Source organism: Zootoca vivipara, chromosome 17, assembly GCF_963506605.1.
Source record: "Zootoca vivipara chromosome 17, rZooViv1.1, whole genome shotgun sequence".
NCBI lineage: Eukaryota > Metazoa > Chordata > Lepidosauria > Squamata > Lacertidae > Zootoca > Zootoca vivipara.
Genome location: NC_083292.1, coordinates 40,031,844 through 40,103,563, shown reverse-complemented (window position 1 = coordinate 40,103,563; position 71,720 = coordinate 40,031,844). Strand labels below are relative to the sequence as shown.

At 47.4% G+C, this 71,720-nt stretch overlaps 2 protein-coding genes across 2 annotated transcripts; both read left to right on the top strand.

The window, feature by feature from the left end:
- The first annotated feature begins 45,645 nt into the window (after positions 1 to 45,645).
- Positions 45,646 to 52,468, top strand: LOC118075585 (trichohyalin). Its single transcript, XM_035097636.2, has 2 exons — positions 45,646 to 45,783; positions 46,538 to 52,468. The coding sequence occupies exons 1-2, from the start codon at positions 45,646 to 45,648 to the stop codon at positions 52,466 to 52,468; spliced, it is 6,069 nt and encodes a 2,022-aa protein (XP_034953527.2).
- An 11,532-nt stretch (positions 52,469 to 64,000) lies between these two features.
- Positions 64,001 to 70,502, top strand: S100A11 (S100 calcium binding protein A11). Its single transcript, XM_035099205.2, has 3 exons — positions 64,001 to 64,161; positions 69,244 to 69,402; positions 70,162 to 70,502. Exons 1-3 carry the CDS (start codon positions 64,159 to 64,161, stop codon positions 70,327 to 70,329), a joined length of 330 nt encoding a protein of 109 aa, XP_034955096.1. The 5' UTR covers positions 64,001 to 64,158; the 3' UTR covers positions 70,330 to 70,502.
- Positions 70,503 to 71,720: the final 1,218 nt, after the last annotated feature.

The window sequence follows — 71,720 nt, the reverse complement described above, 5'->3', positions numbered from 1 at the left end:
AGCCGAGCATCGGTCCTTTACCTCTTTACCTTTACCTTTTGCCCCAACATCCTCCCTCTGTCTTCAGGCAACTCCCTTCCTGCTTGCCTTCCTTCTTAAAAACCGGTCCAGGGGGTATTCCTGCCTGCCAGCTTCTTCCTCCTCTTCCTTACCCTCTGGGTTGCCGCTTGTCAAACGCAGCTCCGCCTCATCACTGGTTCTGACTCCACCAGGGCCAGATTAATAACTCTAGAAGCCCTAAGCACTCAAATGATTTTGGCACCCCCGTATATATCTAATATAATAAACAACAGCAAACCATTTAAAAAATTTATTTTTCAAAATGAAACAAAACCTACAGTAAGATGAAAAATAATGTTGATTTCTGCATACTTCCATTTCTGCATACTTCCAAGGGGCAATACCTTGCGATGTGCATGATGACAAATAAGTGGGGTTTCGAAAGGGGCAAAAAAAACCAAGGTAACAGAAGAACGACAGACCCTCCAAGTGTCCCTATTTTCCAGGGACAGTCCCTGATTTACAAAAGCCAGTTTCTGATTTGATCCTGGATTGTCGTGCTTTTCCCTAGGATGTCCCTATTTTCATCAGAGAAATGTTGGAGGGTATGGAGTTATGCAACCCCCGACCTAAGGCAAAATCTGAAGGTAGCCCTGTATAGGGAAGTTTTTTATTTTAAAAAAAAGTTTGGTGTTTTATTATGCTTTTATATATGTTGGAAGCCGCCCAGAGTGGCTGGGGTTACCCAGTCAGGAGGGCAGCATATAAATGTTGTTGTTGTTAAATAGGATGTCACTATTTTCATCAGAGAAATATTGGAGGTTATGGAACCATTATATATTAAATGCATGCTGCCTGGCAAATCACCATGTACATGTTAGCATAAATCCTATGCAGGGGGGGGGGAGCTGCATGTGACTGATTGTTTACTTTATAAGACTGCTGTACTTTCCCACATCGCTCTCTAATAAACGTAGTTAAAAGCTACAATTGTTTACCGAAGCCAGTGGCAAGAGAAAGAATATAGGGCTTTACACCCCGATATTCTAACAGTACAGTGGTGCCTCGCAAGACGAATTTAATTCATTCTGTGAGTCAATTCGCTTTGCGGAAAATTCGTCTTGCGAATCCCATAGGAATGCATTGAATTTTATTTTATTTTTGCCCATAGGAACGCATTAATTGAATTTCAATGCATTCCTATGGGAAACCGCAATTCGCTAGACAAATTTATCACAAAACAAATTCGTCTATTTAGGCAACCTCCGCTCGAAAAATCTCTTCGTTAAGTGAAAAATTCATCTTACAGGGCATTCGTCTAGCGAGGCAACACTGTAATCGGTTCTGGGGTTGGCCAAAGTCATCTTGGCACCTGAGGTGAACCACAAAACAATCTTCTTCTTTTTTGGCGATCCGTCGCAGCTTGAACCCGCGACCCTGAGATTAACAGTCCCAGGCTCTAGCAAATGTGCTATCCTGTCCCCTCATCAGTTCTGAAAACCTTACCTGGCATTACTGCTGATTAGTGGAAAGCTGGGAAAGCCTTGCATAAATTGGCATGTCAGCCAGTCAGTACCGGTAGAAACGGCATATGGTTCATCTGGGGAGAAAACATGATGGAGCGACTGAAAAGCAAGACGGCTTTTGCGATGGTGTGGGTGAGCCTTTGTTCATTAACCATTTGCTGCAGTGTCTGTTTTTTGGCCACTGTCCCCAGGGCTTTCCTCACCCGAGGAGAGAGAGGCCTCTAGTGTCTGAGCACAGGTCTGCAGCCGGACCGAGAAATCCACATTCGCACCATGAAATCACTTTAAACCACTGTGATGTATCACTTTAAACAGCAATGGCTTCCCCCAAAGAATTCTGGGAGCTGTAATTTGTTGAGGGTTCTGGGCGTAGTTAGGAAATTTGTGGGCAATCAACTAAAACAAGTCAGGCCCTGCCTGCAAGCTTACAATCTTAAAAAAAAAAAAAACCAACCACAGCACACAAGGAGAAAGGCGCAGGGAGGGAAGAGGGGGGAAAGCAAACTCAAACACCAATCTTTAAACAGTATTTTGTGGCTTTTCTTAGGGCATGGCACAGAAGCCATCATGATGAGCTCCTGGGTGTTTTAAAGATTTGCCATGCTGCCATAGATTTGTTGGGTGGGGAGCAGGGAAGACATTCTTATCCAGGTTGTTAGTTGCTGTTTGCACCTAATGACCAAGCTGGCATCTCAACTTGACCGGGATGTTCTGTTTTTGGAGCTCCTTCAGTGACTAGGCCAAGGGTAGGAGCCTTCGCATCTCTGTGGAACGTTTAAAGAAAACTTTGAAATAGCTAAATACGCCATTATGCTTAAACAAAGGTGACTAAAGAGCTGTGATTTAATGGCCTCTCCCACTTTAGGAGCATGCGGAATTCACCGCCACAAGATTTGTTGATGGCCACTGTTATTAGAGTGGTGATTTAATTGCATTTATATTCAAGATGATGCCGTTGTGATCTCTCTCTCTCTCTCTCTCTCCGGGCATCCAACAGCGTCCTAAATAGAGTGGGCTAGGACCTGGCAGGCTAGGGTACAAATCTCCCCCGTTCAGATATGTAGATCTCACTAACCTTCCTCGCAGGGTTGTTGTTGAGAAGATAGCAACCGAATAGGAGCCTGCTGGGTCAGGACAACGGCTCACCTAGTCCAGCATACTCTTCTCACAGGGGCCAACCAGAAGCCTCGGAGGGGGGGAGAGAGAGCCCAAAAGCAGGACCTGGGAGCAACAGCAACACTCCCCATTTGTGATTTCCAGGAACTGGAATTCAGGGGCATCCTGCTTCTGGCAGGGAAAAGAGAACACAGCCAGCAGGTTTACATATGCTCTAACATTTCTCCAGTGACCTCCTGGTCAACAACAACAACAACAACAACAACTTTATTATTTATTCCCCGCCCATCCGACTGGGCTGCCCCAGCTTCCAACATATTCAGAGATAATAATAATAATAATAATATAATTTATTATTTATACCCCGCCCATCGGGCTGGGTTTCCCTAGCCACTCTGGACGGCTTCAAACCGAATATTAAAATACAATAATCTATTAAACATTAAAAGCTTCCCTAAACATAATAAAACACTAAGCATTAAAAAAACTTCCCTATACAGGGCTGCCTTCAGATGTATAGTTTCTTATCTAGGGGGTCACATAACTCCAAACAGGGATGCGGGTGGTGCTGTGGTCTAATCCACTGAGCCTCTTGGGCTTGCCGATCAGAAGGTCAGTGGTTCGAATCCCTGCAACAGGGTGAGCTCTGTCCCAGATCCTGCTGACCTAGCAGTTCAAAAGAACACCAGGGCAAGTAGATAAATAGGTGCTGCTGCAGTGGGAAGGTAAACGGCGTTTCCGTGCACTCTGGTTTCCGTCATGGGGTCCCATTGCACCAGAAGCGGTTTAGTCCCGCCAGCCACATGACCCGGGAAGCTGTCTGAAGCCTGAAAGCAAGTTGAGCGCCGCAACCCCATAGTTGCCTTTGACTGGACTTAACCGTCCAGGGGTCCTTTTCCTTACCTTTTACCTATAACTCCAAATGCTCCAACATTTCTCCGATGAAAATAGGGATGTCCTAAGGGAAAGTGGGATGTTCCGGGATCAAATCAGAAACCAGGACGGCTTCTGTAAATCTGGGACCATCCCTGGAAAATAGGGACACTTGGAGGGTAGCCTTATGCTCCATGCCAGCAGCCAGGAAACACTAATAAAAGGGAGATGGGGAGTTCCAGGCATTTCTCCTTGAGCTCTTCAGAGGAAAGGGGGGAATCCAAGCATAAGGAAGAAAGGAATTAAAAATAAAACATGGATGATGACTCCGGCTCCCATCACCCTGGATAGTTGGCCATGTTGGTTGAAGCTGATGGGAGTTGGAGTCCAAAGATATCTGCAAGTTTCCCATCCCTAATGGAACTAATTAAAAAAAATATTTTTACAAAGACATCTGGGTATAATTGATGTGTAAAAATGATACATGGGAGGGGGGAAGAGACATTGCACTACCTTTGTAACCCAAGAAAATCCTTAATAAAAAATAATTATAAAAAAAAACAAAGACGTCTGGGTGTTTTTTATTCCGAGAGCTATGCAAAAGCCCCCCCCCCTTTTTCTCCCATTAGCAATGCAAGAATGCAAGAAAAAATGTTAAAAGTGAAAAAGTGGATTTATTTATTTATTACAATCTCTCACATCATTCTTCTAATCACGTCCCTCAATATCCTTCGAATCCACCAGTCCATTTATCTTCCTTTGAACTCAGTGGTGCTGAGCCATCAACTCCTTCCCTGTCATATCCTGAATCGGCCACTGGATGTCACTATTTTAAAGCAAAACTGGAGATGAACTCACTCTTAAGAACATAACAATAGCCGGCTGGATCAGGCCAATGGCCCATTCAGTCCAGCATCTTCTATGGAGCCTGTAAGCAGGATCTACACTAGTTGCCAAAATTGCGGAAACCTTTTGGGGAAAGTGTATTTCTGAGGTTTGATGGTTCATAACACCACTTTCTTTTGGAGTAATACCATAAAATTATACAACAATGGAAATATAATTTAATGAAGAATGTAATGCAACAGTGTTTGTCCGATTATCTTCATTCTATCAAAAGTTATAGCCAAATAACCAGAAAAGGGGAAGCACAGCTTGCTTAGGTTGATATGCAGTAGCTTTCCTTCATTTGAATGTAGCCAATGAGCAGGAGCGTTTAGAGAGCCAATCAGGTGTTGTGAGCCACCAAAGCTCAGAAATACACTTTCCCCAAAAGGTTCCCACAATTCTGGCCACTAGTGTAAATACAACAGCATCCTCCCCTGTTGCAGAGGCACTGAGTTCTGCATGACATCACATATGTGATGCCCACCCAGCTGGGCAGAGATCACACCCAATGCCCACGTCAAGCCATCTGCAGGGCCGTCTTACCCATAGAGGCTAGTGGTGCAGGGTGCCGGGGCGCCAAGTTCTGGAGGGCACCAGGGAATAGGCGGAGGCTGGACGCAGCACCTCCCGGCATCAGCTCGCCGCCCTCGCCCGCCTCCGCCATGCCGCGCCGAAGCAGCACCACACCCGGAGCCTCCGTCTGCTGTGGCCCCCACGGCACGAAGTGGCCAGCTGAGCTGGCAGGCGCTGCATCCAGCCTCTGCCTCTTCCCCTCCAGGCTCTGCCCACCTCCTCCAGCCCCGCCAGCAGCGCCATCCTCCATAAAAAAAAAACTCTGGGGAATGGGGGGGCACCAGAGGGAGCTTTGCACCATGGCGCCAGATATGCTTAAGACAGCCCTGGCAATCTGGCATCTGTAATTGATAAAGTTGGGGTCTTATTTCATTCCAACGCTGCCTCGTCTCTTGTACGATTGTATGTGCTTCCACCCTGCCTCCTAGGAGCCTCCTAGCAGCAACTCTCAGCATCCTCAACAAACTGCAGTTTCCAGCATGCTTTAAATAGAATTATACCTGGAGAAAGTGAATAGGGAAAAGTTCTTCTCCATCTCTCATGACACCAGAACTCGTTGATCTCCAGTGAAGCTGCGTGTTCGAAGATTCAGGACAGATACAAGATACACAGTGCGCAGTTAACCTATGGTAGGGTTACCATATCTCATAAAGTGAAAATCTGGGGGAATTGCAGAGGGGTGGGGAAAGTTGCCGAGCTTTTTCCTTTTGCAAAACCTCCCAAAGAAATAAAATTTTTGAGCTATTTTTAAGGAAATTCCAAAAAAAAAAAAACCCTCTGGGTTTTCCTGGACATTTTTACTGATTTTTGAAAACTCCCCCCTGGCGCTTTTTTCAACAGATAAATCCCAGATACTCCAAGACATATGGCAGCCCTAAACTATGGAACTATTGGACAAATTCACAGAGAAGGAAGCTATTGATAGCTATTATCCACCATCTGCCTCCACAAGCCAGAGGCAGCAGCGCTTCTGAATACTAGTTGCTGGAAACCACAGGTGCGGGGAGTTGATCTGGTGCCCAGGTCCTGTGTCAGGAACTGGCTGGACAATGAGGAGTGGTGAGAGGCTCCAGCTGGAGAACCCTCAAGGGAAGCCCTGGGAGAGAAAGGCTCCAAGCCAGGGGAGTGGTGGTTGGACACGGAAGACAGGTCAGAGGATGAAGCAGGCGCAGAATGGCTGGATGTTGGACAAGCAACTGGCTTAAGTGGGAGAGAGGAACAAGAGGCAGAAAGCACTGCAGATGGAGGACAGGCAGCTGAGGAGGAGGTGGGGGTTGAGGCTGCAACAGATTCACAGGAGCCTGCCAATCCTACTGTATTCAGCTAAATACATTATATCTGGTGGGATGCGGGTCTGGTCAATGAGCCAGCAGAGCCACTAGAGGGCCGTGAAAAATTGTGTCCCGGGCTTTTTAGACTACTCTACCCATGTATTATCTGAAACCAAAGGGGCTCATTGGTTGCAGGATGTAAAATATATTGCCATTATTTTTATTTCTCCTACCCCACTAATGTAGTGCTTTAAATGTGTCTTCTTCCTCCTCCTTGGCAATCCCTCGTAGCCAAGTAAGATTGTCTTCCATAAACATGGTTTTAACAGTGAGTCTGTAAGTGACTGTGGAGGCCAATTCTGGATCCACATATCCTTCCACAGTGGGAACATTGGTTTCCAGGTGGGAGTTGATCACGGTCTGGATTTGCCAAGTGTGCCTTCCTCTTAGCACATTTCTCCCTTGCGTCCTGAGTTTGAGCATCTTCAAAGCCCTTGTTCTCCAACTGGAGTGCTCGCAGGCCAGTGTTTCCCAATTGTCAGTTTTTATACTACATTTTTTGCCTTGAGACAGTCTTTAAACCTCTTTTGTTGACCACCAGCATTACGCTTTCCATTTTTAAGTTTGGAATAGAGTAGTTGCTTTGGAAGACGATCATCAGGCATCCACACAACATGACAAGTCCAACGAAGTTGATGTTGAAGAATCATTGCTTCAACACTGGTGATCTTTGCTTCTTCCAGTACACTGATATTAGTTCACCTGTCTTCCCAAGTGATGTGTAACAATTTTCGGAGGCACCGTTGATGGAATCTTTCGAGGAGTTGGAGATGGCATTTATAAGTGGTCCATGTTTCACAAACATACAGTAAGGTTGGTACTACAATAGCATTGTAAACAAGCATTTTGGTTTCCTAGCCCACTTATGTAGTGCTTTAAATGTGTATTACAGAGAAGACCAGAGTGGAACGCAGCTCCAAACAAACAAGAGGGGCGATAAAAGACCGCGCCGGAAATCCACTCACCCCCATGGATTTTCTTTCGCTGCCGTTAAAGTCATAATTGCAGGGCCATCGACAACGAGGGACCTCTGCTTGACGTGCCTCGCCCTTGCGCAACAGGTTTTTTGCCAAATGGGATTTGAGAGGACCGTGTCCCGCTAAAGGCTACAAAAGGTCAGAAATAGAACTGGCGTGTAAAATTTAAAAAAAAAGATCTGTCACTCCTGGGCGGGTGTGGAGGCAGGTGGGCCGGCCTGCATCGGAAGCTGCACAGCAAAGCCAACACAGGTGAGTGTGAGCTCCGCCGGGGACTTGCTGAGTGAAGGAGGGGCCTGTAGACTTTGCCAGGGTCTGAATCAGAGGCCTGCTCAGAGAGAGGGAGCCTCCCGCTGCAAGGCGGTGATTAAGCGGCTCCTATATAATGATCTCTGGCTGCCAACTTGCTCACCAACGGAGCTCTGGAGTCTAACGTGCCGCTGCTTGTGTGAAGGACAGGTGAGTTCAGCAAAGGCAAGGGATTGGAATGGTTGTAAGCAACAGGGAGCCGGCAGGAGCATCCCCTCTCCGAAAATTGGATTCATTGATCAATGGACCCATTACAGTGCTGAGCACCGCACCATGTCTTCCTGCATCTGAGGCTAAGAGTGCTCCTCTGTACTATTCTAGAATCATAGAATATAGAGATGGGAAAGATCTCCAGGGTTCATCTTTGCAATGCAGGAATCACGACTCAAGAATCCCTGGCAGATGAGCATCCAGCCTCTGTTGAGGTCGGTTCCCCCATCAAACAGCTCTTACCCTCAGAAAGCTCCCCTGAATGTTTTGTCAGAACCTCCTTTCTTGTAGTTTGAATCCATTGGTTTGGGTGCCCTCCCCTCTGGAACAGCATAAAACAAGCTTGCTCCATTTCCCTTGTGGCAGCCTTTTGGTTATTTGAAGATTATTATTTATTCCTTTATTTCGACAATTTACCGCTCAATTAATGTCAGCTCTAAGACCACGTTCATACATTTAAATTGGCAATCATTCTGATTATTGGTTCATACATTTAAAGCACCATGGTGCTGCTTTAAACCGTCATGTCGTCCCCAGAAGAATTATGGGAACTGTAGTTTGTTAAGGGTGCTGAGACTTTTTAGGAGATCACCCTTAGAGACCTGCCTAGAAAGCCTGGAGGAAAGTGTGGCTAAGCCCTAACTTTGACTTCCCTGAAGACTTCAGCGATCAGGGTGTCCTTAAAGCACCCTGGACCCAAATTGTTATGGGCCTTGCAAATGAATACAAGAAACTTGAACCTGGCCTGGTACCATATGAGCAGCTAGTGCAAGCTTTTGAGCAGCGCAGTTGTGAACATCTTGCTCTTTCATTTTAGGATCCCCCCTTGAACTTGCCAAGATATGTCTCAGCTCCTCGGGAACATCCACAGCATCATGGGTGCTTTCAACAAGTACGCAAAGGATGATGGGGAATGTGCGACGCTCAGCAAGGGCGAGCTAAAGAACCTCATCCAGAATGAGTTTGCCGAGGTGATCGTGGTGAGTGTCTATGTTGGTTTCTTGGCCAATGGGGTGGGATGGGAGGATCGGGGGGCAGAAGAAGAGAGATCAAGTGTGGAAGACTTGCAAGCTATGGGTAGATTTAAGATACTGGGGAGGTCAAGTGAATGGGCTTCAAGTTAAGGAGGACCAGGGAGAAAGGAGGCCTCGTAGACCAGGAGATAGGGAACAATGCTGGCTGAGACTAATGAGGCTTTGGGGAAGGGTCGTGGCTCAGTGGCTGAGCCTCTGCTTTGCAAGCAAAAGGTCCCAGGATCAGTCCCCCAATGGCATCTCTAGGTAGGGCTGGGAAGTATCCACCACCGGTCAATGTTCTGGACAATGCTGCTGTCAGTCAATGTAGGCAATGCTGAGGTAGATGAACACAATGGCCTCTGTATAAGGCAGCTTCCTCTCTTCCTATTTAAGTAGAGGGTCGTGGCTCAGCAACAAAACATCAGCTCCACATGCAGACAGTCCCCGGTTCAAATCCCTAGAACATCTAGGTAAGGTTGGGAGAGAGCCTTGTCTCAAACGCTGGAGATCTGCTGCCAGTCAACACAGACAATACTAAGCTAGATGAATCCATGGCCTGACTTGGTATGTTCCTATTTAAACCATCCCTTTAGTCAGAACTTTGAGGACTGGGGTTCTTATTTGATTTTTGAGAGGGTGGGACATAACTGTGTGGAGGAGCACCTCATTTGCATTTTCTGCTTTCCATGCAGAAGGTCCCAGGTTCAATCCCTGGGCATCTCCAGGTTGGGCTAGGAATGTGCATCGTCTGGGCAATAGGGACATAGATGATCCAATGGCGCAACTCAGTACAAGGGCGTTATAGTGCCTTCCTAAGTGAGTCACAAGCTTGGTGCATTTCCTTTCAGAACCCTCAGGACCCTAAGACAATCGAGACCATGCTGCAGCTGCTTGACAAAGACTGTGATGGCAAGGTGGACTTTGAGGAGTTCACCGTCCTGGTGTTCAAAGTGGCAAAGGCCTGCTATAAGAAGGAACACGAGTGTGGAGTAACAGCAGAAGGGCAGTCCAGGAAGGGAGGGAGCAATGCAAGGAGACAGGACACATCGGCACTGAGCAAAGGCCTCTCAACTCAACAACCTGCCCAGGAACCGGAGAAAGTTTCTGAACCTGAGTTTCAGTGCTCATCTCAAGAAGAGAAACAGGAGTCCCCTAAATCAAAGACACTGTCTGATAGACGGAGTAAAGAACCCCTAAAACAAGAACGGGATTCCCGATTTTCACAGAAGCCATCGGGGAGGTGTCCAGCTCAGAGGGAGAGAGAGGACGGCCAAAGATCAGAGAAGGAGCCACCTTGCCAAGGTTCTCAGAGAGAAGGGCAGCATTGCTCCAAGCCCTTGCAGCAGGAACCCCAAACTGTAGCTGAGGTCAGTCAAAGCCGCCAGGAACCTGTCACAGCAAATGAATGCCAAACTCAAGGAACTCAACAGAGCACAGTCCAAAACCCATCCCAGCCATGTCAGATGGAGGAACAGAGCCACAGGGAGCCACAGGAGCAAGAGCAGGCAGCTCAGCAACCTACTCCCCATCGAAAGGAAGCTCCGAGAGAGACCCAAGAGCCGCTGAAGAGGGAACAGGGTGTAGTGAAGCCCAAGTCGCAAGAATCACAGAAAGCAGTTCGGAGACCAGTCCAAAGGGGGGTTTGGGAACCTCAAACACCAGAACAGAAATCAACTTCCCAGTCCTGCCAAGATCGTCAGGAGGAACAGCCTTCATTGGCCTGTGGGGAAGAAAGGACCTCAACGCCTGAGCAACATTCAACCCGTTGTCAAGAGCAGGAACCTCAGAGAGGAGAGCGGTCAATGCAGCAACAGGAGTGTAAGCCTCAGACGTGGGGGGAAGGTGCAAATCGTAGACTTGTAGAAGAGCATCAGGAAGCAAAGGACGATTCTTGCCAACAGCCAACAGAGGAAGTTCAAGAACTGGAACCAGCTCAGAGCTGCAAGCCAGATGGTGGGATTCTGACACGTGGAAAGCAATCGACTCACCAGCAGGAATGTCAGTCTCAAGGTCATGAGCAGGCCCTGACTGGCCAAGAAGAGCAAGAGTCTCAGTCTCCAGAGGAGGCCCCAACTGGCTGTCATGAAAGTCAACCCTTGACCACAGTACGACATCAACCACATCAAGAGGTTCAGGAGCCTCAGCGCTCTGGAAAGAGCCATTACCACCGCCATGAATGTCAGACTCTGACACCAGAAGAAGTTGCTTCTCCTCAAGAGGACACAAAGCCTCAGACATCAGAGAAGGAAGCCTGTGGTGAGCCAACAGAAAGTACCGAGCAGAGCACAACTGGCTGTCATGAAGGTCAACGTCTGACAAGAAGACAACATGAACCTTGTCCAGAAGAGAGTAAGCCTCAAAATACAGGGCAGAGTCAATATCGCAGTCATGAATGTTCACCTCTGACACCAGATCAGGGCCCTTCCCCTCAGGAGAGGACAACATCTCAGAAACAGGCGAGTGAGGAAGCGGAGGGTCTAGAGAAGGCCACAACTGCCCATTGCGAATGTCCATCTTTAAGAAGACGCCAACCCTGTCCAGAGGAAAGTAAGCCTCAAAAGCCAGGGCAGAGTCAACATCGCAGCCACGCATGCCAGCCTCGGACACCAAAGCAGGTCCCCTCTGCTCAAGAGATGTCTCAGACACAGGAGAGAGAAGCCAGCTGTGAGCCACCAGAAGCTCCAGAGAAGGCCATACCTAGAGGTCGGCCATCAGAACAATGCCAACCCTGTGTAGAAGAGCAGGAGCCAAAAAAACCAGGGCAGAGCCAACATCGCTGTCAAGAATCTCAGCCTCTTTCTCCTAAGGAGGAGACAAAACCTCAGATATCAGAAAGAAAAGCAAGCTGTGAGTCGGTGGAGACTCCAGGGAAGGCCACATCTGGTGGTCGGACATGTCAGCCTTCACTATCAGAACGATGCCAATCCCGTTCAGAGGAACAAAAGCCTCAAAGACCAAGGCAGAGCCAACATCACTGTCAAGGATCTCGGCCTCTGACGCAAGAACAAGCTCTTTCTCCTAAAGAGGAGACAAAGCCTCAGGCGTCAGAGAGAGAAGCAAGCTGTGAGTTGGTGGAGACTCCAAGGAAGGCCACATCTGGAGGCCATGCATGCCAGTCTTCAACATCAGAACAAAGCCAGACCAGACCAGAGGAACAGAAGCCTCAGAAACCAAGGCAGAGCAAAGATCATCATGAATCTTCAGAATCAGAGCGGGGCATTTCCCCTCGGGAGGAAACAAAGACTTGGGAACAAGAGCACAAATCAAGCAGTCTGGTGGCAGAGTCTCTGGAGAGGGCCACAACTGGACAACGGAAAGGTCAGTCTTCATCAGCAAGGCATCAGCCTCACCCAGAGGAAGGGAAACCTCAAAACTCTGGGCAGATCCAATATCGCCCTCATGAATGCCGGCCTCTGGCACCAGAGCAGGCCACTTCCCCTCAAGAGGAGAAGAAACCTCAGACATCGGAGAGAGAAGAGAGCTGTGAGCCGACGCAGAGTCCAGCTTCCCAGGGGCCGAGAGATTCTTTGGCCAGGCAGCCCTTGCGACCCACTTGGCCTCAGCAACAGCGCAGAGTATTGCAGTTCCCGTCCCCATGGTCCCCAAAGCACTAAAGCCTCCCCAATGAAACTGAAACCCTTCTAGATTTTAAAAAAAAAAGCTGACGTAAAAAGGATTGTGACCCAGAGAGAGGTGGGTGGGTGGCTCACAGGAGCTGGAAAACATCTGGCTTTTGTTTGTTTCCCACTAACTGTGGCAGGTGTGTGTGCAAGGAATTGCCAAGGGGAAGTGGCTGGTTGGCTGTCTTGATGGGTCGCTAGCTGGGCAGGGATGGTGTCAGGCTTAATTGTGGGCATCTGGGAATGAGAATCATTGAGCCGCTTTGCTTTTTAGTTGATGTACCATTGCTGCTCCTTTGAAAGAGACATGTTCACCCTCACCCTGGCCAACTAGCAAAATATTCATTCTCACCTACTTCCTGTCTAGTCCTTTATGAGCTTAAAGCTGAAATAAACTGATTCCTTCATTCATTCCTGTCTAGTCCTCAGATGAGCTCAAGGGATAGGATGAAGGGACCTGTGGCCCTCTAGATGCTGTAAGACCCAGCAAGAATGTTTGGGGTTATTGGGTCATGAATTTTCCATCCCTGTGTTAGGTTAATGCAAGAATTGGCCCCAAATCACTCTATTAAGGCTGATGTCCCACTCCTACAACGGAGGGACCGGGAGGAAGCTGCCTGGATCCGAAGGTTCGGGGCTGTCGTGGTGCAACATGGTACACTTGGGCTTCTTGTCTGCATAGATTAGTCTAAAGGAATGCTTTCTTGCTTCTTTGGTAGTCAATAAAAGAAATCGCAATCAGAACTTAGTGTCGCGTCCTTTGTCTTTGCAACTGAGATGGCTTTTTCCCTGCTTCAAAACAAAGATGCGGCCATGTTGGGCTAGGACTGGCTATCATGACATCTTAGCTGTACTCCATGAGACCCTTGAGGCTGAAGGTGAGGCCACTGAGGCCATGCTCTGGGTCATGCTCCTTGTCAGCCCTGTTCTGTGCCCTCCTTGAATGCTTTCGATTGACTAGAATGTGACCTTGAACAATCATAATGCCTCTGGATTATCTTCTTGGTGTATGTGTACAGATATGCACATGACCAGGCTGTGGCCTATTGTATAAACTCACACCCATTACTCCACATGCTTTTGCTTCTGGCATGTGCCCCCAGAAGGTTTTAACACAAGGTAATGCGGGGTAAGCTCCCGTTGTTCGGTCCCAGCTCCTGCCAACCTAGCAGTTTGAAAGCACGTCAAGTGCAAGTAGATAAATAGGGGGAAGGTAAACGGCATTTCTATGCGCTGCTCTGGTTCACCAGAAGCGTCTTAGTCGTGCTGGCCACATGACCCAGAAGCTGCCTGCGGACAAACGCCAGCTCCCTCTGCCTATAGAGCAAGATGAGCGCGCAACCCCAGAGTCGTCCGCGACTGGACCTAACGGTCAGGGGTACCTTTACCGTTTTAATGCAGACCTGAGGCTGATAAAGGTTTATCACACATGCTTTTAATACCAAAATCCTAGGCAAACTTATCTCAGAGTAAATCTTGTTGAACTACAGTTGGGATTGCATAAGAGCCCTGCAGCGTCAGGACAATGGCTCATCTAGTCCTGCATCCTGTTCTCACAGTGACCAACCCAATTCTTATGGGAAACACTCTAGCAGGACCTGAGCACAAGAGCACCGTCTCCCCTCCTGCAGTTTCTAGCAACTGGGATCCAGAAGCATGGCTGCCTCCAAGCGTGGAGGCAGAGCAGAGCCATCAATCAATAGCCTCCTCCTCCTCCTCCTCCTCCTCTTCCTCCATGGATCCGTCCAATCCTTTGTCCAAATAAATACATATTGACGTATTTCTTCATTCATTCAGCAGTTTTTATATATACTTACCCATCAAATCCTCCGAGCGGTATATATAAAATATAAAATATACATTAAAAGTGATGATGATGATGATGATGATATAGAGTTGGGAGGGACACAAAGGATCATCTAGTCCAACCTACTGCAATGCAGAAATCCTGCCCACAGCCATCCCTGGGTGGACTTGAACCATCAACCTTCTGGCTAACAGCCAGACACACATTGTATTATTATTATTATTATTATTATTATTATTATTATTATTATTCCTATATGATTGGGTTGCCCCAGCCACACTTAGCAGCTCCCAACAGAATATTAAAAACACGATAAAACATCAAACACTAAAAACTTCCCTAAACAGGGCTGCCTTCAGATGTCTTCTAAAAGTCTGGTAGTTTATTTTCTTGACATCTGATGGGAGGGTGTTCCACAGGGAGGGCGCCACTACTGAGAAAGCCCTCTGCCTGGTTCCCTGAAACTTCGCTTCTTGCAGGGAGGGAACCGCCAGAAGACCCTTGGAGCTGGACCTCAGTGTCCAGGCAGAACGATGGGGCTGGAGATGCTCCTTCAGGTATACCTGGCTGAGGCCTTTTAGGGCTTTCAAGGTCAGCACCAACACCAATTGTGATCGGAAACATACTGGGAGCCACTGTAGATCCTTTAATGGTCCCGGCAGCCACTCATTCAATAAATGAGCAACCTGGGCATTGCAACAAAATATTAAAAATGGAATATATAAGTCCCATCCCCAATTTAAGCAAAATCAGGCATCCATCCCTAGCGACAAAACATGGCAACATTTCTGTTTCAGCCTGTATTTGTCACAAGCAGCATAAAGACCCTTGGTCACTTGAAGCTCACTGAGTGTGACCTTGGCCAGTCACCATCTCCCAGCCTGACCTACCTTGCAAGGTTGTTGAACACCACCTTGAGCTTTTTTGGAGGAAAAGTGTAACAATTAGGGTTTTTTAAAAAGACCTTGCTGTTAAGTGAAGTTAATAGGCTTGTGTTGGCCCTGTCCATGAATTTCAACGGGGCTACTCTGAGTAAGACTAGCATTGGCTACAACCCCAAAGTTTCAGTATTTTGGCTTATGTTGTCCACAGGGAAAGGAAGTGAGAAACATAAGATGTCACATATGCACGACACGCCTCCCCCCTCCCCAATGTTGGGCGCAACTTGGAGCCTCTGTCCAGTCACATTGGAGCAACAAACAACTTTTGCCTCTGGCCCTACCCATCCCAGCACATATCCCCCAAAAAGTGGCCCAGAAGGGACTGTGACCCTCAGGTTCAAAGATGTTCCTTGCCACCGGCCTGGCCCAATAGTCCACTAAGGGTTATGTCCCAGCTGGGGGACACTTCATCAGTGGAGGACCAGAAGGACCCAGCCTGAGGACCAAGCCCCAGGGTCAGGCTCCATCTAAGGACGAGGAGCTGGGATGCTGCAAGGAGGCCAAAGAGGAGTTATGCATATCCAGAGAGAAGTGAGCCTTTGAAATAGATGCTGAATGGATCCCTTGCCCCATTTTGGATTGCCTGCCTGAGTCAAGCCTGTTCTTTTTCTCCTGCCCACCCTGTGGCCATGGTCTCTGCTTGCTGGATAGATAGATTAAACGTTTGTGTCACAAGCCATGGCAAAAGAATCAAATATGGTAAGTTTGTACAGTGGTTGGCTGTACAAAATACACTGTAAGAATTCCTTGCCCAAAATTGGGAAGAAGAAGAAGAAGAAGTCCCAGCAAAGGAAGAATGGATTCAAAAACTTGAGAAAAGTTTACAATGTACTTAAGAGAACACTGTAAACTACTAAAAACTTTTGCAGGATTTGAGTAATGTTTGTAATGTACTAAAAACTAAGGTAGAACTGGATTATTTAAGAAAAATAGAGAAAATAAGTGGAGAAAGATTGAAAATGGTAACCATGGAAGGGTGGAGGGTTGTCAAAGGATTTAGGAAATCCAAAATGATGATGGTGATGTTTATTGTTTGAATTTAAATTTGCAATGAAAAACTCAATAAAAAAAGATTTATCTATATATATAAAATGTAAAAGGTCCATGTTTGTGGGCATCCACTTTTTTCCGAAACCGCTTGCCCAATTGAGCTGAAATTTTGACACAAACTTCAAATCGAATGTGGGTTTGTATGCATACACTTATATTGCATAGATTGGACACCTATCATAGGTAAAAACATGCTTTTAGGTAAAAAAAAACATAGCACCCTCCAGTGGACATCAAAGGAACTGAAGGATGGCAACGTGGCCTCAGCTGCTCTCATTGGCTGCAGACTATCAGTGACATCACAAACAGAACATGGCAACCAACTGAATATGGGCCTTTGACAGAAAGCCCACCATTACCCAGCCAGGGGCCGTCATGCGACTGGGGTAAGGAACGGAACCACTGCGTGGAGGAGGCCGTGGGGAGGATGAATGTGTTGGCCTGGAGTGCAGGAATTTTACAGAACACATGTGGGTGGGGGAGTCAGGGTTAGGACGGAACGGGATTTTAAAGAACACGTGTATTAGGGGGAATGATCAGACAGAGGGTGGAGACGGAGGGCGGCAGACAGCCCGGGAGGGAGACCGGTCCTCGCCGCTCCACACCACCCACCACCGGGCAGCGAACAGGGTATGGAGCTGCCGGGGGAAACACTCACTCCCCGGGAACAACAAAGGGAGGGGTGTCCTGCCATCATCCACCTCTCCTGGGCGACGGGGGCCCTGACTGGCCACAGCAACGCGTGGCCGGGTCCAGCTAGTATATATATTAAAAGGGAAATTCCTTGTTTTGTCTTCTGATGGGCAGGTGGGAAAAGCTCAGAGGGACGAAGGAGCCCCGTTCCAGTGTCGGGAAAGGATAATTCCACTGGGAGTGGAATGGAGGACGTGGCAAAGGTCCTGACAAAATCACAACCCTACTTTCAAACATGCACATGAGGAAGAAGGAACATGAGGGAGGATGAAAAAGCAAAGCTCAAGTGCAAGTCCTTAAAGTTACAGCCAACGTCATTGGCAGTTTCTACCTGTCTCTCTCTTAATAATGGAATTTAGGAAAGTGCCCTTAAGTGCACCCACACAACACTTTAGACATTCTGACACAGTTTCACATGACCAAGGTCAGCATCCAGGCAAGAGCAGGGAGAGAATGTGGATGGGTGATTTTTCATTTTCCCAATCTTAAATTTAGCTCTTCTTGTTGCTTCAGCAATTTTTTCTTAATATTTTTTTTTGGGGGGGGGGAGTAGTTGTGAATATTTGCCAGTGTTTTAGAATGAATTTCCCTGAGTATAAATATTTTTGTGCACTCTTGACTAATAGATATATTTTCCATGCAATTTTATATTGCACTTTTCTACTGTGTTTTTGCGCGGCATCCATTTTCATGTGTACTTCCCTCTGATATCTGCATCCTATACACATTGTGTAGCTTGGTTGCAAAGTTCAGGGAAGTGCAAATTTCAGTGAGCATTTGGTTTCAGTTCAGATCTACATTGGCTCCCAGTACGTTTCCGAGCACAGTTCAAAGTGTTGGTGCTGACCTTTAAAGCCCTAAACGGCCTCGGTCCAGTATACCTAAAGGAGCATCTCCACCCCCATCGTTCTGCCCGGACACTGAGGTCCAGTACCGAGGGCCTTCTGGCGGTTCCCTCATTGCGAGAAGCCAAGTTGCAGGGAACCAGTCAGAGGGCCTTCTCGGTGGTGGCGCCTGCCCTGTGGAATGCCCTCCCATCAGATGTCAAAAAGGAAAACAGTTACCAGATTTTTAGAAGACATCTGAAGGCAGCCCTGTTTAGGGAGGCTTTTAATGTTTAAGAAATTAGTGTATTATAATGTTTCTGTTGGAAGCCGCCCAGAGTGGCTGGGTAAACCCAGCCAGATGGGCGGGGTATAAATAAATTATTATTATTATTATTATTATTATTATTATTATTATTATTATTAGGTAACTTCTCATTGAAATTAAAACAAAAGCAAATTTTTCCCCGTCCCTAGGAGAGAAACACAGATTACATCCTCAGTTATTCCCATTGAATTCTAAGGGACAAGATGCCGTTCTGCCACCTGCTCCTTCAGATGATGACTGTTTAGCAGAACACCCTTCCCTTCAAACTGTGATGTTGCCATCATGAAAAGTGTACTCAGCCGCACTGTCTCCAAGATACAATTTATGACTGACAGGCCTAAGTAGGCCTCCAGGCAGCCTTTTGATGGTGGTATCAAGCACTTTAGATTCCTTGAGCGAAAGTGAAGAGTGAGAATCTGGGTGTGGAGGAATTCCATTCCCTACTTTCCATCATGACTCGCTTGTAGAAGCATAAGAAGAGTCCTGCTGGGTTAGGCTCGTGCCCCATCTATTCCAGCATCTTGTTCCCACCGATGCCCCAATGGGGAAGCCCACAAGAAGGGTCTGAGAGCAACAGCAACTCTGCCCAGTGGAGGATAAACACAGCCCGCAGACTGGCTTGCCAGAGTGGTGCATGCTCTAGTTATCTCCCGCTTGGACTACTGCAATGCGCTCTGCATGGGGCTACCTTTGAAGGTGACCCAGAAACTACAACTAATCCAGAATGCGGCAGCTAGACTGGGGACTGGGAGTGGCCACTGAGACCACATAACACCAGTCCTGAAAGATCTACATTGGTTCCCAGTACATTTCCGAGCATAATTCAAAGTGTTGGTGCTGACCTTGAAAGCCCTAAGCGGCCTTGGCCCAGTATACCTGAAGGAGCGTCTCCACCTCCATTGTTCTGCCCAGACACTGAGGTCCAGCGCCGAGGGCCTTCTGGCGGTTCCCTCCCTGCGAGAAGTGAGGTTACAGGGAACCAGGCAGAGGGCTTTCTCGGTGGTGGCACCCTCTACTGCACAAAGGTGAAATTTGCATCTGTTGCTCCACCCACTTTTGCCTCTGGTCCTGCCCAGCACTGAACAGGTCATTCCCAGAAGGGACCGTATCCCTCAGGTGGAAAAGGGTTTCCCACCCCAATCTTGGGAGACCTGGAACTAGCACACCTCCTCCTCCTGAGGTAACCATAAGAAATTCCACCTTTACCTTTACAGTACATATATTGCAATTGAGTGAAGAGAAAGAACCACTTATTGTTTGAAAGGAAGTTTGTCTTTATTTCTTTGCAGTAACACACCAGAACCCAAATTCCCTTAAGCAACAAAGAATGGTCCGCAGAGCCCCACAGATTACAGCATATTCCCCCTACACACACAAACACACTGATAAAGCAACAAAGCTATTAGTCAACGGATCTACGGATTCTTTATCCCATTTATATCCCTCCTTTCCTCTAAGAAGCTCAGTGCAGCATTCCCCCCATCTCCCCCATTTGATCCTCACAACATCCCTGTGAGGTAGGCTTCGCTGAGAGACAGGGACTGGCCCATGGTGACCCAGTGAGCTTTGTGAGTGAGTTGGGGATTTGAACCCTGGTCTCTCAGGTCCAACACTCTAACCACTACACCACGTCTCTTGTCCAGAGGCAGAGACAGAAGCGGGGGAACATGCTGCGCCTGAAATATCTAAGACTAAGTAGCTGGCCCAGGAAGGGGACAAAGGATTGCCCACCCAATCAGAAATAAGGCTAAGCAGGAGGCCAATGAGAGGCCGCAGAAAAGTGATTTGAAGTCAGAGAAGCCAATGAGGATTTGCATACTTTTTTTAGAAGTCTGTTGAACTGAACTCACTTAATTTTTTTCTACCCATTAGAGTCCCTGTTTTCCTCAAAAATTACTTTATGATGTTCCTTGCAGGGAGGAAGAGAGGACGCCTCATTTAATTAAAAACAAAACAGAATTGCCCTTCATGATGTACATCAGGGGTGGCAAGTATGTGGCCTTTCAGATATTCCTGGACTGCTGTTCCCATCATCCTTGGCCGTTGACCAGGCCGGCTGGGAGTTGGAGCCCAATAACACCTGGAGGGCATCACCTTTCCTTCTCCTAACCTAAGAAAAGACCTTTTCCTTGCCCCATGAGATGTTAAAAAACCCCAACTCTGATCAACCCTGATGTTAGGTGGCTGGGGCAGGTGGGGGTTGGAGTCTGACAACATCTGGAGGGCCACAGGATCTACCCCTGTGGTATACAAGGATGTTCTGGATTAAAGATCGCTCGAGAACTGTCCAACATCAAACCATGCCATCAGGCTGCATACGCACCATATATTCAAAGCACATTTCTCCCGGCCACAAAGAATTCTGGGATCTGAAGTTTACCCCCTCCTCACAAGGTTACAATTCCCAGCATCCTCAACAAACCAGCTCCCAGGGTTCTTTGGAGAGGAACGTGCTTTGAATGTATGGTGTGGATGCAGCCATTGTCGAGCCAGAATGGCACCCTTAGTTACAAGAAAATGCACAAGATTGGGTGTGGCGTGGCTTGCAGACACGTTGATCGCCCACTCTACATTCACGACTGCGTTCTTCTGGGTCAAGTACGTCTTGCCTCTTGTTCTCCCTCTCTCTGGATTCAGAGTCGCAGCGGTGGGGTCTACGCTGTTGAGATGCTCCATGCTCTAGCCCAGGAGGCACGGCCCTCCTCCTCTGACTTTCCCTGGGGTCATCTTCACGTGCCTGGACTCTCCTTTGGTCGGCATGTGCAGCACCAGAGCTCCGTGATGGGCCTCTCCTCTGCTGTTCACTGATTCTCAGGTCCGTCCCTCTTCTCCTGGACTCAACATCTCCAACATCATCGCCACAAGCCTGGATCCTCCTCTGCTGTTCACTATCCCTTCGGTCAGTGTCATGGGACCAGTTCCTCCTTTGGTCACCTTGCCTTGCCTCACCATCACATCGCAGGGTCTGGCTTCTCTCACGGTCCCTGTGTTCAGTGTCACGGCACCCGGCTCGCCTCTGCTGCTCTCTTGGGTCAGCCTCCCGAGTCTGGCATCGCCTCCCATCAACACCTATTGGGTCAGTGTCACATGACTGCTGGGGTCTGCTCCCTTCTTGCTCTCTGGCCCCCGGTGTGCAATACATTTGCCCCCTCTCCTCATAATCCTCAGGTTCACGTCGCTGACGTGGTCTCCTCTCGGTTTCCCTGGGCTCAGACTCGTATTCCTGTCGCCTTCCCCGATTGCACTCTCTTCGGCCGCCCACTGATGGGTAGTATCTGTCTTCTTCTCTGGGTCTGGAAAGGGACTGTCTTGCCTGGGGCCTCTCCCTCTCATCATCACTGAGGTCAGCCTGCTCAGACCTTCTCCTCTCACCTTCCCAGGGCTCAGAATAACATGAATGGGGCCTATTTCTTCTGCTTTCTAGGGTCTCAGAGTCATGACGCTGCTGCCCTCCTCGGCCACCCTCTCGTCGAGCAGCTTCTTGGGCTTCTGGCATCCTCCTCTCAACATCACTGTCCAAAGGCTCAGAGTCATAATACTGCTGCTGCCTCTGACCATCACCTCTTGGAGCTCGTTCACGTCTTTGAGGCCTGCAGGATTCATAGTCACGAGGTTCAAGGTCACCAGATAGGGGTCTCCTCCTCCCCAGATTATCCTCCTCTTGGGCCTCATCCTGATGGCCCTGCTCCCGTCTCCAGCCATCTTCTTCTGGTGTTTGTGCATGTCTTTGGGACCTTCTCCCGTCACCCTCTCTGGGCTCATACTCACGAGACTGGGGCCTTCTCCTCTCACCCTCTGTAGGTCTACATTCAGATGGATGGAGCCTAGTCCTCTGACGCTCTCTGCATTCTAGAACACGAGACCATCGCTGGTCCTCCACTTCTGCTCTTGTGGTTGGCTCACATGGATAAGGTCTGGTCCGCTCGTCTTGATCCACAGGCTGGCGTCTCCTTCGTTCAGATTCTCTCACAGCAGGTTCACGGAGCTCTGGCCCTCTGGATTGAGGTCTGTACTGACCATGGCTTCTCCACTCATCCGCTCTGCAGTCAGACATGGATCTCTCAGTGTGTTCTGCATCACACCTCTGAGACCTTCTCTGCTCACGTTCTGGATCACGGGCCAAAGATCTCCTCTCTCCATCTCTGGGAAATGACTGGCATTCATCATCACAATCTACTGGTTTACGATCAGATCTTTGGTCCCAGCACTCATCAGCTACACACTGGTCACGTCTGCTGGACCGTCGCTCATCTTCACATACATAATCCTCTCTCCTTCCATCTTCCAATTCTTGGGGTTCACAAGATGGGTGAGATCTTCCATAATCAGATCTGATTCCTTGCACTGCACATCGGCGGGTGTGGTGTTCTTCATCCACCTGCCGTCCAGACACACGTGGCCTTCTCAGGTCCTCTTCCTCATCCATTTGACACTCAGTCACTTTTGGTTGACGCCGCCTCTCATCTTCTCTTCGTGTAGCCTCTTGGGAATGTCGCTGTCTGCCGCCTCCTCCCCGTGGCAGAGGCCCACGTGGAAGACAATCTCTTTGATCATAATCTCTCTCCTGTGACTGGCGCTCATGAGTCTGCTGGCATGTCTCCATGTCTCCCTGCTCCTCAGACCCACGGGTCCACTCCTCACAGTCATCTTCCCATTCCTGAGTGTCACGGGATGGACGGTGTCTCCCACAATCATCCCTCAACTCCTGATCCCGAGCTTGCAGGCTCCTCTGATCTGATCGGCCAACAGGCTCCTGTGGAAAGTGATCTCTTCTCCCCTCACGTCTAGCAGCAGCTTCTGGTTGACGAAGTCGTGGGCGGTCAGAGTCTCGTTCCTCACAAACATAGCCCCCTTCCCTTTCAGCCCCCCGTAGCTGGCGGTGGTCGCGTCCTTCCCCTCGAAGTTCATCTTCATGTGGGGCTCTGCGGGCTTCTCCCCGCTGAACACAGCGTTCTCTGGGCTGCAGGTGGCTGTCGCAGGCCTTGGCAACTCTGAAGATGAGGAACAGGTACTCATTGAAGTCCACCAAGCAGTCCTCATTGACGTCCAGCAGCTGGAAGGTCAGCTCGAGCGTCTCAGGATCACGAGGGTTCTGAAGAATGAGGAAAGCACAAAGAGTGAACCTTCAGCTTCAGTTAGATGCTATCCATCAGAAACAGCCCTAGTTGCCTTCTACCTGGTCTCTGGCAGGCAATGGAGGCTGCAAATAGGGGAACTGCCCCACCAACCTCAGCCAGTCCCCACCCACCTCTTTTTGACTTAAAATCCTTCCAAGGAGTTGTCTGGTCTGTTGGGGCCCTCCTATATTTTTCTCAGCACACAATTAATTGCCTCTGCCTGTCATTGGCTCTGGGGCCACCTCCGGTTGGTCTCCCTGCCTTCCACCCTACCAGTCTCCATGGGTACCACCCACTACTGCTGGTAAGAGTGCCCACCCCGAGACGCCTCATCCTTTGCTGCTTGTTCCCCATCGCAGATTTCGCTCACCTCTATGACCCCGGCAAATTCCTCCTGGAGAAGCGTCTTCATCTCCCTCCTGGTCAGGGCAGAACAGTCTCCACGTTGCTTGGCGTGCTTGTAAAAGACACCGATGATGGTGCACATTTTGTTCAGGAGATGAGCCATCTTTCAGAAGGTTCTGCTCGGACCTGTTGGGGGTAACAGCTGTAGTTAGCGCAGGGCCAACGTCTCCATGGACTGTAATGTTTCCAACTGAAAACATTTATTTTTTAATGAGAAATTTTGGAAGGCTCTTCCTTTATCCTTCATGCAGGATGCAATGCTAATAGCACATTAGGAGAGATGTTTATCCCTCTCCTTGATGCAGTGTGGAATCTCTCTTCTAAGATCATAGAAGAGCCCCGTGTTTATTTTATTCATTTAAGACATTCCTGAGTGGTGTCTTCAGTGGTGTTTATTCTTCGCTACTTTGGAAGAAGCATTCCCTAATGTCTTGACAGAGGAATTCCTCTTCCTCTGGTACAGAAAGGAATATCTATTCTGGGATTGCATTAAGACAGCCATAGGCAAACTCCAGCCCTCCAGATTTTTGGGACTACAATTCCCATCATCCCTAGCTAACAGGGTCAGTGGTCAGGGATGATGGGAATTGTAGTCCCAAACATCTGGAGGGCCGGAGTTTGCCTATGCCTGTGTTGAGGGATCCATGAAGCCCATCCTTCACACAGAAATGAATGCTTCTCCTCATATTATAATAGAAGACCCGTTCCTTTTCTCCCGTGAGACAGAATAGAATGCCGCTTCTCCAGCCCACCACGAGGTGTGAGGGACAGTGGACAGGCCCATGGCTAAAAAAAATTGCCAACCCCTGTGCTACATCTATTAATTTTCTGTCCACATTCATGGGCAAATCATTTGAACCACTCAAATATCTTCCTTCAGGGTGACCTACGTTGTGTTTTCCCCGAAGTTCCATTGTGTGTAACAGAACTTGCACAGCATTGTCCTGAAACTGAAGCAACCTTTGTGTTTTCCGTGTTCCTGAACACTGAGCTTCAGAACAGCTCCTTCTCAGGGTTCCCCCTGCGTGTCGTCTCCAGAGTGACCCTCGGAGCCCATCCTTGGTGGCCGACTCAACCTCCTTTCCCTCTGACTGGTTCCAATCGGCACAAAGGGTGAGAAGGATGCTTCTCGGTGGCTAAAAAACCTCCCCTTTGTGCTGGTTGTTTCAGGGGGGGGGGCTCTAGGATGCTGGCACCCTCCCGCAGAAGCAATAATGGGTCCCCGTGACCCAGGACCACTTTTCCTCCACAGGAGAGAATGCTTCTTCTAATACCATGGAGGCATTCCTTCTTTGAGGCACCTCCCCTCCATCCCTCAAGATCTTACAAATTTAGAAACTTCAGCCAATGCCTCTTCATCACATTATGATTATTTCCCATCTCTAGCATGTATTCTTTTTAAAAAAACAAAAACCATTATACTGGCCGTTGCAAAGTTTCTTTCAGAGGTTATAAGAAACAAAGATCGTTGTGCCCTAGATAAAACAAAAGGACTGCTTTGGTTTCTTCCATCTGTCTGTCTGCTCGTTTTAACTGTATCTAGTTTTGAAATTGTTTTGTGGGTCTTTGGACCGCAAAAAAGTTAACATTGATTGATTAAAAAAATCAAAACAATTAAATGAAAAACCAGGGCTCCTTCTAAACGTCTCCACCATCCACCAATTTTTTTTCCACCTGATTGCAAGAAAGCATGGAAATTTCAACTTACCAGAGTCGGTAAATGGAACAGCTCACTGGACTCGAAGGAGCAGGTTGGAGAACTGTGTGGAATTGGTCCCTTTTTTATACAGTGGCTGGTTATCCCAATGGAAGGCGGCACCCTTCTCAAATGATGCACGCATCCAGACTAGCCTGTTGTACTTTCAGCACCTACAAGTGGACATTTCAACTCCTTTCTTTCCAACACACCTCCAATCCGTCACTGTACCTGTCACTTGGTGAACTCAGAGGGTTGTATTCAACCTTGGTCCTACTCAGAGTAGACCCATGGGGGGGCAGTTTCTGCATTTCTGCAGTAATTTGCCATTTTTAAAAAAATGTCCTGAAAATTCACCAGCTTTTTAGGATTGATTTCTGTGAATAAACAAGTTTTTGTATGCAATTTTAACTCATGCACACACTTTTGCAAGCAATTTTCCATAACAGAATGGCTTTTTTTTTTTTTTGGCTTGCACTGATAGATGCATTTTTCATGCACGGTAAGACAAGCATTTTTGTACATGTTGTTTGGTTGGAGAAGGGCCTCACAGAATTCGGAGAAATGCACATTTCAAGGGATAGATCTGTTTCAATTTGCATATTAGTCCCCACCTGCAATATAAATTTAAAGCACTATGATGCCACTTTAAACCCTCATGGCTTTCCCCAAAGAATTCTGGGAGTTGTAGTTTGTTAAAAGTGTTGAGAGCTGTTAGGAGAACTCTTAATCCTATGCCCCCAGGAGTATAATTCCCAGACTGGTTTGACAATCAGTCCCAATGAGATTTGTAGCTGGGGGGGGGGACAACAAAGGGGGTCTTCTAAAAACTCTCAGTGCCCTTAACAAACTACAACTCCCAACATTCTTTGAGGGAAGCCCTGGCTGTTATGGAGTTATCTTAGTGCTTTAAATGTATGCTGTGCAGTAATTAAAGATTAAAGCTAGTTATGGCCGGCGCACATGAAAATACCCCAAGACCAGAATTTGGGCTGGTATAGAAAAATAGGGATGGTTGTCTTCCCTGTTTTTTTGTATATCAGGGCCAATGCTTTGTATTAGGCCAGCTAAATTGTCATAAAATAGCCTGCAGGCAGTCAAATTCCCACAAATGGTTGTACCATGTTCATCTTCTGGTAGGCTTGGGTGAGAATCTTGCCTGAACCCCAGAAAGCCTAAGGCAGTTTGCTCTGTTCCTATTCAAAGCAGCCCTTCTTTCCTTCCTGAACCATGAAGACTAGTATCTCACTTTAAGGAGGAGTGCCCTGGCTCAGTGGCAGCTCACCTGCCTTTCTGTGTAAAAGTCACCAGGTTCAAGAGCTGGGATCTTTAAGAGCCAGTGTGGTGTAGTGGTTAAGAGCGGTGGACTCATAATCTGGTGAATCGGGTTCGCTTCCCCACTCCTCCACATGCAGCTGCTGGGTGACCTTGGGCCAGTCACACTTCTATGAAGTCTCTCAGCCCCCCTCACCTCACAGAGTGTTTGTTCTGGGGGGGGGGAGGAGATTGTTAGCCGCTTTGAGTCTCCTTAGGGTAGAGATAAAGTGGGATATCAAATCCAAACTCTTCTTCTTCTTCTTTTCCCAATCAAATTTCTCCACCTGAAGGTTCCAAGGATGCAGAGGGAGTCTCAGCACTGGTGAAGCAGTGTTGCTTGTTTGCAGGAGCCTGCCTGCCTGCCTTCTGTCCTTCATCCCATTGGGAGGAACCAACAAGGTGCAATTTTTGGCTATCATCATAGAACAGCCCTGAGAAATGCAACTCACCTTTCTCGAAACACCTTGTCTCCTTGTCTCTGCATTCCTCCCTCCAGCTTTGCCGGGAAGTGTTGGGGGTCTCTTGCTGCCCTGCCCTTGTTCACCATGTTTGGTGATTTCCAAACACTATTATTATTATTATAAGGAGGAGGGGAAACCGTATCAATTCCAGTTTCACAAGGTGGGTCATGTCATTAGGCTGATACAGTTGTCACGGAGCAAAGAACTCCATTTCTGCATTCTATTTTGTTACTTAGAAACAGATTGCAAGCTTTGCCTTAAACTGTGGGAGGGGGATCCTGCCCCCCCCCCCCCCGGCCAGGTGTGTTTGGACATTGGATTCCAGTAAATGGCACCTGCTGCTTGGCAAACAGAAGGTGACCTTCACTCGTTCTTGCATGTCCAGTCCTCTGTCTGAAAGCCTGGGGAGCTATGTGCACCAAAAGTCTGTGCCAATCAGCCTTCTATTTAGGACTGTGAGGACTAGAATATTTGTAAAGGAAGAGCCCCTGGCTCTATAGCAGAGCAGCTGCCTTGCATGCAGAAGGTCCCAGCTTCAGCAGAGCAAGTTACTGAGTGCTGCAATGGATGCAGCCCAGAAATGAACCTGAGCTAGCCGTGGCCTTCTCCAAGAAGGACCAGCATGGCGTCCCGTCCGAGTGACCAGATGTCTCAAGAGTTCACGCGGATCACTGTTAACAGGTTCCATCAGAGAGCTGAGATATATAAGCGTGAAGGGTTGTTGCTAACAGTTCCTCCCTTGGAAAATATATCTTTCCTTTGAGGCAAATGATACACTCTGCTAATTACACCACACCCTTGGGACTAATAATACCTATCTGGGGTGGTAATTTCATGTTCAAGTAGGGATGGCAAGAACAAGGAGGAGGAGGAGTCTGTAGCCAGAACAAGTCTTTTTTTGATTCATGGGAACAAGGGTATAATTCTGCCTCAGTTGAGGGTACGGGGATGGTGTGGCAAGGAGTGGCTGGTTTGGAAACTTGAGTGGCTTGTACTCCCCTCAGGACATGGGGAGCTGCCTTACACCAAGTAAGCCCATAGGTCCATGCCAGACCCTCCAAGTGTCCCTATTTTCCAGGGACAGCCCCAGATCTATAGATGCTGTCCCAGTTTCTGATTCGATCCCAGAATGTCCCACTTTTCCATAGGGGAAAGGTTGGAAGGTGTACTCGATTTTGACCCAACTCACCCTGCTGGTGTATATATTGTTCTGGGAGACTTAGTTTGGTCAGAATGGAGCTTACACTTCCACAGTTAACACTAAACACATTTACTTCTGGTAAATGAGCCTAGAGGACCGTGAAAATTTGTGTCCCATGATTTCTCGATTCGTCTACCCATGTACTATCTGAAACCAAAGGGGTTCATTGGTTGCCGGCAGGGCTGGATTTAGGTTTGATGAGGCCCTAAGCTACTGAAGGTAATGGGCGCCTTTCTTTATTTGTCCAGCTGTCCTTTGTCAACAACAAATTGTCGCTGTTTGTTCCGTTGAATATATGCTATATGGTATTTTATGGGCCTAATATGTATCTAAAGCCATTTGCACATAACAAAATACGTATTTTACCGGTATCATTATCATTGCTTTCATTTTATGGATCAATGGTCTCGTTAGATAGTAAAATTCATGTTAAATTGCTGCTTTAGGGGGTCAGGAATGGATTAATATGTTTTGCATTTGCGCCTTGGTTTTGGAATGCTTTGATTTTGGAACGGGCTTCCGGAACAGATTAAGTTTGATATTTTAGGGAGCAGGCTAGCAGGCGGGGCCCATGGAGCCTACACAACACAAAACACTGTTGCTGTATGTAGGTTTTATTTGTTTTTTATCTTATATTTTGGAAATGTATTTTTTCCTTTAAATTTTTGAGGGCCCTAAGCTACAGCTTGTCTAGCTTATAGATAAATTCATCACGGGTTGCCGGATGTGATTTCTCTTCCCCCCCCCCTCCCACCTCCCCTACCCCACTACCAGAGTGGCCCCAGGAGCCCATCCTCAGTGGCCGACTCGCCTCCTTTCACTTTGACTGGCTCCAAAAGCCCTGCCTCTGTTGGATACGGGAATGGATGACATTACAAAATGCAATTTTGTTGGATCTCGATGGCTTTGACAACAGAGGACATGGGAGACAGGGCTCTCCTGCAGCAATACTAGTGGGTCTTTGACACACACAAACCCTGCAACCCCAGCACACTGCTCCACAGCTGCCAAAATTGGAACGCCACAAAAAGGATTTATTTGGGGGTTTGTCCCGCTGTCCCAGCAACGGGCTGGGGAGTCTCCTGGGCTCATGGAGCCATGTCAGGCCATATCTCTCCCCTCCCTGCCCACTCCTGGACCCATCGCACAACGTACCTGCAGCCAAACCCTCCTGAAATCACAGCCCTTAAGTCCCATGACGAAACACTTTATGACTTGGAGAAGGCTGGGTGTGAAGTATTTTTTGAAAAGGAGGAGGCTGACGAGAGAGGAGGGTGGGGATGTTTTACAGTATGGAAACGGTCACAAAACACGGATCTATTTTGCAGAGGAAGAAAGGCATTCTTTCCCGATGGGTGTATGCTGCCTTCTCACGTAAGCTCATCCCTGTCCAACCAGCTTCCTTACCTTACGTAAGGATGGATCCCCTTGCCTCACCAGCAGTGTGATGTCCCAGCCTTTGGAGAAGAGCCTGGTCCAAAATTAACCACCCGGTCCCTTAAGATATCATTAGCCCAGAGGATCAGGGCTGTAATTAGAGCCCAGCTGGGTATACAAGGCTAAGTCAGGTGTGTGCCAAACACAGTTGCTCACATCCGTTCCTGCCAACAGCAAAATACACATTTTTGTTAACGTTGAAGTCACTTGGAGTCACCTTGGAAAAGTTGTGTTGTAACAGGGCAGGGGCCCTCGAAAGGTCCCTGACGAATGAGGTGCAAAGGATATTTCAGGGCCAATGACGCCAACCGAACTGTTGGAGGTGACAGCCACCCGTTTGCAAATTGACGTGTTTTGCTGTTAATAACGATTGTGATGTGAGAGTAACCTGTGACGAATCGCTGCAGCGTGGAGGACTCCTGTCCAGAGCTGCAGACAGCGGAGCCATATTTTGGGACACGCCATCCCATCCCATTCCTTTCCCCATCCCAACCCCATCTTAGAGCTATATAAGAATAAGCTATACTGTATAAGGATCGGCACTTGGAAAACTGGCCTCTCCCAAAGACAGGCAGTAGGTGGATACAGTGCCGCATTTACGTGTAAGCTAAACAAGCTATAGTACATTTCCAAAATATAAGATTAAAAACTAATAAAATAAAACCTACACACAGCAACAGTGTTTTGTGTTGTGTAGGCTCCTATGATGTAAGTCATGGGCCCCGCCTGGTTTGCTCCTTTCTATATATAGGGTGCCTACATTCTGCAGGGCAACATGGGCAAATGGCTTTAGAAAATGGGTATTTTTTGGTAATGTTTTGGAGCAATGAGTTCAATGATAATGTCCAACCATAAGCTACTTTCAACCTGCTGTAATAGTTACTTTATGCTCTGTATCTTTGATTCATTTTGTTTACAGTGGTACCTTGGTTCTCAAACAACTTGGAACCCAAACACTGCAAACCCAGAAGTGTTCCGGTTTGCGAACTTTTTTCGGAAGCCGAATGTACTCCGCTTTGAGTGTTACGCTTCCGATTCGAGTGCCACAGTTCCATTTTTAGTATTACGCTGAGGTCAGTCTGTTTTTGTTAAATTGCTGTTTTAGGGGTTGTTTTTTAAAAGTCTGAAACGGATTGATCCATTTTGCATTACTTTCTACGTGAAAGCGTGCCTTGGTTTTGGAACACTTTGGTTTTGGAAAGGACTTCAGAACGGATTAAGTTTGAGAACCAAGGTACCACTGTATACATCTGTATTGTATCCATCCTTACTCATTTTCCCCCTAAACTTAAAAGCACCAAATGTATTATTTTCTCATGGGGGAGTTTTTGCATCCCCTCGATCATTTTGGTTGCTCTCTTCTGAACCTCCTACAGCTCCATAATATCCTTCCTGGGTCTCGGCCAGCAAAACTCTATTCTGTAGGCAGCACAGAGGTAGATGGACCAATGTTCTGATTCCGTAAAAGGTCACTTCCTTTCTACATTAGTTCTTTCTTTAAGGGAAGGGTCATAGCTCAGTGGTGGAGCACCTGTTTTTCAGGTAGAAGATCCCAGGTTTTATTCCTGGCATCTCCAGGTACGCCTTTGAAGGTCCCATCAGAAATGCTGGCCAGCCACTCCTGGTTAGTGTAGACCAGGCTTCCTCAACCTTGGCCCTCCAGATGTTTTGAGACCACTATTCCCATCATCCCTGGCCACTGGTCCTGCTAGCTAGGGATCATGGGAGTTGTAAGCCAAAAACATCTGGAGGGCCGAGGTTAAGGAAGCCTGGTATAGGCCATATGTAGCCAAAGGAACCCATGACCTGACGTGGTAAAATATATCCCATTTAACTTGGAAAGGAGTTCACAACTGGGGTGAATTAACCGTTGGACACGGGCTAAGAGAAATTTATTCCCATCACTGATCCTGAGCCATGTTCTGACTTCTGTTGGGAATAGCAACCACCTGTCAAGGTTTGTCAGAGATCACTGGGTCTATCTGGTCATCTAAGGCTCGGCCATTCAGCCATGGAGACCTGCTCCATCAAAAGTGGTGAGCCGGGGTGATGGACATTTGTTGTTGTTGTTTCTTTTATTTATATTTTATACATCTTTTACATTTTATTATTATTATTATTTTGACAAAGTAATAATCATAAACACATAAGAATAAAAATGTGCACCCCACCAGCAAAACCATTCCATTGTAACTATCCAACCTCCCAAAATTTCAACACTTCTTGTGATGGTTTGACCCCTTTCCGTTTTAACAGTACAAATTCTACAAAATATCTCCTCAAAATCATTTCTCCTGCATATCCCCTTAATGGCCCATGCTAATTTATCATTAAGGTGCTACACCCAATATGCCAGCAAGTTTGGAAAACTCAGCAATGGCCAGAGGATTGGAGAAGATCAGTCTACATCCCAATTCCAAAGAAGGGCAGTGCCAAAGAATGCTCCAACTACCGCACAATTGTGCTCATTTCACACGCTAGCAAGGTTAGGCTTAAAATTCTACAAGGCAGGCTTAGGCAGTATGTGGACCGAGAACTCCCAGAAGTGCAAGCTGGATTTCGAAGGGGCAGAGGAACCAGAGACCAAATAGCAAACATGTGCTGGATTATGGAGAAAGCTAGAGAGTTCCAGAAAAACGTCTACTTCTGCTTCATTGACTATGCAAAAGCCTTTGACTGTGTCGACCACAGCAAACTATGGCAAGTTCTTAAAGAAATGGGAGTGCCTGATCACCTCATCTGTCTCCTGAGAAATCTCTATGTGGGACAAGAAGCTACAGTTAGAACTGGATATGGAACAACTGATTGGTTCAAAACTGGGAAAGGAGTACGACAAGGTTGTATATTGTCTCCCTGCTTATTTAACTTATATGCAGAATTCATCATGCGAAAGGCTGGACTAGATGAATCCCAAGCCGGAATTAAGATTGCCGGAAGAAATATCAACAACCTCAGATATGCAGATGACACAACCTTGATGGCAGAAAGCGAGGAGGAATTAAAGAACCTTTTAATGAGGGTGAAAGAGGAGAGCGCAAAATATGGTCTGAAGCTCAACATCAAAAAAACCAAGATCATGGCCACTGGTCCCATCACCTCCTGGCAAATAGAAGGGGAGGAAATGGAGGCAGTGAGAGATTTTACTTTCTTGGGCTCCTTGATCACTGCAGAGGTGACAGCAGTCACGAAATTAAAAGACGCCTGCTTCTTGGGAGAAAAGCAATGACAAACCTAGACAGCATCTTAAAAAGCAGAGACATCACCTTGCCTACAAAGGTCCGTATAGTTAAAGCTATGGTTTTCCCAGTAGTGATGTATGGAAGTGAGAGCTGGACCATAAAGAAGGCTGATCGCCGAAGAATTGATGTTTTTGAATTATGGTGCTGGAGGAGACTCTTGAGAGTCCCATGGACTGCAAGAAGACCAAATCTATCCATTCTTAAGGAAATCAGCCCTGAGTGCTCACTGGAAGGACAGATCGTGAAGCTGAGGCTCCAATACTTTGGCCACCTCATGAGAAGAGAAGAATCCTTGGAAAAGACCCTGATGTTGGGAAAGATGGAGGGCACTAGGAGAAGGGGACGGCAGCGGACGAGATGGTTGGACAGTGTTCTCGAAGCTACAAACATGAGTTTGACCAAACTGTGGGAGGCAGTGCAAGACAGGAGTGCCTGGCGTGCTATGGTCCATGGGGTCATGAAGAGTCGGACACGACTAAATGACTAAACAACAACAACAACAATTTATCATTATCAGCTATATCCCACACCTCTTTATACCATTCTTCCACTTTATATTCTGCTTACCCCTTCCACTTCCTAGCTATAATAATTCGTGCAGCTGTCAATAAATTTTTTGAGCAAGTCCTCCAAGGCCTGCGAACCTTCCACCCCATTGTAAGTTGATAATAATCCTACCTCTGGACTTTTGGTCAGCTTTAACCCAGTGATTTCTGTTATCACCATAAACACCCTTTGCCCCACAATTTTTTAATACATATTTACACCCCCACCACATGTGAACATAATTCCCTGTTTCCTGGAATCCCCTCCAACATAACACCCAATATTCCTTGTTTATTTGATTTAATCTGACTGGTGTTAAAGACCATCTCCAAATTAATTTATAATCACTTTCTTTTATTCTTATGGACAACATTTTCTACGTACAATTCTCCCATATTCCCCAACCCCAAACTTTGACTATCTATCTGCCCTGTCGTTTCCTTTTCCCCTCACTTCTGTTAATTTGTCTTCTTGATCTTCCATTTCTACTAACATTCTATACATTTCTCTGGTTTCCCCTTTTTCACAGACACCAAACATGCTTTAGCAGGCTTCCTCACAAGGAAGGACAACAGCTCAGCCTGAAAATCAAGGTCATAGTGAGCTAGTTGGATCCATAGCCTGACCTGTGTTCCTCTCCAAATCGGGCCTTTATACAGAGCAATGAGGATTGGAATCCTGCTATTATTTTTCAGGGAACGGGGAAAGCTCAGTAGGAGAACACCTGCTTTGCATGCAGAAGGTTTCACATCCAGTCCCTCCCCCTCCCAGCATCTAGGTCTGGGAAATATCAACGCCTGAAATTGCTGCTGCCGGTCAGTGAGAACAGAACTGAGCTAGATGGACTAAGGAGCTTGATGAAGCACGCAACAGCGTTCTGTGTTACTATGGGCTGGGCTGGACCACAGCTAAGGGGTCGTGCATCTGCTTCGCATGCAGAAGGTGCCAGTTTATTTTTCATTTTTTATTTTTCATGCTTATTTCTATGCTTATTACATGCAAGAAAAACAATACCAAAAAATGGGATGCAACTTAAGAGGGAAGGGAAAAGGGGGGGAAATAAAATTTACACAATCTGATAATAAGATAAAAATTATGACAAAAATTTGTGATTACAATTTGATGTTTCAATAAAAATAAAAATCTCATTATTTTTTACACCCGACCTCCCATTTATTCCTTAATTCTTTTTCATAGTTTTACTGCCATATCAAAATATTATTTTTCTATTAATATTTTCACACTTTATAAATGTTTTTATTATATAAGCAATTAATAAAAACTGCTGGGATCACTCAAAAGCTGCTACAGATTTTAACATAGTATAATTTTGTTTAAGATATGTTCTGAAGGCCTCCCGTTTTGATACAGATTCAATTCTCAGTTTGTTTTTTATTTATTCAGTCAATTTTTGTATCCACTCTTGTCTAGAAGGAATTGTGTCGCTCTTCCACCTCGTAGCTATAAGAACTCTCGCTGCCACTGCTGCATACAGAAATTTAAAGATCTTTTCTTGTATGCAGAAGGTGCCAGTTTCAATCGCCAGCATCTCCAGGTGGACTGGGAAAGATCACTGTCTGAAACCCCCGAGAGACACTGCCGGTCAGTGCAGACAATACTGACCCAGATGGATCTAGACCTGATGAAAGACAGGGCTGATTCCTACTTTCCTAGGAACTCTGAGCGCAGCAAAGAGACGTCCCTCGGCAAACAGGTCGTGCAAATCAGCCATTTATTTATTATTATTATTTTAAACGTATTTTAATTAAAGATTTCTTGGTTTACAAAAGTATGTGGAATGTCTCTTTTTTTAAGTTACATTTTCTACAGATCAGTTTCATTTGCTGAGACATTAGGAAGAAAGGGAGGAAAGAGGTGGAGGGGGGCATGGTGATGGGGGTGGGGTCGGGTGGCAGTGTTTCTATTTTACTTAACGTACCGGTATGTGTGGGGTTGTGGTGAACTTTGTTTTTGTCTGTGAGTGGGGTGTTTTTGAATCAGGTTAGCCATATTGATTTGTATGCTGTTGGTGGATTCTTGTCGTTGTCTTGTACAGTGGTGCCGCGACTTACGAATTTAATCCGTTCCGAAGGCACCTTCGTAAGTCGAAAAATTCGTAAGTCGAAAAATTCCATTGGAAATGCAATTTCCCATAGGAATGCATTGAAAACGAAAAAATGCGTAAGTCAAAGCAACCCTATCTAAAAATTCGTAAGTCGAAAAATCCCTATTTAAAACCGCTGCGTTTTCACCCCCGGATGTTGAGAGATTCGTAAGCACGCGGCCATTACCCCCATTCGTAAGTCGGAAAATCCGGTTGTCGAGTCGTTCGTAAGTTGAGGTACCACTGTATGTACAAAACTACTCAAAAATCCCACAAATGCCCTAAACATAATCAAAAAGCAATGGGAGGGCGACATAGGCTAGGACCGGGTTGGTCAACTCCCTAGAGAGACTGCGATCTATTCACAGAGTTAAAAGCTGGCAGTGATCTACCCCCTTTTGGGGGGTTCAGGCCAAAGTTGTTGAGTTTTTTCAGGGAGGAAGCTTTTTTTAGGGGAGCCACAGTTGTTCAGCTTCTTGGGGGGGAGCCAATGATCTACCAGTGATCTACTAGTGGATCACGATCTACCTGTTGGACATGCCTGGGCTATGAGATTAACCCCACTCGTGGACCATAATGTGGTCTAAACCTCCCTTTAAATCCATATCAACAAAATGGAAAGAACTCACTCTGAAACTCACTTACAGGTGGTACCTAACACCAAGGAAACTAAAAAAATTCCTTCAGTAGCACCTTAAAGACCAACTAAGTTTATATTTTGGTATGAGCTTTCTTGTGCATGCACACTTCTTCAGATACGAAGGTATCTGAAGAAGTGTGCATGCACACGAAAGCTCATACCAAAATATAAACTTAGTTGGTCTTTAAGGTGCTACTGAAGGAATTTTTTTATTTTGCTTCGACTCAGACCAACACGGCTACCTACCTGTAACTAGAACCAAGGAAACTAGCACTAATATGCCCAGGAACCTCACCAAAATGCTGGGGAGGATACACCTCCACAGGCGAATCAGCCATTTAGAGCGCTGAGGCTGGGGGCCGAGTCAAGGCAAGTGTAGTCGGAATGGAATCTGCTTGTTCAGAGCAGAGTCAACAGGAAACATTGTGGCTCAGAAGCGGCACTTGTGCAGAATCCGGTGACTCAGAGGTAGAGCCTGTGCCTTGCATGCAGAAGGCCCCAGCTTCAGCCCCCCCCCCCCCACCAGCATCTCTAGGTAGGATTGGCAGAGATCACGGCTTGAAACAGCTGCTGCCAGTCAGTGCACGGAATGCTGAGCTAGATGGACCCAGGGTCTAGCCAAGGCTGCAGCCGTTTCCCCTGTCCTGACTCTGCATAAGGAGCTTTCCTATATTCCTAACCACAGGGCTGTGTAGGGCGGCTCCACAGATGGCGTCTTTGCCCCGCCACAGAAGAGGTTTTTCCGGAGTTTCCCCCACCCCCACCCCAGAAGCCGCCACTATCAGATGTCTATTGTCCCTGCATCGCTCGCCTAACATGAAATTACAGCCCCAGGAGAGGTATCATTAGTCTAGGGGTGTGGGGTGTAATTTGTGCATAGGATCATTTATCTCCAAGGCAAGATTTGATTCAAAACAAAAGAAGGGATTTTAGTAACAGGGCTTCGTTCTCAACCAATCCAGGGCACTTCGAGGGCTCCAGTTTGAGTATTGCAACACCCGAGGCAAGCCAGCATTTGTTCCATTGCATGCCATGAGGCGACGTCAAGACTGATGCCCCATACATTTGAAGTTCTCCAGTACCACTGTAAGCCATCAAAGCTTCCCCCCAAAGAATTCTGGGGGCTGCAGTTTGTGACGGATGCTGAGAGTTGTTCGGAGACTCCCCATTCGCCTCACAAGAGCGAAGATTCCCATGGTGGTTTATCTATCAGTCCCTCTTTCCAAGGAACTCTGGGAATTGTAGCTCTGAGAGAGGAATGAGGGGTTTCCTAACAAATCTCGGTGCTCTTAGCAAACTACATACCCTCCGACGTGAAATAGAGATGTCCCGTTCCATAACGATAATTTTACTATTTGTACCCCGCACGTCTTATTGGGTTGCCCAAGCCACTCTGGGCAGCTTCCAGAATATATAAAAACGTAATAAAACATCAAACTTTTCAAAAGTCCCTATAGAGGATTGCCTTCAGACGGCTTGGGGGGTCAGCGAACTCCATACCCTCCAACATTTCTCCAATGAAAATTGGGGTGTCCTAAGGAAACGTGGGATATTCCAGGATAAAATTAAAAACTGGGACGGCTTCTCTAAATCAGGGACATCGCTGGAAAATAGGGACACTTGGAAGGTCTGGAACTACAGCTCCCAGGATTCTTTGGGAGAAAACAGAACTGTTTAAAGTGGCTTTGTGGTGCTTTAATTGTATGGTGCTAATGTGTCCTATATGGTGGATGGAGAACTTTCAGTGCAAAAGTGCAATTTTCACAGAGCTACAGTTTTCGGCATGATTTAGCAATCTCTCCCTGTTCACAAGCAGCACCAGATTTTGGGCGGTGCAAGCAGTTCATATGCTGCTGGACTACAACTCCCATCTCCCTGGCTGTGGATGATGGGAGTTGGAGTCAAACAGTGTCCATACGGCCACAGGTCCCCCATCCCTGTTCTAAGGAACAGGTTCTTTGCAAAATGTTTGAAATCTGTGTTTCAATCTTGGTGTTGTTTTTATTTTTTTATCTCAGTGCTGGATCTTTCCCATTGATGTTTGGTATTGGACAGTACTTGCTACTTGACATGCAATGGTTTTATTCTGTCACCAAGAACTAACATGCAGTGGTGCCAAGCATCTGACACCTACCCCTCCTGGGATTTCGCATATGACAGCTGGTGAATTGATTCAGAACAGCAGATAAATCTACAGCAGCTGAGTTTGAAACACTGAAGTGAAATGGTGGAGGTTTTTAAGCAGAGTTTGATGGCCATCTGTCATGGATACTTTAGTTGAGATTCCTGCTAGATGACCCTCGGGGTCCCTGCCAACTCTACAATTCCATACATTTATGGAATTGGCATTCAACACACATCTGAATTTTCAAATTAAAACATCTGAATAATTAAACCAGAAATCTGGACAGATGCGAATCAATGGCCTGATGAAACAGGATTGTTTTTGCCTGGTGTCTGAAGATCTGTAATTATGGCACCAGGGGAGACTCCCAGGCAGAACATCCCATGAATGGGGAGCCCCCACCAAAAAGGCCCTGTTCTTGTGTTGCTGCCCCCCAGACCTCACATGGAGGGGGCACACAGAAGAGACCCTCTGATGGAAGGACTTACTATTACTTACTATGGAAGAATGGTTATAGAAATTTATGGATCTGGCTGTGATGGTTGACAAGAGAAAAAATATGTTGGCATTTATTAATGACTGCAAACTCCTTTCAGTGGTAGAGCATCTGCTTTGCATGCAGAAGGTCCCAGGTTCTTTTTTAAAATCATTTTTATTGATTTTCCAATAAGAACAGCCAATTAACATCCATCAAATCATAATCATAATCCAATTAAAAACAATAAACTAAAATTAAAAAACAACCAAATTACAATCCAAATTATTAATTTTTTCGGGCTCTCCATAGTCTGGACCTCTGAAGTATATCTCCAATATCTTTCGTTCCCGCCTTCTTCTTGTTGTTCTCCTATTGTCTACATACCGATTTTAGCGCTTTAAAGTTCTCCATCCCTGGCTATGCGATTCTCAGTCATGTCAGAAATCATATATCCTTTCATCCATCGAGTGCAGCTTCATTTGTGTATTTTTTTTTCCAACTGTCTATTTGCCAGCACAGCTTTTCCTGACTTCATTCCAATCTTCCAATCCGGGCTGCTGTCCAAGCCTGACGTTTGAAATTTAATGATGCAGTAACTTCCACGTTGTTAAGTTGTTACTGATTTCCCGTCGTTAAATTGTTGAGCATACTGTTTGCAAAAATTGCAATGTAAATGAACTGTAGTCCACAGATATAAGTCATTTGGCGATCGATCAGCTTTCCCGGAGACCACACAATCCCTTACTCTGGACCCTAGAAGGGGGGTTGCTAGACATATATTTAGCCTTCTCTCTCTCTCATAATGAAGAAATTCTGCAAACAGATGCACTGTATGTTATCCCAAATTGTTGTCGCAAGTCATTATAAAGTCAACTAGCAAGTATTTCCCACTTCCCTCGAAAAAGAAAGGAATTCTCATTTTTCCATGCTGCGTCATATTAACAAGCGCCATCTTGTTTCTTATTTTATCTTTATCAAGTCTAGGTAAAGCTGCGCAATTGAATACTTGATTATAAATAGAAGTCCATCTGTACTTTTTTTAAAAAAAAGGTTTCTTAATGAGGCTTGGCATAGAAAAACAATTGTAAGTACTGAGAAGAAGAAAAAGAATGTACCAATCACCTCCGTAATCCTAACACCATGATGAGAATCTCTTTGAAGTCCAAGCTTAAACACCAGGGACTGCAGGTTTTTTCTCTCTTTGGTCCAGACTATGTCTGTTTATTGTCCAAATCTAATTATTTTATCAAACAGATATTTCCGGCTATGAGAGTGACTTTGGAGAATGCCAGCCATGTTGTGCTCTGGGACCCAGAGTCCTGCCGCTTTCACCTTAATGCAAGCTGACAATGTCAGACGGTCTGCAGGTCTACAAGACAGTCCTCCCCCACCCTGGGGAGTCTGCCAGGGCTAATTACCCCCATATCAACCCTGAATTACTGGCACGGCTGAGGTCCGATCGTGTGGGAGTCAGTCATTGCTCACCGCCGGAAACAGGAAGCCCCAGAAGGTCCCAGGTTCAATCTTTGGTGGCATCTCAAGGTAGGACTGAGAGCGAGTTGTGGCTGAAACTCTGGAGAACCCACTGATAGGCGGTGTTGAAAATGCTGAGCAAGACTTCACGTAGAATCATAGAATTGTAGAGTTGGTAGGGACCCTGAGCATCATTGTGTTCCCCCCACTGCAATGCAGGAATATGCAGTTGTCCCATACGGGGTCAAACCCGTGACCTTGATCTTATCAGCACCATATTCTAACCAACTGAGCTATCCATGTAAGGCGTTAAGTGGTGTTCCTGCGTTAAGTGGTGGTGATCCCCCCCCCCATTTGCATTGTGTTTCTGTTGCACCGAAATGAATGTGCTGGAATAACATGATGACAATGGAACATACAGTACATGATTTCTGTAACTCATCACACAAAAGTTACGAAATTTCATTTTTGTGGAGGACGAACTGCAGCAGAGCAGAAACAGTGTTGTGTGCGATGCATACATGACAGAGGGGGAAACGATGCCTTTTTACCCTGAACTGATCAGATGGTGGTTGAAGTTTAACATGGTTTTGTCTTGTAACATCTGGGCTCTTAGAGAGAAGATTTGCTACTGTTCCTTCAACACGGCCCCAAATAGCAACTGTTGATCTGCGACAGCCATGACAAGCGTATGAAAGACCCACCTTGATTGGTTTGTTATGGAGCTCAATTTGGCATGGTAACCCCTCCCCGTGATGGAAACAAAATGCATATCGGAGTAGACAAAGTCGATCAGCAAGACTCGGGAAAAACACATCCAAACCCAGCTACAGGAAACCTGGGGAGGGTAGAGAAATTACCAGGCAAGATTCTGCCCCCAATTGTTAGGGAGGGGAGAATGCAGAGCCTCAGAACCTCAGAAGAACCTTCTGGGTCAGACCCAAAGACCCATCTAGTCCATCACCCTGTTTCCACAGTGGCCAACCAGAGTCCTTCAGGAAACCCCCAGGTAGGGGATGAAGGCAAGAGCCCTCCCTCAGTGTACCTAATAACATATATGGGTACATAAGACCAAAGGTCCCTCAAGTCCAGCATCCTGTTCACATGGAAGCCAACTGGAAACCTGAAAGCATGAATTCTAGAACTTCCTTATCATGAAACAGCAGCGTTGGCACTGTCTGGTTTTCATGGCTTTCAGTGCCGATTGGACCAAATTGATGGAAGTGGTTGGAACTATCAGTGGTTCTAACAATGACTACGACTCCGTGTTCAGAGGAACTATACCTTCATGTTATGCTGGAGAACCTCAAGAGGTATCTAGATGGTTGCAATTAGAGATGGGATGGCAGCCCAGATGGACATTTGGTCTGATTTGGAAGGTCACTTCCTAGCTTAGATGGTTTCTCTGAAAGATAAGTATATCAATGGCTACAAATCATGATGTTCTCCTTCTACTGACAGAGGTAGTATATCTCTGGTTGCTGGTTACTCAGATTGTGCTTGTGGTCGTACCACAGTTAGTTAGTTGTCCAGGATGCTGGACTTTGGCCTGATCCAGCAGACATAATATTTTTATGGTCCACCCCATCCTTGTTCATCCAAACCTACGCTGTGAAGGTGATTGGGGGCATGTCTAGTCCAATAGCTCACTGAGGAAGATGGGTCTCCAATTCTCCCTGGTTGTTGCCACAGAGCAAATGATGCTAATTTAGGATATATATATGAATGAATATGACAGATTGGTTTTAGAAGAGCCAGAAAATATAGAAATATAGCTAAACAACCCGTTTGGAGGCGACAAAGGTGTAACTGGCTGGGCTGGGCTGGAGATGAATCAGACCGTCATCCCAGGAGGGTGTCGCCTCCCTTCTGCCGGCACAATTAAGAACCGTATAAAAAGGGACTGGCTCCACAGGGCAATGAAAGCTACTTCCCCAAAGCTTCTGAACCATTTGATTTTACAGAGCCAGGTGAGTAGCCTTGCCGTAGCCTGAAGGGTGGAGGGGGAAATCAGTGGACAGCAGGGGCGTTGGAAAGAACCTCCGCTGCGTGGAATATAGGAAGGGGCCTTCTACTGAGTCGCGCTGTTGGTCCATCTAGCTCAATGTTGTCTACACCAGGGTCTCCAAACTAAGGCCCGGGGGCCGGATGCGGCCCAATCACCTTCTAAATCCAGCCCGCAGATGGTCCGGGAATCAGCATGTTTTTACATGAGTAGAATGTGTCCTTTTATTTAAAATGCATCTCTGGGTTAATTGTGGGGCCTGTCTAGTATTTTTACATGAGTAGAATGCGTGCTTTTATTTAGAATGCATCTCTGGGTTATTTGTGGGGCAGCCCTGTTTAGGGAAGCTTTTAATGTTTGATTTCTGTATTTTAATGTTTTGTTGGAAGCCGCCCAGAGTGGCTGGGGGAACCCGGCCAGATGGGCGGGGTATAAATAAATAAATAAATAAATTATTATTATTATTGGAATTCGTTCATATTTTTTTCCAAAATATAGTCCGCCCCCCCACAAGGTCTGAGGGACTGTGGACCGGCCCCCTGCTGGAAAAGTTTGCTGACCCCTGGTCTACACTGACTGCTAGTGGCTCTGGAGGGGGGGGGAGTTCAGGCAGCAATGACATTCCCAACCCTGGCTAGTGTTATTAAACATATGTTTATCCCGCTTAGTAACAGAACAGCCTCTCAGCTTGATTCATCCGCCGTTGTTGGGTGACAAACTGGGCAGGATGCAAAAGGTTATGGAAGCAGCGCAGCCCATTCACTCCTATTGCATGCATGGATTAGCCTAAGTTCATCTCACTTGAAATGAAGCGGTTCCTAAACAAAAGCCATTGGGAAATGCTTAAATCTTTTTGCTAGGAACCATAGGAGGGGGGAGGGCTCTTGTGCTTGGATCCTGCTTGCAGGTTTCCTGTTCAAGAACCAATGCTCTTTTTTATTTCCTTATGTTTAGATGTTTTTGTTGGTAATGATTCTGATAGTGAGACATCCATGGTTGCTGTGTATGTGTGGGGTTTTGTGGGGGAAGGGGTTGCCCAGAGCCTTTGTTTTTATGTCCCGTGCCTATTCATGCCGATTTAATGCCACTAATGAACTGTTTTGAAGCAAGGGAACTAATACAATTCAGATTGCCTGCACTTGGTGGGGCACAGCAGCACTCCCTCGGAAGGAGTGCCTATGTCTCTTGGGAGTACAGTGGTACCTTGTTTTGAGTCCGGGATCCGTTCCGGAGCCCCAGACGCTCTATGAAAGGGACGCTCGACAAACCGCCGCTCCGTGGTTTTGTGCATGCGCGAGCTGCAAACCCAGAAGTAACCCATTCCCCTACTTCTGGGTTTGCTGTGGACATTCGACGAAATGGACGCCCAGCAGGGCAGACGTTTGCGGAGGTATTGCTGTACTCCTGTACAGTGGCGTCACAATGTGGGGGTGGTGGGGCAGTGCGCTCCCGGTGCCACATCTCCAGGGGTGACAAGGCAGCACCCCATCACAGCGGCACGAGCAGCCATTTGGTGGCGGTGCTCCAGTGCCATATGGACGGTGCCAGGATGATGCAGCTGCAAGGCAAGGCAAGGTAGAGACCTCTTAGTCAGTGTGAGAGCCAGTGTGGTGTAGTGGCTAGGAGTGGTAGACTCGTAATCTGGGGAACCGGGTTCTCTGCTCCTCCACATACAGCTGCTGGGTGACCTTGGGTTAGTCACACTTCTTTGAAGTCTCTCAGCCCCACTCACCTCACAGAGTGTTTGTTGTGGGGGAGGAAGGGAAAGGAGAATGTTAGCCGCTTTGAGACTCCTTCGGGTAGTGATAAAGCAGGATATCAAATCCAAACTACTACTACTACCGTACTCCTCTTCTTCTTCTTCTTCTTCTTCTTCTTCTTCTTCTTCTTCTTCTTCTTCTTCTTCTTCTTCGCTTCAACACAAAGCCACAACAATGATGTAGAACAAAGTGAAAGAGGCAGGAGGGTGCCAAATTTTAGCATCACACAGGGTGTCACTGGATTTTGAGAGCCCAAAGTCTGCCAGTGCTATGTGACACATTTTGGTCAGGTAAAAACACTCCAGGGGGATGTGAAATAGAGTTCATGATGGGAGTAGCCTGCGACAGGAGGTTACAGATATTTCTGGGAGCCAGATAAGCGTACTTGGAGGACCACAACTGCCTAACCACACACAACCCCCACATGCCTGTTCTAACCCTGTTCTGAATTGGGGAGGAATGGGATTCCTGGTAAATTAGCCAGACATATCTTCCATGTCAACCAAAAGTTGAACTTTTGTAATGATAAGAAAAGAAAAAAACTTACAGAGGAAAATAAGAATGAGAAAGGGGGGGTTACGCCTTAAGAATATCACTATGTAGCATCAATGCAGACATGGAACATGAAGGCAGCATATATATTGTTTATTTTATTTTATTATAAACAAGAATGTTATACAAATAAGTACAGTATACCAAGTTTTCTCATGTCATTTGCATATCACAAAAATAGCATAATAAATGTTGAAAAATATCTACAATATGTTTCATTATTAGTGGTCAATGATTGTTGTGATTTAACAAGTATTTGGGAAAGAAAATGCAGAGGCCTTTACCAATATGTTGAACACATGGTGGATCAAACAAAAATGTTTATCCTAATTCACATGCCTTCTTATTATGTAGAGATATGGTAAGAATGAAATATGATAAAATAAGATAAAATAAAATAAGAGAGCATGGGTGTATTGTATCTTATCGATTGCCTTTTCATGTAGCCCATTCTATAGCATAAACTGAACTGACCCTCGGTCCCACGTGCCTCCATATTCATAAATGATATTAAAGCAAACCAAACTCCTAGTGGTGCAGCAATAAAACTGCTAACACATTTGCAAAGCTAAGTAGGGTTTGATATGCTTTCATAGTGCATAAAACCTGTCATTTGGACCAAACAGAGATTTTCAGTTTATGGGATATTTTCCCCCAAGAAGTCTATCTCAATAAGTAGGCTTTTTATGTTTTATTAAATTTTCTGTTTTACATTTTAGAATATTCATTTAAACAACCTTAGAATATCAATGACTTCCCTTCCTCTCTTTCCGTGGTTTATTTTGTCCCTGCATATTTTACATAAACAAACGATTCAGTATTCCATTAGTCCATCCACCCAAACTCATTCACACTGTTGAATTTATTTATTTAATTCAATAAAAAAGGTTGTTGTTTCTTAATGAAGCCATCTGTTTCAATGATGCAGCCCACAGGGGCGCTGGGGGGAGTGTCCTGTGCTAATGGTGACGCTTTCTCTGACTAGTCCCAGCTGAACTATTGTGAAGATGCCTTACCTCCTGGGCAGCATATGCAGCATCATTGGGGTCTTTTACAAGTATGCAAAGCGTCATGGCGACTGTTCCACCCTGAACAGGAGGGAGATGAAGCGGCTCATCTTGAAGGAGTTTGGTGAGGTCATCAAGGTGAGCTGGAGTTCTGATGGAGAAACAAGCACCAATGGGGGGGGGGGATTGGCCAATCTGCCAGGGACATGGATAGTGCAATCAGGACTGTTCCTCTTATTTAAAAAATGAATAAACCTTTATTGCACTCTGTTGAAGGTGCAAATTCCAAATTAAGCTGTTTTTAGTCTATGGTTATTTCATGTTTTGGAAAAATTTAAATTGTTATTCCTTCTTCTTTTTGATGAATCTATTGTTTTACCTTTTTGTGAACTGCTTTGAGGGTCTGGGGGGTTACAGTCAAGCTGTGTGTAATTTTTATGAAATAATAAATAAATGAAACAAACAAAACAGATGCAACAGGCTCAAGGCAGTTCAATATGCACAGATCATCGTAATACTTTCCATCATGTGTATATTTTCTTTATGGAGTTTCGAGGCGAAGAAGGTAACTCAAAAGGACCCTGGAGGCATTAACCTTTGAACTTGTATAGTCAATAAGCCCTTTCTCAAATGGGTCCTTTATCTGTTGTCTCCTTTTGATTGATCTTAAAGAGCATTCTGCCAACCTTTTCCATGCCACTGCTCAGTATGCAAATTCCGCAAGATATCCCAGTTCCTAAGCTACCACAGCTCAACAGCTGTTTAAGTTTGAGATCTAATTCTCCAAAAAGATATTTAACACAACCACAGTTAGAGATATCAGGACTTTTGCTGGTGAGCAGGATTTCAACAGAGCTAAAGGGTAACACCCTTTGCCTTCTCCATCTTTCAGAACCCTTCTGACCCTGAGACGGTTGAGATGACCTTCCAGCTGCTGGACGTCAATGGGGACGGCTTGGTGGACTTCAGTGAGTACCTGCTGCTCATCTTCAGAGTGGCCAAGGCCTGCTACAGCCACCTGCAGCCCAGAGAATGCCTCCTTCAGCAGGGAGAAACCCGCAGAGCCTTACGTGAAGGGGAACCTCGAGGGGAAGGACGAGACCACCGCCACCTAAGGGGGGATGAAAGGGAAGGAAGCTATGTTCACGAGAGGCGGGACTCTGACCGCACACGACTTCGTCAGCTGGAAACTGCCACTAGAGATGAGGGGAGAAGAGATTCCTTTCCACGGGAGGCTGTTGCCCGAGCAGTTGAGAGGAGCCATCATGCTCATGATCAGGAGTTGAGGGATGATCGTGGGAGAGACCATCCATCCCGTGAGCCTCAGGGTTTGGAAAATGAGCATGAAGACTGGACACATATGCCCGAAGAGCAGGCAGATGTGCGGACTCGTCAGCAGCCTCTTGGAGATGAGCCACGTAGGAGTGAAGCTGGCCGTCGTCAACTAAGACGTAGAGAACCAGGGATGGAAGAGGACCATCAGCGCCAATTGCAGGAGCATGTCCAGGGAGAGGATGGTGAAAGACGTCCTCTGCTACGTGATCCTTGGCTATGGGAAGGGGATGAAAGTAAGCAATATTCCAAAGAGGCTACACAAAGAGACGAAGATGACAGGCGACACCAAGCACGAGAGACTGAGCGTCAACTGGAAGAGGAGGAGAGCATGAGCAGGCCAAGATCTCGCCCATCCCGTGAACCCCGAGAACGGGAAGATGGAAGGAGGGAGGATTACGTACGTGAAGCTGAGCGGAGGTCCAGCAGACGTGACCAGCATGTATCTGATGCACGCAGGAATCAAAGATCTGACTGTGAACCAGTAGATTGTGGTGATGAATGCCACTCATTTCCTAGAGAGGGCGAGAGGAGATCTCGGTTGCGTGATGCAGAACAAGAGCAGAGAAGGTCTCAGATGCTTGAGGAAGAATACAGAGAGAGATTCAGGTCTAGTGATCCTGACTACAGAGGGGATGAGCAGAAAAGACAGCGTCGATATGCAGCTCAGTCTAGAGAGGCTGAGCTCCATGAGCCTGACATAAGAGAATCTGAATGGAGGAGGCGCCAGCCTGTGGATCAAGACGAGTGGACCAGACCTTATCCACGTGAGCCAACCACAAGAGCAGAGCTGGAAGACCAGCGAGGGTCTCGTGATCCAGAACGCAGAGATCGTCAGTGGAGTAGGTTCCATCCTTACGAACATAAACCTACAGGCAGTGAGACGAGAAGGCCCCAATCTCGTGAGTATGAGCCCAGAGAGGATGACCAGAGAAGGTCCCAAAGACGTGCACAAACCCCAGAAGATGGCAGGAGACGGGAGGAGTACCATCAGGACGAGGCCCAAGAGGGTGAGAATCGGAGGAGGAGGAGACCCCTGTCTGGTGAGCTTGAGTCCCACAGGCCTCAAAGACGTGAACGAGCTCCAAGAGGTGATGGTCAGAGGCAGCAGCAGTATGATGACCCTGAGCCCTTGGACAGAGATGTTGAGAGGAGGATGCCAGAAGCCCAAGAATCTGCTCGACAAGAGGGTAACCGAGGAAGGCAGCAGCGTTATGACTCTGAGACCCAAGAAAGCGTGAGCAGGAGGAGGCCGCAGTCACGTTATTCTGAGTCCTGGGAAGATGAGAGAAGGAGACCTGAGCAGGCTGACTTCAGTGACGATGAGAGGGAGAGGCCCCAGGCAAGACAGTCCCTTTCTAGACCAAGAGAAGAAGACAGGTGTTATCCATCAGTGGGCGGCCGAAGGGAGTGCGATGGGGGCAGGCGACAGGAATACAGTGGCCCGAGGCGCAATGTTGACCAACGTGGTGATGAACAGGAGAGGAGAACTCCGTTGTGTGACATTGATGCTGGAGATGTTGAGCAAAGGCGACCCCTGTCACGTGATATTGAGCCAAGAGACAGTGAGCAGCGCAGGAGAACCCAGTCACGTGACACTGATGGCCAGAGGCACACGGTTGACCAACGTTATGATGAACAGGAGAGGAGAACTCCGTTGCGTGACATTGATGCTGGAGATGTTGAGCAAAGGCGACCCCCGTCACGTGATATTGAGCCAAGAGACAGTGAGCAGCGCAGGAGAACCCAGTCACGTGACACTGATGGCCAGAGGCAAAGCCAGAGGTACACGGTTGACCAACGTGATGATGAACAGGAGAGTAGAACTCTGTTGCGTGACATTGATGCTGGAGATGTTGAGCAAAGGAGACCCCCGTCACGTGATATTGAGCCAAGAGACAGTGAGCAACGGAGGAGAACCCAGTCACGTGACACTGATGGCCAGAGGCAAAGCCAGAGGCACACAGTTGACCGACGTTATGATGAACAGGAGAGGAGAACTCCATTGCGTGACATTGATGCTGGAGATGTTGAGCAAAGGCGACCCCCGTCACGTGATATTGAGCCAAGAGACAGTGAGCAGCGCAGGAGAACCCAGTCACGTGACACTGATGGCCAGAGGCAAAGCCAGAGGCACACGGTTGACCAACGTGATGATGAACAGGAGAGGAGAACTCCATTGCGTGACATTGATGCTGGAGATGTTGAGCAAAGGCAACCCCCGTCACGTGATATTGAGCCAAGAGACAGTGAGCAGCGCAGGAGAACCCAGTCACGTGACACTGATGGCCAGAGGCAAAGCCAGAGGCACACGGTTGACCAACGTTATGATGAACAGGAGAGGAGAACTCCATTGCGTGACATTGATGCTGGAGATGTTGAGCAAAGGCGACCCCCGTCACATGATATTGAGCCAAGAGACAGTGAGCAACGGAGGAGAACCCAGTCACGTGACACTGATGGCCAGAGGCAAAGCCAGAGGCACACGGTTGACCAACGTGATGATGAACAGGAGAGGAGAACTCCATTGCGTGACATTGATGCTGGAGATGTTGAGCAAAGGCGACCCCCGTCACGTGATATTGAGCCAAGAGACAGTGAGCAGCGCAGGAGAACCCAGTCACGTGACACTGATGGCCAGAGGCAAAGCCAGAGGTACACGGTTGACCAACGTGATGATGAACAGGAGAGTAGAACTCTGTTGCGTGACATTGATGCTGGAGATGTTGAGCAAAGGAGACCCCCGTCACGTGATATTGAGCCAAGAGACAGTGAGCAACGGAGGAGAACCCAGTCACGTGACACTGATGGCCAGAGGCAAAGCCAGAGGCACACAGTTGACCGACGTTATGATGAACAGGAGAGGAGAACTCCATTGCGTGACATTGATGCTGGAGATGTTGAGCAAAGGCGACCCCCGTCACGTGATATTGAGCCAAGAGACAGTGAGCAGCGCAGGAGAACCCAGTCACGTGACACTGATGGCCAGAGGCAAAGCCAGAGGCACACGGTTGACCAACGTGATGATGAACAGGAGAGGAGAACTCCATTGCGTGACATTGATGCTGGAGATGTTGAGCAAAGGCAACCCCCGTCACGTGATATTGAGCCAAGAGACAGTGAGCAGCGCAGGAGAACCCAGTCACGTGACACTGATGGCCAGAGGCAAAGCCAGAGGCACACGGTTGACCAACGTTATGATGAACAGGAGAGGAGAACTCCATTGCGTGACATTGATGCTGGAGATGTTGAGCAAAGGCGACCCCCGTCACATGATATTGAGCCAAGAGACAGTGAGCAACGGAGGAGAACCCAGTCACGTGACACTGATGGCCAGAGGCAAAGCCAGAGGCACACGGTTGACCAACGTGATGATGAACAGGAGAGGAGAACTCCATTGCGTGACATTGATGCTGGAGATGTTGAGCAAAGGCGACCCCCGTCACGTGATATTGAGCCAAGAGACAGTGAGCAGCGCAGGAGAACCCAGTCACGTGACACTGATGGCCAGAGGCAAAGCCAGAGGCACACGGTTGACCAACGTTATGATGAACAGGAGAGGAGAACTCCGTTGCGTGACATTGATGCTGGAGATGTTGAGCAAAGGCGACCCCCGTCACGTGATATTGAGCCAAGAGACAGTGAGCCGCGCAGGAGACCCCAGTCACGTGACACTGATGGCCAGAGGCACACGGTTGACCAACGTTATGATGAACAGGAGAGGAGAACTCCGTTGCGTGACATTGATGCTGGAGATGTTGAGCAAAGGCGGCCCCCGTCACGTGATATTGAGCCAAGAGACAGTGAGCAGCGGAGGAGAACCCAGTCACGTGACACTGATGCAAGGGACAGTGGCCAGAGGCAAGCACTGACACGTGAAACTAACCAAAGAGATAGTGAACAGCAGCGGAGAGCCCTGTCCAGGCACACTGATGTTAGAGGGAGTAGTGAGGGGCGAATCCAGACTCATGAGGTTGACCCAAGACGTGGTGACCAGCAAACACAAACCCAGTCACATGACACTGAACAAAGAGACTGTCAGCAGAGGAGAACCCAGTCACACTATAGCGATGCAACAGACGGTGAGCAGAGAAGAACCCGTTCACGGGACCCAAGGTACGATGAACAGCAAAGAAGAGCACCATCACAGGACACCAATGCTGCAGATGTTGACCGGAGGCAAATTCAGGCCCGTGGCACTGACCCAAGAGAAGGTGAACAACAAAGGAGACCCCAGTCGCATGACGCTGAACCAGCCGATGTTAACCAGAAGCAAACACTGACACATGGTGCTGCCCCCAGAAATGATGAGCAGCGGCGTCAAGTCCTGTCACGGGACACTGAACAAACAGATGGAGAGCAAAGGCAGAATCAAGTGCAGAGTGTGGATGGCAGGGATGCTGCCACAAGAGACGGCAGGCAGCAAAGGAGAACTCAGACCCATGATGTTGACTCGAGAGATGCTCAACAGCAGAGGAGAACGCAGCCACATGACACTGAACCAATAGATGGTGACCAGAGTGAGGCTGTCCCAAGGGAGAGAGAGGAGCAAAGACAAACCGAGTCACGTGACACTCAGCAGGGCGTGTCCCGAGAAGAGCCCCGTGATTCTGAACCCAGGGACAATATTCAGAGGAGGCAAGTTGTGCCAGAAACCCAAGTGGCTCAGCCAAGTAGTGTCCGACAAGCTGAGACTCTAACGCAAGACACTGATGGGAGCAGAGCTCCCCCACGTGAGGTTGCACCACCCAGTGCTGACATGGCCAGGAGGCCACAACCACGAGAGCAGGAACCTGCAAAGAGGGTGCTGGGAAGGCAGGGGCCGGCTGAGTCTGGAGAAACTCCACAAAGACCAAGTGAAAGGGAGAGAGTCCAGTCACGTGAGCCTCAGCGGAGCGATGGGGAGCAGGGCAGAGCACGCCCATGTGGGCCCGAGCCAAGGCAGCCCACAAGAGGCCTGTGTGGCCCAGAACGGAGCAGGGCTGAGAGAAGCCAGCCACAGGTACGTCAGTTGGGGCCCCAGGAAGGAGACTTAAGGAGGCAACAGACTCAAAACCCTGGAGCCACGGATGGCAAGACCTCCCAGCCTCGTGAGCCACAGGCCACGGAGCGCCAGCGAGGAAGACCCAACACAGAACCCAGAGCTGAGGGCAAATCTGAAGAGAGAGAAGGGGCTCGGGAACAACAGTCTAAGGTGGCCGAACAACGGCAAAACCCGGTTCCGGGTGTATCCTGCAAAGAAGAAAGTGGCAAAGAGGAGAGTGACAGAAGCAGCCCACAGGCCCGAGAACCCCAACCGCCATTGGAGGAGGTTGGCAAGCCTGGCACAGAAAGACCACAAGGTGCCGCCGCGAGCGAGAGCAACCCTGAATCGAGCGAGGCTGACGGCTCCCAGGAGAAGCCGGGTTTTCTGTGTGGCGACAAAGTGCCACTGGTTTGCAACCCGCTCTATCAATATCTTCTGGCCCAGAAGAGGCAAGAGCAGCCATAGGCAACCCAGGAAAGATTCAGGCTGAGACCACCACCCTCTCTGCCATCTGTCCATCCACGTGTGCAATCGAAATCAGGGATGGATAACATTTGTGGCCCTCCAGATGTTGTTGGACTCTATTAGCCCCAGCTGGCATGGCCAATGAACAGTCTGATGGGGGTCGGGGTCCAGTAAGATCTGAAGGGCCATAGGTGTCCCCCAATCCTGCTTTGGGTTGTCTATGACCCTCCTGGGTTCTCATCACACCATTGATGTGTCCCTGGCCTCTTAGATGACAGCCATTATTTTAGATTGCCTGTTTCCCCCAATGGGTTTTCTTCTAATCAGTTCTAAATCAGCCCTTTGCTTCATGTAATTGGTATTTATGCTAGCATGCTACCATATATGTACGCTGAGCATCCCTACTTGAAAAGCATAGTGGTTCATGGCTTACACTTCTGTCTTACAGCACAATCTTACAGTTTCTGAAGAAGTGTGCATGCACACGAAAGCTCATACCAATGACAAACTTAGTTGGTCTCTAAGGTGCTACTGGAAGGAATTTTTTTATTTTTTTATTTTGTTGCTTGGTCCCTGCTCCTGCCAACCTAGCAGTTTGAAAGCACCTCAAAGTGCAAGTAGATAAATAGGTACCACTCTGGCGGGAAGGTAAACGGCGTTTCCATGCGCTGCTCTGGTTCGCCAGAAGCAGCTTAGTCATGCTGGCCACATGACCTGGAAGCTGTACGCCGGCTCCCTCGGCCAATAACGCAAGATGAGCGCCGCAACCCCAGAGTCGGTCACGACTGGACCTAATGGTCAGGGGTCCCTTTACCCTTTATCTTTAAACAAAATAAAAAAAAAAATCCTTCCAGCAGCACCTTAAAGACCAACTAAGTTTTTTTTTTGTATGAGCTTTCGTGTGCATGCACACTTCTTCAGATACACTGACTACATCAGACCAACACGGCTACCTGCCTGTAACCTTTACCTTTAAGCCCTACTACATTCAACAGACCCAACTCAGATTATGTATGCTTTGAAACATCAGGATGGACTGGGTTCTGGCATAAACAAATGTTCTAAATTAAGGACGTAGACAACCTGTAATTGGGACTGTGCTGAATATTTGCCAGCAAAAGCCTGAGGACAAAAAGAGGGGTTTTCAAGGAGGGGGAAAAGGGACACATGAACCCCCCTTATTTATCTTTGTTTGCTGAGGTGTTTATCCCAGGTCACATCTGTTTCTGTTGATAATCTGCCGGCTTGGTGCCATTTAAGTTTTAAAAAATGGCATTCCTCCTGAGGTAATCCCAGTCAGCCAGAGGTTGTGCAGAAACCCACACACATCATTCTTAAGACAATCCTAGCCAATCAGGGATCATGTAAGCACAATTGAATTTTGCTTTTCTCCTTCAGAGCTAACACTTGTACTCCTCTGCAGATTTACGAAAATTGAATAATCACTTAATAATCACAACTCAATAATCACAACTAATTATCACAACTAAAGGGACACAGGTGGCGCTGTGGGTTAAACCACAGAGCCTAGGGCTTGCTGATCAGAAGGTTGGCAGTTCGAATCCCTGCAACGGGGTGAGCTCCCATTGCTAGGTCCCAGCTCCTGCCCACCTAGCAGTTCGAAAGCACATCAAAGTGCAAGTAGATAAATATGGACCGCTCCAGCGGGAAGGTATACGGCGTTTCCGTGCGCTGCTCTGGTTCGCCAGAAGCAGGTTTGTCATGCTGGCCACATGACACGGAAGCTGTCTGCGGACAAACACCGGCTCCCTCGGCCTATAGAGCGAGATGAGCACCGCAACCCCAGAGTCGAACACGACTGGACCTGATGGTCAGGGGCTCCTTTACCTTTACCTTTAATCACAACTAAAACTTATATGACTAATCTGCTAACGTTGATTGAATCAGGTGGCAGCCCAACTCTTTTCCTGCTTCTGCCAAGGGGATAATGATTGTGGTTTCAGAGGGACCATGATTAAATGGCTCTGCCTCTTAGATTCTGCCCCCTTCGGATGCAACACCTCTCCATCAGCAGCTGATTGAACAACAGAAACCCTTGGCTCTGACCTCCTTTGCAAGGGGGTTGAGTTTGATGGCTATAGGGGCATGAAGGCGGGCCACCCCCTCTTCCAGTGCTTGCAGCTATAGAGCTTCTGTATTATGTGATGGAACTCAATAAATGGCTCTAGAATGAAAGCGTTGACATCCTCTTTTTTTTCAACTTAGATGATCTCAAGGGGGTGGAGCGACTCCCCTTTGAGGAAAGGTTGCAGCACTTCAGACTTTTTAGTTTAGAGAAAAGGCAAGTAAAGGGGAAATATGGCATAAGTTTTTTTGTAAAACAAAACAAAACAAAATGATGCACTGAATGGAGAAAGTGGACAGAGAAATGTTTTTCTCCTGCTAGAATTTGTGGGAATCCAGTGAAGCTGAATGTTGGGAGATTCAGGGCAGATCAAAGAAAGTCCTTCTTTGTGGAGCATACAGTTAAACTAAGGAACTCACTGCCTCAGGAAGCTGGGACTGCCACCAACCTGGCAGACTTCAGAAGAGGCTGTCTTGCTTCTTTTAAAATGAGATTCAGAAGCAGTACAAAATACACAAGTGAGTGAGATTATTTTATTCTAAAACAGCAAGCAATGTACAGTGGTACCTTGGTTTTCGAATGCCGCAAACCCGGAAGTAAATGCTTTGGCTTTCGAACACACCTCGGAAGTCAGACATGCCCCACGGCTTCTGCTGGGTGCAAGATCCTGAGGCCTAGCTGTCAGCTATTGAGTTTTCGGTTTTCAAACGTTTCAGAACTCAAACGTGGATTACGTTCGAAAAACGAGGTTCCACTGTAGACATACCAAGCAAGCACTTCAATCTGCCATGTGGAAGCCCTCATGAAGCAGAGAAGCGACTCCCCCAGGAAGCCTCCGTTTGCATAGCCCTGCGGCCGATCAGTCTGTGCACAAGCTTCAAACTCTCTGATTTTATAGATAGCCTGTGTGGCTTCCAAGACTGGCCATGTGCAGATCACCCATTAGCCACTCCCTCCCAGTGCCTCACTTTCTCAAAACAATGTCCAACATCAAAGAAGGTAGCCAGCATTATCCTCCACAACTGATTAAGGCAGCTGGGGAGGGACGGGAGAGTTCTCAGGACATTAAAGACTGTTCTCACACCATCAAAAAACCTAACAAGAGGGAGGGAGGGGGAAGGAACAGAGGCAGGAAGGGAAACCGTGCCAGAATGAATATGAATTAATCTTTATCGGCCATAGCAATAAAAGAACAATGCGATAGTCAAAGAACAGAAATAAAAGTCAATTATATAAAACACACATTAGGTTCCTGAATCAACAGTCAAATAGTAAACCTTATTTTGATTGCCCCTGCTAAAAACCTTGCAACCTTTGCTGTCACCTGCTCATCTTGATCTGCCAAGAGAAAGGACACTGGGGCAGTGGTTGGGTGACCCAGAATGGACAATAAAAGAAGGGTGATAACCTCGTTCCTCAACTCTTTATAAAGAGTGCAAGCCAAAAGGGCATGTGCCACCAATTTGATACTGCCATCTCCACAGGGACATAAGCATTTTTCACGTGGAATATGTTGGAATCATCCGTCAAGTGCAGCCGAGGGCAGTACATTCAATCTTGCAAAGTAAAAGCGTGTCTATATTTTAGAATTGCTAGGTTATGCAAATAGGGTGGCAGAGTGTTGAAATGGGAATGTGGAAAATAGTCATACCACAGGCAAAATTTCCTTACTGTGGCCAAGTTGTTCTGGCGCTCGATATCATTTAGGCGCAGACAAATGAGAATGTTTGCTTTACTAAAACCCAAAGTAAGTAGCTGTTGTGGTGATAAACTGTGTCAGATCACTAACTCAGTCGCATTGATAAATTGCTTCCCGGAAAATATCCCAAACTGATTTCCCTATATATAGCAAGAGAGATGCTTTTGAATTCTGGTGCTGGAGGAGACTCTTGAGAGTCCCATGGACTGCAAGAAGATCGAACCTCTTCATTCTGAAGGAAATCAGCCCTGAGTGCTCACTGGAAGGACAGATCCTGAAGCTGAGGCTCCAATACTTTGGCCCCTCATGAGAAGAGAAGACTCCCTGGAAAAGACCCTGATGTTGGGAAAGATGGAGGGCACAAGGAGAAGGGGACGACACAGAATGAGATGGTTGGACAGTGTTCTCGAAGCTACCAACATGAGTTTGACCAAACTGCGGGAGGCAGTGGAAGACAGGAGTGCCTGGCATGCTCTGGTTCATGGGGTCACGATGAGTCAGAAACGACTAAATGACTAAACAACAAAAGAGAGAGAGAGAACTATATTTTATATCAATAGTAAAAACAATTACACAATAATACTTTTATTATTTATACCTGTCCAACTGACTGGGTTTCCCAGCCACTCTGGGCAGCTTACAGCACATAAAAAATTCTAAAACATTAGACATAAAAAATTTCCTGATACAGAGTTGCCTTCAGGTGTCTTCTAAAAGTCAGATAGTTGTTTATTTCCTTGACATCTGGTGGGAGGGCGTTTCATCCATAAAAGCAATTATAACTTCTCCTTTTAATCACACACTAACAATGAAAAACACTTTACAAAGGTACCATCCTACGCAAGAACAATTTCAAATCCAATGCAGATATGAACAGGAAACGTGAAATCCATCTGTAAAGATAATGCAGAAAAGGTCTTCAAATAGATGCCAGAGCTCTTCTCAGCCACCAGGTGGAGTCAGAGAGTCAACAATCTGACAGCTGGTTACCGTATTTTTTCGTGTATAAGACTAGGTTGTTTTCTTGAAAAATTAAGCTTAAAAATTGGGGTCGTCTGTGGGTTAAACCACAGAGCCTAGGGCTTGCTGATCAGAAGGTCGACGGTTCAAATCCCCGTGGTAGGGTGAGCTCCTCTGGTTCGGTCCCTGCTCCTGCCAACCTAACAGTTCGAAAGCATGTCAAAGTGCAAGTATATAAATAGGTACCACTCCGGCGGGAAGGTAAACAGCGTTTCCGTGTGCTGCTCTGGTTCGCCAGAAGCAGCTTTGTCATGCTGACCACATAACCTGGAAGCTGTACGCCGGTTCCCTCAGCCAATAGAGCGAGATGAGCGCCGCAACCCCAGTCGGTCACGGCTGGACCTAATGGTCAGGGGTCCCTTTACCCTTACTATACATGGGGGCAATTTCCCCCCCATTTTCTCAATTTGGAGTCCCAAAAAAGAAGGGGCATCTTATTCATGGGGGCGTCTTATAGACGGAAAAATACGGCAATTCCCTCCTGGAAGGTGATGATTAATAGCATGAGTCACTGGAAAGTTTGTACAGGGATTTTGTGAAGTTTATTGATTTCTCCCCCTTCTTTCTTGTTGGAACTTGTCCCATGGAATGGAGAATTAAAAAAAAAAAACCCACAAGAGAACAGCCTAGCACACACACAATTACACACTCCTGGGTGTGTAGCTTGACTTATCCTTCATGCAGCTATTGGTCTCCCTGCTTCTTCTTCCACCAACTCACTGCGTTGATCTGAAACCAAGCCATTGTTTCCTCCCAGACTCCAGGCACTCCCTCGTTTTCCCCACGATGTTTTTGGGATCTGCCCAGGTATCCCAGGTGCAGAGACTTGTTTTTGTTTTGTTTTGTTTTCCTATAGGAACACAGGATGCTGAATTATTGGTCCATCTCGGCCTACGCTGCCCAGACTCTGACTGGCAGCTCTCCGGGGTTTCAGGCAAAGCCTCGCCCAACTCTGCCAGGGAATCTCATTAAGAGTTGAGTCTGGGACCTTCTACATGCAAAGCACGGGCTCTCAGGCTGAACTGCAGCCCTTCCCCTGAAAATAAATCAAGTTTCCAGTTCTCATTGTTTTTAAGAAGGGCTGGTTTAAAGGAGAAGTGGCTTTACACTGGTCCAATTTAATATTTGTATTCTGCTTTTCCTGCAGCACATGTTGAGCTCAAAGTGGCTCACGATAATCATAAGAGCATTTTTTTAAAAAGTTGCAATCACTATCATATGAAACACAGCAGCACATAAACAAAGCGAACAACAAACTCATCAGAACAATCAATATTCAATAAAGTCAGACAATTGGCCCACCTAGTTCAATACTGTCTACACTGACTGGAAGTGGTTCTCTGGGATTTCAGCCCTACCTCGAAGGTTGAGCTAAAAGAAAAATCTCTGAAATTTTCCCAGGGCAGTGAGAATTTTCCGCTCAACTCTTCCCCCCCCCCTTTTTTTGTTATTTTTATAAATAATTTTAATATAAATTTTCATAATTTTATCATCACAATGTTATATCACATAACAGAAAAATACAATTCCCATGCCCCCCCTCCCCACGACTTCCCTCAACTTCCTCTTCTGGGTTTTTTTTACATTTTTATTTCTCCTGCTTGTTTTGTTATTCTTACTTTTAAAGTATTTAAAATAATTATTATTATTACTGTATTATCCTCTTGTTATTTTAACACTGTTGTGTGTGTGTGTGTGTGTATTTCTGTATCTATTTTGGTAGTTGTGTTTAATCAAAGCCTGCTAGTGAGTCCATTTCATTACATTGTTTCTGTACGTATAACATAGAGGTTTTCTGTTTAGGGAACATTACGGGGCTTTTGAATTTCACCAGGGCCTCTTTCATCATTTCTTCTGAAATTTGCAAGACTCTTGCCCTGGGAGGAAGGGCGTCACAACCACAAGATCTTCTGTCTGAGCACATTGCAGGGTAGGAAATCTTAACAGGACCTCTGTAGAGTGACCGAGTCCCGAAAAGTCACAGGGAGGGCAAAGACTTCCTGCTAGCTGAGGCCTACCAGATATCAAATCTTGGTTGTTGTTGTTTTTAAGGTCTTCCTTACAAACAGGCTGTAAAAGCAGAATATACTGGACCCCAAAAGGGTTATCTAAGGTATCTAACTGTTGGAGGTGCAATAGGGATAATGCTTCTCTAAAGCACATGTTTATTCATTGTCCAATATTGAAAGATTTTGGGCAGAAACTAGCAACAGAACCAGGGGCGTCTTACCCATAGAGGCTAGCGGCGCAGGGCGCCAGGGTGCCAAGTTCTGGAGGATGCCAGGGAAGAGGTGGAGGCTGGAGGCGGTGCCTCCCGGCATCAGCTCAGCTCGTCGTCCTCACCCACCTCTGCCATGCTGTGCCAAAGCAGCGCCACTCCCAGAGCCTCTGCCTGCTGTGAGCCGTGAGCCGCCACATCCAGCCTCCGCCTCTTCCCCGCCGGAGGAGCTACCCTGCCCTCCAGCCGCTGCCTGCCTCCTCCAGCCCCGCAAAGCTGGGCGCTTCGCCGGCAGCACCATCCTCCCTAGAAAAGGTCGGCAACTCCAGGAAAGGGGGGGGTGCCAGAGGGATCTTTGCACCACAGCGCCGGATATGCTTAAGACAGCCCTGAACAGAACCTCACATTTATAGAGCAAAATATCCTCTTGAATTATATACCCAACACATGGAACCTTACAAAAGGACAATGCCAGTGGACTCTCTGTGCCCTGACCATGGCAAAAAGACGGGTGCTGATGAATTGGGAAAATAAAAATGCGGCTCCCTTCTTCGATTGGACTAAATACTTATACAAACTCGCAACATAGGAACAACTTGCATATAAACACAGACTTGCCATGGACAAATTCAATGATATTTGGAATCCATTCTTACAAACACTGTAAACAGGTTAAGAGCTGGTGAAGTACAATAAGAACTTTGTAAAATATACAGTTTGGGGTCTGTCCCCCCGCTTAATTTTCCCTTCTGCACGGGTTCTGTTTCTCTTCTTCTTTCTCTATCTTTTATTTATGTTTAGTGCACATATAATGATGTACTTTTTGAATTTTCAGTAAAGATGATTTTTTTAAAATTAAAAAAGTAACACCTTTTAAATAAGTGGCCACACACCAAAGATAAAGAAAAAACAATAAAGAATTCTGATTCACATCCAAGTCCTTCTCTGGAAGAAAGGTGAGCCATAGAGGAGAATGGAAGAAATTGCTATCCATCACACTGGGAACACTCATAGACTAACCATTCCGCTGATCTTCACAACGATAAGGAATGGAATCTTTTTATATGCAGTATATTTTTTTTAATGCAGCAGCATTTACTCCCAGGAAGCTGGATTTTGCATCTCAGTGCACATTCCCAGCTTTCTCTCACACACACAGGGCCGGATTTCGGTTTGATGAGGTAATGGGGCCCTTTATATGTCCAGCTGTCCTTTGTCAACAACAAACAACGGGGTGAGCTCCTGTTGCTCCCAGCTCCTGCCAACCTAGCAGTTCAAAAGCATGTCAAAGTGCAACTAGACAAATAGGGAAGGTAACAGCGGGATAAACAGCGGGAAGGTAAACGGCGTTTCCGTGTGCTGCTCAGGTTTGTCATGCTGGCCACATGACCTGGAAGCTGTACTCCGGCTCCCTTGGCCAATAACGCGAGATGAGCGCCGCAACCCCAGAGTCGGTCACGACTGGACCTAATGCGAGATGCGCGCGCAACCCCAGAGTCGGTCACGACTGGACCAATGGTCAGGGGTCCCTTTACCTTTATCTTTTACCATGCAGAATGTAAAGGTAAGGTAAAGGTAAAGGGACCCCTGACCATTGGTCCAGTCGTGACCGACTCTGGGGTTGCGCGCGCATCTCGCATTATTGGCCGAGGGAGCCGGCGTATAGCTTCCAGGTCATGTGGCCAGCATGACAAAGCCACTTCTGGCAAACCAGAGCAGCACATGGAAACGCCGTTTACTATTTATCTACTTGCATTTTGACGTGCTTTCGAACTGCTAGGTTGGCAGGAGCTGGGACCAAGCAACGGGAGCTCACCCCATCACAGGGATTCGAACCGCCGACCTTCTGATCAGCAAGCCCTAGGCTCAGTGGTTTAAGTTTGATATTTTAGAGAGCAGGCTGGCAGGTGGGGCCCGTTACTTTACATCATAGGAGCCTACACAACATGCATCCCCCAGACACACACAGACCCTTTCTTCGAATTGGGCTCAAAGACACAGCCCTTTTCATCTGGGGAGGGCAGATTTTTCAGCCTGAGGGCTGCATTGCTACATGCATCCCCCAGAAGATTGAGCCCAATTCGAAGAAAGGGTCTGTGTGTGTCTGGCAGAGCACAAAATGTGAACCTTCTCTGCCACTCTCAGCCCTCACTCCACACACCTGCATGCACACAAAAAGCCATACGACCCGTGATGCTCAGTACACCCTGAATGTCGGGTATCTGATTGAAAAGGGAAAAATGGGGAGAGGGAAACAGGAGAGGGGAGAAGGGGAAAGCCCTGCTTGGAAGGAATGGCTGTCTGGAAGCCTCCAGCACTTTTGATAGGCAAGAGGTTGTGCTGCAACTTTTTGTTGTGGCGCACATCTTTTTTTTGTAACATAAGGAACTGGCTATTGCAGCATGCATGAACACAACAGAGGTGACCAAGAGCCTTTGGGTAATAAAAGTGGAGATGGGGAAATTCTTCTTGGTCTGATGACAGGAGGAGTCCAGTTACTCAAGAGGAATGTCCTCTTTCCCCTGCAAAATATTGAAGCTCTGTCTCCTTGGATCCTCTCCAGCCCTTAGCTAAAACTGGAGTTTGAGGGCTGCTGAGAGATTGGGGTGGCGTCTCCATGTCGCTTTGACATTGCCTCTAAACTGCTGGGCTGGCTTGCCACCTATTCAGCCTGTAGATTTGTGAATCGGGGCCCTTTGGTCTGATCCAGCTGCTACCAGTGGTAGCCAAACTCAGCCCTCCCGATGTTTTGAGACTACAACTCCCATCATCCCTAGGTAGCAGAACCAGTGGTCAGGGATGGTGGGAACATCTGGAGGGCCGAGTTTGGCCACCACTGTCTAGACTTTTCATGTGTTTTGTTGATATAGTGGTTGTCTCAAGGTCACCCAGCCAGCTTTTTGCAAACCACTTTGAGGTGTGTGTTTTATTGCAATCAAGCAGCATATAAAATTTAGGAAAGAATCATAAATAATATCCAAGTGAGGATTTGAACGCAGGCCTCCATTCCACACCTAGCTCAGCACTCTAACCACTGCATTGCACTGCCTCTGTGCCTTGGCATGGCCTTATCCAGTCAAGGACGTTCTCACATGAGAGCCAGTGTGGTGCAGTGGTTAGTGTTGGGCTAGGCTAGGGCCTAGAAGAGACCAGGGTTCGAATCTCCACTCGGCCATGGCGCTTGCTGGGCGTGACCTCGGACCAGTCTCAGCCTCACCAACCTCACAGGGATGTTGTGGGCAGGTCCATCTTACCCATAGAGGCTAGTGGCATGGGACTCCAGGGCACCAAGTTTTGGAGGGCACCAGGCGAGAGTCCGGGGAACACCGAACGAGCTCGCAGAGTGAGCAAGTGTGTGTGTGCTGCTCCCGCCATGTGTCAGCTCGGCTTTGTCCCTTTTAGCCTGCAGGCACCAAATTCTGCAGAGCGCCAGAAGGCTAAAAGGGAAAATCCGAGGCGGCACTCAGTGGGAGTAGCGCACGTGCCCCCGCTCGCTCAGCACAGGCCCGCTTGCTCGGTGTGCTGCCTGCGGTGGCCACCGTGGCCCGAAGCGGCCAGCTGAGCCAGGAGGCGCCGCGTCCAGCCTCTGCCTCTTCTCTGCCAGAGGAGCTGCCCTCCAGCCGCTGCCTGTCTCCTCCAGCCCTAAAAGGTCAAAAACTCTGGGAAGGAGGGATCTTTGCACCACAGTGCAGGATATGCTTAAGACAGCCCTGGTTGTGGGGATTAAATAAGGAAGGGGAGAGCCATGTGTTTGAGCTCCTTGGAGATAAGGCAAGATAGAAATGCAACATGTAAATAATTTAAAAAAACGACGCAGGTATATTTTCAAAAGCTTTATTAGCACAATTCCAATAACCGCAAATAGCATGTGCATAAATATTTCTTGGTTCACATATCCTGACGTTCTCAATTTATTATTGCTTTTGCTACTATTATATTCATTTTTACCTCACTTTAAGAGCTAAAACATATAGATGATTGTTACCAAGTAATTAAACTTTGGTGGGATTTTTTAAAACGCAGCATCGATGGGTAACCATTTTTGTTTCATCTATTTTAGATAAAACAACGTAATTTTATTAATCTAGATTTCCAAGACAGCCTACAAAGGAGAACCATAAAACAAACATAAAAGATCAAAAACATCAGAGCCGTCTTTGGATATCTAAAGGGTTGTCAACTGGAAGATATTTTGATCAAGCTGAACGGAGTCCCGTCCCACCCACCCACCCACCCCCCCAACTCTTGAGAAAAGGGGAGCCTCGCCTGTTGAATTCCTGCCTGCTTGGCACAGCGCTGCAACCAGAAAATTTATGTATACAGAAAGAGGGGGAGGAGAGATAACAGGGAAGCCAAGAGAAACAAACTTTCTCTGCCTCCCCTCTCCGTCTCACATTCTTGAGTGAAAAAGGAAGGTGGGGCTTGTGTGCTCTCCAAACAGGCAAGTCTGGCTTTGTCATTTCAAAGCAATTGCTCAAGCGAGGAGGGCAAGGGGGGGAGGCCATCTCTTTAACCGGAGGGGAGCAGGGCGTCGGCTGGGAGGGGAGGGGCCACAGAGCCACCCGTTGCGCATCAAATCCCTCGCTCAGAGCTAGCTTTCCAACCCAGCGGCCAGCCAGCCAGCCAAGTCTCTGCGTCCTATCGACTGACACTCTTTCTCCAGCGCTATGGTAAGTTGACGCCCCGACGCTTGACACTCCTGCAAGAGGGCACCGGGATTTATGCGCCCTGATGCGCAGGAACAGGGGAGGGTAGAACTCTCTTCCTATTTTTGTAATGAGGCAGCAGGCCCAGAAAGTTTGTTTCCGTTTGGTGGGAAGGCAAAGCGAGGAGTGGAAAGGGCTTTGGCAGGGGGAACGAGAGGTGCCAGGCCAAAGGTGAGCTCATCCTCCCCGATCAAGGCTCCTGGAAGACACGCATGGCTAGGGTTGCCAGACTCAATGGAGGACAGGACTTCTGTGCCTTTAATTGCCCTGCTCTCTTTTGAGTCTGGAAACCTTAAAGAGAAACCAGCAGACCCTTTGCTTGGAAATTAAACAAAGGGTCTGCTGGTTTCTCTTTAAGGTTTCCCGACTCAAAAGAGAGCAGGGCAATTAAAGGCACAGAAGTCCTGTCCTCTATTGAGTCTGGCAACCCTATGCATGGCGCATAGCTGAGCCCTGAGGGACCCAAATCTAGTTTTCCTTGCTCATTCGTGTTTGTCGCATGGAAGACTCCACTCGTTCCCTGCAGCAAACATTTCAATTTGGAAGGGAAGGCGCATGGCAGCGCATGGTGGCACATAGCGATGCGCCAGAGAGCCACGCATGGCCATGGTGTTTGCTGGTGCTGTTTTTCTAGAAAAATGAGCTGCCTAGATCTCACCATGAACACCTCCCTCGTTCTCTTATAATGGCAATGGCACCCACCTGAGAGGTGCCGGAACTGAGTTCTGGTGAGCTGGGGGGGGGGAGCTCTGGTGTTTGGAGAGAGGTGCGCCTCCCTTTAACTTTGAAACATGGTGGGCACGCCCGACGTCTGAGATTCATGTCTTCCTTCAAAGGGCTTCAGGCCACAGATAGAGGACTTGGCTTCATCCCACCATAACCACTCAGAGTAAGAGTCAAAAATTGGCCTAATAGCAGGTGAAGGGCTTTTCATAAGAAGAAAAGACCTCTGGGACCATTCCTGGTTAGTTTCAGTTGTGTTCAAGGGAGACCTAGGCAAGGGCGTGGCTGCATTTGCCACCTTGAGACATGCACACACCCAGAGCGCACAGCACATCAACTTGTGCGCCTCTATGCGCTGTAGAAGACAATGAGCATTTTGAGGCCAGCAAAACGCCATAGATCCCAGGGCAGGGAGGCATCAACATGTAATAGGATTCCCACTCCGGCAGTCGTTCAACAGGTGAAGCTTTCGCTTCTTGCATGCGTGCATAGCAAGGCCTGTTGGATTTCTGCCTGCCATGTAGCATGCGCACTTTTACCACGAATGAGAACGACAATCCACCATTTAATCTGTGCAACGAGAGATATTCAACAGGTACAGCCTGCCCAGTGCTGTTTCACCTTACTGTTAAAAGCTTCACCTGTTGAGCGTCTCCCAAGGTGGATCTCCCACACCAACATACTGAGCTCACCGTCTTTAGCTTTGGTGCCCATGTGCTGGGAGTGTTCCGTATTTCAGTTTTCTACCTCGAACAAGTTGCTATTGAAACATGCAGAAGGCCAAGCCTCCTTCCGGTAGCCTGCTGTGGCTGTAGTCTTTCCCCACAGGAAAAAAAGTCAAATAAATAAAATTGCCCAATTGGGTTGAGCAAGCAGAAGAGCTGTTGCATCGGGTGCCATAACACCATGGATCTGTTCCCAAATTCCTGGGCCCCGAACAGGACCAGCCCAGATGTCTTAGGGGGGGTGTGATTTTGCAGCAAAGTGAAACCATGCTCCCTCTCTCTCTCTCTCTCTCTCCACCTTCGGAGAATTAGGAAGCCTCAATACCAGTTGCTGTGACTCACAAGTGGGGAGGGTTGCTGTTGCCCCCAGGTCCTTGCTTTCAGGCTCCCTCCTCCCTGAGGACAAGATGCTGGATTAGATGGGCCCCCTTTGGCCTGATCCGGCAGCCGGGCTTTTCTGATGTTCTTATGGAACCTCCAGGTCCACAGGAAGTCTACCTGGATTCCTAGGTTCTATAGGGCGTTTGACCACTGCCAGAAGCAGGGTGCTGGACCAAATGGGCCCCCTTGGGGCCTGATCCAATTTCAGGGCTCTTCTTGTGATCTTTAGCCTGCTGTTCTCCTCCCAACCCTCTCTTAAGTCACCAGGATATCAGATTACGGAAGCGCTGAGAGGAGCTGGCAGCTTTCCTCTTGGTCTCCAACCTTCAGCCAAAAAAGGCCATATTATTTTAGCTACGTGCGTTTGCTGGGAATGGGGCTTAGGAGACAAAAGCAGCTGGAAGAATGAGGAAGAAATGCTTATTCGTCATACTTCCCTTTCAAACATGCTTCCCCTCCCCCCCCCCATGGTGCCAACTGTTCCTGCCCTGTGCATGGCTCGTCCGAGGGGTTGCCAACTTATACTTCCTCGCACCGTAGCTATGGTTCCAACAGGCAGAAACCCAACAGGCTAGAGAGTTCCTCACCTGGCGGGGAACCTTGTGCTCTGAATCCAGGAGGAATTGCCCTTTCCCCTATTTGATTGCACCTGTCTAAAGAATCACAGAGTTTTAGAGTTCAAAGGGACCCAAAGGGAAGGAACCGCAACTGAAAAGTCTCTATTCAATTCCTCCCGACACCCCTAGTCATATATTAGTAACTGCAGAAAGTCCACAGCTCAGGGAATAGAGCCTCTCTCTTGCATGCAGAAGGACCCAAGTAGGGCTGGGAATCTCCCCTGCCTGAAACCCTGGAGAGATGCTGCCAGCCAGTGCAGACAGTATCAAGCTAGATGGGCCAATTGCCCGACTCAGCATAAGGCAGCTTCCTACATCCCCTGCAAAAAGAACACCAACAACTTGGGGATCTTTAATGCCCCTCCTTCAAAACCCTTTTTTCTGGAACCATGAGGACTGGAATCTTACTTTAATTTGGGGGGAAGAGGCATATCTAAGGCTCACGCTTTGCATGCAGAAGGTCCCTGGATCAACCTCCAAGATCTCCTGGTAGGGCTGGGCCTACCCCCTGCCCCAAACCCTAGAAAGCTTCTGCCAGTCAGTGCTGAGAAGAATGAGCTAGGCAGATCCCGACGGCCTGACTCAGTAGAAGACCGATTCCTATGTTCTGCCTTCCAGGTTTTCACCACACAAGGGCAAAAAAATGGCTAGGCTGGAAAGGAGGTGCAGGGGATCATTTGCCTCCTTCACCTCCCCTCCCCAAGACGCATCCTGCAAATTTCAGCCAGACACGCCCAAGCTTCCCCTCCTCCGCCCACCCGGGTCCGTTCATTCCTCTGCTCTGAGCAAACAGGCCGTTTCACACAGTCTTTCTTGGCAGGGCAGAGGCAAGCCAGGCGCAGCTCCCAAAAATGACTCATCACCCATGACCCCACCCCACCCCACCTCTGCCCCAGGGCTCCTCTCTCTCTCACACTCAGAGGCTGCAAGGACACATAAGGCCACTAGAGGGTGAAATGAGGGCACCTTAATTCTCTTTGGATTTGATCTAAATTTATTATCTGCCTATCCGTTCCACCTTTTTCCTCCCAGGAGCTCAACCGGGGGGGGGGGCAAGCACACTTCTTTCTCTCCCCATTTCATTCTCACAACAACCTGGTGAGGTAGGTTAGGCTGAGAGACAGAGATGGGCCTCGGGGTCAATGGCCGAGCGAGAATCTGAACCCTGCTCTGCCAAAAGTCCTGTTTGGAGGCAGGAAGGCTTCCCAGTTGCAGGGAACCACAGGTGGGAAGAGGGCTCAGTTCCTGCTGGATTAGACCCCCCCCCTGCTTTTAGTCTGATCCAGCCAGGGTCTTCCTTATGGAACCTACAGGTCCAGAGGCAGTCTATCCAGAGTCCTATGTTCTTGGCATATGTGGCTATGGCAAGGAGAGGATGCTAGACTAGGCAGGCCATTGGCCTAGTCTTTTGATGTTCTTCATTAAAACAATTTCAGGTTGATTCTAATCCAATGCAAACACAAATTAGGGGGGAGGGGAGGTGCTTCCAGGTGTCCCCTTGATTATGCATTAAAGATAACGATATCGTTTTCAATACCATTCGTGCTTGAAAAATTATACACACACAGAAGTTCGTACCCAGTGCAGTATTTGTTTGTTTTTTTAATAATACACCAGAATAAAAGAAATACTTTTGAAATCTAATCTAACAAGAAAGAAGAGCAAAATAAAGGAAAAAGAGATAGGAAAATGGGAAAAGATTAAAAAAAATACTTCTGGTTCTGTGTCTGACAGCTAAATATAGTATTCACTGATTAATATCCAGGTATTCTCTTTTTAAAAAAGCTCCTGCTTCATTTCTGATCAGCACATGGCCCATAGCTTCCTGCTGAAATCCTTTAACTTTTTCATCCCAGATATTCTATTTGTGTGTGTTCTATGTTTGCTGCACTATAGCCCCCCTTCCAGGCAGCAATTACATGGTACAGCGCTGGGTGAGCCTTGCAGAACATTTAATAAAGCATAATAAACACTATTGTTGCATCAGTGGCAGAATATACAAACACAGAAAAGCCAGCCACCAGTCTACAGGAGCTCTGACGGCGGAGGGCAAATGGGAAACTGCCCAACAGCAGCCCCAGTCTGCCCCCATCTGCCTGCCTTCTTACTTACAACCAGGCCAGGGAGTGGCCCTGCCTGTCTGTTTCCTCCTCCTTATCCTTGATGTTGCTCTTGTCGAACTCATCAGAGAGGAGGAGCAGGAGGACAAAGCTAGAATTAGTGGTCACTGCCTGCCATTGGCTCTCTGGCGCCCCCTACTGCCGGGCTCCCTGCCTTCCACCCTACCAGTTTCCACAGTGTCACCAGACAACCAAATTGCGGGGAAATCCCCAGTTAAAAGGTTACTTGGGAAAGGTTATGGGTTGCTCTGGAGCAGGAATCCCCAAACGCAGCCCTCCAGATGTTTTGGGACTACAACTCCCATCATCCCTAGCCAACAGGACCCGTTGTCAGGGATGATGGGAATTGTAGTCCCAAAACATCTGGAGGGCCGAGTTTGGGGCTGCCTGCTCTGGAGCATTAAGTAATTGCAGCCACTGGGATAATGGCAACTGTGAAAGAAAGACTCTTAAAAACAAATCGCTTTCTCGTTCCTCCAGTCGTCGAAGTACCCCGTCGGTCCCACAGAAACAGAGCGCTGCATCGAGTCACTCCTTGCCGTTTTCCAGCGCTATGCTGGCCGGGATGGCAACGCCTGTACACTGTCCAAAAGGGAGTTCCTGACCTTCATGAACACCGAGCTGGCAAGTTTCAGCAAGGTATGGTTTCCAAAGGTTCTAGAGCAGTGAAGGTTGGTCTCTTTGGGTGAATGGGGCATTGCCCCACCAACCTCTGCTTCCTTCTGTCTTATGAACAGCCCAGCGAGTGGGGCTGGCTATCAGTTTCCTCCCCCTCAGACTCAGCGTTGACCCCTTCTAGAACTGAACAGGGAGGAGGGTGGGAACAAAACTAGAATTTGTCTGCCATCGGCACTGTGGCGCCACCTACTGCTGGGCTCCCTTACTTCCAGCCTACCAGCATCCATGGTCAAGGAAAGTGTCAAAACTATAAGCCAATGGACCTCCAGATCCGTCTGCAACTTTCCCACAGCGAGAAAGTAGAAACAGACCAGAGTAGAGACAAGGAGCCAGAGGGGGAGGGAAGGTCGAGAAGCAATCCAAGAAATCAGGGGATACACACCAAAGATCACCGAGGATGCAGGAACACTCTGGAACTCGGATTGTATTGCTCAAGAAAGGCGCAGAACACGAAGATCATTTCTACTCCCAGACTATGAAATTCCCAGAGTGGTTAAATGATCAGTCCCTCTTCACAGGGGAGCTCTTAGAATTGTAACTCTGGGAGGGGAATTGGAGTCTCCTAACTCTCAGCACCCATAACAAACTACACCTCCCAGGATTCTTTGGGGGAAGCCATGACTGTTTATCGTGGCATTGCAGTGCTTTCAATGTATGGGGCGAGTGTACACAGCCTTATGCAGAGTGAATCCTCATCTAAAACTCCTCCCTGCCTTTCAGAATCAGAAAGACCCGGGCGTCCTCGATCGCATGATGAAGAAGCTTGACATGAACAACGATGGACAGCTGGACTTTGGCGAGTTCTTGAACCTCATCGGGGGACTTGCCCAGGCCTGCCACAGCCAGGTGTTGGCATCCCCCACAGCTGGTGTCCCCCCGAAACCATGAAACACCCCAATTTATTGGCCTTTCCGAGCCAAGACCAAAGTCTTCTCAAACATTCCAAAATCCAGCACTTCTGTGAGTCCGCAAAACACGAGCCACATCCGACATGGAAAAGCAAGCGACCCTCTCTTCATATATTATTTTTTTCTCAATAAAACGGATGGGTTAAACACAAAGGTCTAGTTGTTTACTGTACAAAGCACCCAGCAGGGAGCATTTGATTGCACTCTTGCCAGAGGACTTAGCCATGTGAGGCCCCTGCCCCAAAATTCTGAACTTTCCCCATTTTTTAACAATTAAAAAATAAGTCTCTATAGTCCTTTGCATGATCGAGACAAGTGTGCAGGCAGAATTCTACTCAACCAATAGATAAGTGGGAAGATATTTACTTTGTCCTTCCAGAATTCGAGCCTGGAAAGGATTGTCATCCCTGGTTTATTGTTTATTCCTTTTATTGCCATTATTGTTTTGTAGGCTTTTTATTTTTACAGGCCAAAGAAAGTTCTCCATGCAATGCATAAAGAACGGATGAAACTCTCCCCCTCAGGAAACCACCAGTTTGGATACCATACATGGTTCCAGATTCAAAGACAGTACAGTCGTACCTCAGAAGTTGAATGGAATCAGTTCCGGGAGTCCGTTCGACTTCCAAAACATTCGGAAACCAAATCGCGGCTTCTGATCGGCTGCAGGAAGCTCCCGCAGCCAATCAGAAGCCGCAGAAGCCCCATCAAAAGTTCAGGTTCCAAAAAAACATTTGCAGACCAGAACAGTCACTTCCAGGTCTGTGGTATTTGGGAGCCAAAATGTCTGAGTTCCAGGGTATTCGGGATCCAAGGTACAACTGTATGGTACTGAATCCCAATTGCTGGTGAGCATCAATGGGAGAGGGTTTCTGAAAAATAAGTCATGTCAGACTAATCTGATCTCATTTTTTGACAGAATTACAAGCCTGGTAGATGAAGGGAATGCTGTGGGTATAGCCTATCTTGATTTCAGCAAGGCCTTTGACAAGGTGCCCCATGATATTCTTGTAAAGAAGCTGGTAAAATGTGGGCTAGACAATGCTACCATTCAGTGGATTTGTAACTGGTTGACTGACCGAACCCAAAGGGTGCTCATCAATGGCTCCTCTTCATCCTGGAGAGTAGTGACTAGTGGGGTGCCACAGGGTTCTGTCTTGGGCCCAGTCTTATTCAACATCTTTATCAATGACTTGGATGATGGGCTTGAGGGCATCCTGAGCAAGTTTGCAGATGACACCAAATTGGGAGGGGTGGCTAATACCCCAGAGGACAGGATCACACTTCAAAATGACCTTAACAGATTAGACAACTGGGCCAAAGCAAACAAGATGAATTTTAAGAAGGGAAAATGTAAAGTACTACACTTGG

What these genes read in the sequence shown, in the direction of transcription:
- LOC118075585 (XM_035097636.2), top strand. Translation starts at nt 45,646, where the DNA reads ATGCCTTACCTCCTGGGCAGCATATGCAGCATCATTGGGGTCTTTTAC. An exon ending in AGTTTGGTGAGGTCATCAAG is followed by an intron (nt 45,784 to 46,537) that starts GTGAGCTGGAGT and finishes TCCATCTTTCAG; the next exon opens with AACCCTTCTGACCCTGAGAC.
- S100A11 (XM_035099205.2), top strand. An exon ending in AGCTGGCAAGTTTCAGCAAG is followed by an intron (nt 69,403 to 70,161) that starts GTATGGTTTCCA and finishes CCTGCCTTTCAG; the next exon opens with AATCAGAAAGACCCGGGCGT.